Source organism: Schistosoma haematobium, chromosome 1, assembly GCF_000699445.3.
Source record: "Schistosoma haematobium chromosome 1, whole genome shotgun sequence".
In the NCBI taxonomy this organism is placed as follows: Eukaryota; Metazoa; Platyhelminthes; class Trematoda; order Strigeidida; family Schistosomatidae; genus Schistosoma; species Schistosoma haematobium.
In genome coordinates, this window is record NC_067196.1 from 66,928,778 (window position 1) to 67,000,866 (window position 72,089).

Consider the following 72,089-nt stretch of genomic DNA (forward strand, 5'->3'; position numbering starts at 1 on the left):
TCACAAATAGAAAATGAACAGATTCGTGTCGAATGGTGACTTGGACAAAGTTGTTTACAGATAAAACAAATTGCTCTGAAAGTACAAACAAATAAATCCCCTTCGAAAAAACAATCGATTCATTTCAAAATGCTTTTTCTATTGTTAACTACATAAAATATATACCTGATCAATAAATTGTAATTGGTGTAATTAATTTAAATATAAAAAACTGAAAAGTTATTATCCCCATAAATAATACTTAAATAAGTATAATGCACTATGGAACTTATTGCTTGAATCAGTTGTAATGATTCAGACATTATTATATGATGCATTTCCGAAGTGATATCGAAAGTCTGGAGGTTAAGTGTTCAGGAGAGACTGAGGGTCCTGGGTTTGAGTCATGCGTGTGGAGTTGTGGATGTACACTGCTGAGAAGTCATATACTCGAACGAAACGGCTGTTCAATGCTCCCAGGTTTCTATCGGTGGTCTAACATTGATCTGTTCAGGATTTCAATGGTATCGAATGTAATTAGAATAAAATAAAATAAAACAGTAGAATGCAAAGAATTCATATTGCTGAAGACTTCTGGATTCAAAACCAATGAATACTTGAGCAAACAGCTGTTTTCAGTAACTTCGCCATTGAGCTCTATTGTCATGAAAAAATTATTATTGTATTATAATAAAATGAAAGACCAAAATAAGGCATGTTAGTGGACTAAACAGTGTTATATATCAAAAACTGGTGAATTTTCGCATCTGGTAAGGTAAAAGTACTATAAAAATGTGTCACTCGCAAATTAATAAAGCAATTTACAGAAGGTCAGAATGATCTTTTGTAAGGTGTCAAATTATAATCAATGTAACTTTACTAAAATGAATTTTGTGAATAAAAAGAATAGAAAGAGAATTTTGTCTGGCTTATGGAAATAGTATTAATAGCGATAGTTTTAATAGTAATGATAACGTTGCGTGAATCTTATATGCAGTGAAGAAAATGTCGTTAAGGTGATTACGTTCAGTGTAGGTGTGTGGTGGTCTACATGTGAACCTAGGTAAATACAAAGGCTTTGTCTAAATTTCGTTTTTTAAGAGGGTATAGCCGGTGACATTTTATTCTCACAACGTTGTTACTATTATCTCCATTATCCAGACAAAACTCCCTTGCTATCCGTTTCATTTACATGATTTATTTTATTAATTTTATATTGAATAACGAAAGTGACACAGTGTGCCATTGAAGAAAAACGAAGACAATTCAATGAAGAAAATTGATTTCATCAAGTGGTACATTCGTGTTTATACTTAATTTATTTGCTAAAATAGAAGTCTACAGTTAAATAGAATGGTGATCAATAATACAAAAAACTTGAAGTACTAACTTGTAATGAATTGCTTACGAAAATCAAATATTGAAAGGAAGTTATGCAATTATCGACAAATGAAAACGTGTTAATGTAGACATAACTGTCCACTTGATAGCTATTAAGAACAAAATAATTAAAACTTGTAATAATCGCTAATTAATAATTGTGAAAATAATCAAAAAGTAGAAATAATAAAACAAAATAAAAAACGATGGGTAGTAGATGATAAAAAGAAGGTTAAGATAATGGAAGAATGAGGGACTGAAAATTGGGCTTGAACTAGTGGATAGCAATAGCATTTCCAGTACATAAGTTATTCATTTGCATTCATAATGATTCTAGTCTTCTGTCTGTATGTATGATTGTAAAGGAGGCTTCTGGTGAAGCGGAGTGGTCAGAATTAACTATGTCCCAAGATTGAACATTTGACTGACTTCTGTTATCCCTTAGAAAACCAGGGAAAGTAATTTCGGAGATGCGTTTCGAAAGAGCTCGCTCTGTGCGCCCTATCTAGTCTGTTGCATATGAGCAAATAAACTGATAGACGCAAATTGATCAAGTCCAAAGAGGGAGTTTATTGTCCGCGCGACTACGAATCATAGGCTTACTAGAAAAGATAATACGATGTTCAGCTCGATAGAATGTTTTCCTCCGAGATCTTGAAAGTCTGTGTTGCAGAATTCTTTTGTTCTGTGGATACTCTTTCGCGCTATCACTTCGGCTTCAGACTTTTCTCAGTCAATCTAGAGAGATATACACTGTTGATCAGTATCTGCCATAGTCTATCAAGTTTGATATCTGTCGTATCTGCGGTACATATTTGTTTAGCCCTCGTGCAGAGAGAATGGATTAGGTCTCATTTCTGCTTCAGTAGTACTCAACTTTGGAAGACTTCAACTATGTAGAACAGTTGTAATATAGCTCCTTTAGACATATTGTCTGAATTTTGAAGCAAGGCCAAGACAACATCTACTTCAATATGATGTAAACTATCTCTCAAGTGAGAAAAGACCTTTCTAATTTACAAATAACACTATCTTGAAGTATTTATTTTATAACAAGCGAAAAGTTTATTTAAAAAAAACTTTGTTAAATTCATTAATGGATGCTTTATTCGGGCCTTTTTACAGTATCACAATAATTATGAATTTATAACTATAAATGTTTTTTTATGCTTTTAACTCCTAGCTATCATACGAATAAACATACTTGTTGTAACACTGTTCATGAAATATCAAACCTCGTGGAAGATTTAAAAATTTATAAGTTTTATTACTACTTTGTGTTCAACTTTGTTATTGCTAATGATGTTCTATTGAATTTGATCTTACTAGGAATAGAAAAAACATCCCTATAGCCACCGAATTAACCATTTATATACTTCATAAAAGTTGTGTCACGTAAATATGTAGTGCATACCATTTGTGCTGATCGATATCAGTAGTATGTAGCTGTAATCGGAAGTGGAATGCCTGCCAACAGAAGACTGAAATGAAGGAAACAGGAAGGAATATAGAAAGTAATTGTAATAACAAAAGAATAGTGGGGATAATGAAGAATGTAAAGGACAAGTGAAGGAAGATGGGCAAATAATGTATTTAATGTATAAATCTTCATATTTTTTTGAAAACGTAATTTTTCATTGGTCAATCAACCAATCAACCTTGAGGTGTACAGAACAAGCTGTGAAACGCATATGGAGAAATTCAAATACTTCACTTCTATCTGAAGTTCGTGCTGATGATGTCGTTCAGAAGAACGATGAGAGCTCCACGACCAAACCACCCAGCTCAGAGAACAAAATTCCACCAAAATCATTCACCTGAGCTACAAATGTTCTCCACCATCTCAGACAACCAATCATTATCATTCTCGCCCACACATCAGATAGTTACCCGGACTTAAGCAAGTAGTCCAATAATCTATGCAGCCGAAAACTATAAATGCTCATTTTATAATAAGTGAAAAGAATAACGTTTATTTGTGATTACTGTTGATAGGACTGTTTGTATTGACGCATTTATTCCCAAGCATATAATATGAAACAACAAAATGTATGATTTCAAGTATACTTGATTTATCAAACAAATATTGTAAGCCGCTTATTGTTTCAAAGAGAGTCGGTTTATGACTCAACAACTGTCTTCACCCACAATTAAGCACGGAATCGATTCAGGCTCGTTCAAGTTCAATGGTCAGAACAATACACTTGAACTTTCGAAATGAAAGCCATTGATCTATGTTTTTTTTCTCCATCCCAGTTACGGTAACGTGCTTGAATATTACGGTCATACAAGTTAGGGTTAAAGACAGAATCTTATGTGTCTTGCTGAAGGTTATCTTAAATCAAAAAGTGAATAAAAGGGAAGTTGTGGATAAAATAGCTGTTTAATGATTCCTAATTTTGAATAGTACTCTGGTTAATATAAACAAAGTATTTACCATTCTCAATTCATCAAGAAAATATAAAAAAATCAATTTAATGCCACTTTATGGGATAAATCTAGTAAATACGGGTTTCTGAAATATAAACTGATCATAACTTCAACATAAATCGATGGTGATTTTATATCGGATCACCTAATTTGACTAATATACATACACTTTCCCGTGTTTATGACTTAAAACCTATTTTAGTCAAATATTATTGTCATCGATATTATTATTCACATTTTTTTTGTATTACTATTATTACTACTATCATGATTATTCTATTTCAATATCACTAATCACCTTCTAAATACTTGAATAGTTTAGTTAACACACACCCTAGTTTATTATTTCTTACTGAATTTATATCTCTTCTTACGTTATATTATCTTCCGCCAAAGGTTCAGTACAATTTGTAATTGCATTATTATTTCTATCCTTACATTATGTCTATCTAATATTTATCCTGATTGTTAATCTCTTAATTTTATATCACTTAGAAACTAATTCAAGTTATTGCTAATAGCTTTATTCTCTTTTACAAATAATGTTGTTATAATATTAAACAATGTATTTTACCTTAAAACTGGCCAATTTTTCTGGGGCAGGGAGGGGTAATTCATTTAGATATGATAATTGTAGGATCTGCAGAGACTAATAAAAATGATATTCTTCGTTGTATATATATATATATATATATATATATATATATATATATACGGTGTTTTATAATGATAGGGATTAATAAACAATTAAATACATATGATATATACATTTTTTTTCGATAAATCCTAATGACTAAACAAATGATCTAACTTTTAAGAGGATGGTATTTACCAAAACTAATTGAACCAGTTTTTTTTCTATACAAAAAACATTATACTTTAAGATTAAACATTAAGAAGATGGGAATTATATTGTTTATTTTATAATACCCTATCATATTACTGTGTATAATGATAATAGTAATGTAAAACTACGCTAGACAAATAAAAGAAAAAAAGGATCATTCTAACTAGTTTTTTCTAAAATTTTCAAATTGTAGACTGTTATATTAATCATAGTATAAGTAGGTTGTTCATCAATTTTCAAAAGTTATGAAGATATAAGTGAAAATGATTCTAGAAAATTAACTAATAAGAGAATTGAAGCTGTAAGGAATCTTAGAAAAAATCAATTTTCTTTAGCTCTATCTAAATTAATAATTGTAGGTGTTTTAAAATAATGAAAACGTATTCTGTGGATGTAAATCTAATTAAATACTCAAGAATGAGATGAATGCTATCTTTGAATCACTTATTGATATCAAAGTCAAACCAATCTTTGATATAGGTTAAAGAGGATATCAGCTTATAGCATTTGTTGTTATATCAGAGTACGATATATTGTAGAAACAAAAGTTATTCTTCTCAAGGTAAACTTCTTTGAAAAAACGTGTCGTTTACATATATTCATTTTAGAATGCGGTTTTGTGGAGATTTTAGTATGTTCAGTAGTTGAAATCATGAGTCAGTTGAAGCTAGACCACCATAAAAAGCCTGGAAGCACTGGACGGTCGTTTCGTCCTAGTATGTGACTCCTCAGCAGTGCGCATCCACGATCCCGCTCATGGGCTTCGAACTCAGCGCAAACTCTTAACCTACTGGACCACTGAGCCGGCATCCAAAAGTGTTGATGTCTAACTTCAATTCAAGAGACTGCGCCACCGCGGATGAGCACTGCTGAGGAGTCACATACTAGGACGAAACGGCCGTCCAGTGCTTCCAGGCTTTTAATGGTGGTCTAGCTTTAACTGACTCATGATTTAAACTATTGGTACATTTTCTTGTCAACGTCTTCATCAACTTTCATTTGTTATTTGAAAAGCTTCGTTCTCAATGTTACATAGAATTTCAAATACATTTCATTAGTCTACCATATATATATATCGTTCGTAGAAGAAATTCCTATTGAGACAATTCACAATATTGATTTCGGTAGTAAAAATATTAAACTTATGGTATTTGTTCATATTTATGCATACTTTAAATGATAATTATAAATAATCATTTTAAAATCCCTCATTCATTAACTTTAGTATATTTTATTGATTTCGATAAATAATCTTATTCTGGGTATCCAGAGGACTATATATAATCAATAATGGTATTATTCTAATGTCAAAAACAAAAAAACAGAGAAAAAAATGTATTTAATATGTATTTAATTTGTGTAATCTGCTAGATTGAAAGTACTTTTTGTTCAACAAAAAAAAAGAAAAATAAAAACTATATTTACATCAATTTTAATGAATACAATTTAATCTGATACATAAAGGTATAGAAGATTCATTTTTTTTATATATACAATATAGAACAAATTCATTGATACTTTTGAACTCTTGCCTTATATGTTGATCAATATAGATTCAAATGGTTATTTACAGAAAGTATACTCTATAATAGATGACCATTTCATTCATCATTGATATTATACGGATATAATATAAACAAATAAGTTAATTAATTAAAAAAAGAAGCTGACAAAGAAGAGATGTTCAGTGGTTAATACATATTAATGTATAGATAATAAGTGTTATAGTTAAATAATTATAACTTATTAAATAAGCATAATTTTTTACCGATTTAATTGGACCTGCTTTAATCTGATTCAAATTATTTATAACAGTTTGTTTTCTCATATTCATTTCATCTATATTTTCATCATTATTAATTAAATTTGTCATTTGTAATAATTCTAAATGTTTTGATAATCTTGTTTCATAATTAAATGTACAACCATCCGGTAATGTCTCTTTAAAATAATTCATTATTAATCGTACTGCATTGGATGGACATGCATTGTGTAATATATTATATAAACAATCTAATTTTGTTCGTAGAGATCTAAACGTTCAAAATAAAAAGAAAAAAAAAGAAAGAACGAATATTTAATTTAATAAGAAAAATGGAAACATGAATGAAACATTATGATATTGAATGTTTAATAAGTTTACATGTCTATAAAATGAATGTTCAATGTTATATGATTGTGTATGTTATTTCATCAAAGAATATCTAACTTTGTCCTGGATTAACATCAAACTTTATTTTGATAAGATGAAGAAATTAGATTTACCTAGTTAATAAATACAAATATGTCTTATTGTATTGCTACTATTGATGATTATATTTAAAACTGTACATTTATACCAGCATCGTTGTGTTATCGAAAAGCTAGCAGGCAAGCGAGCGAAAGAGCGAGCTAGTGAGTCAGCGAATATGAGTAAGAATAAGCAAGTATAATGAACATGAATAAAATGTACATATACATATATAGTGAAATGAATGAATCATTGAATCAATTAAGCAACTAATAGTAAGGCTAGCAAAGTGAATAAATGCCTAAGCAGTAAGCAAATGCTCAGGTACACATATTCATACAAGTGTAATAATAATAAAGGTACAATGGTATAGATAAGCTATTATTGTACGAATGACTCTGTTCGTTAAATAAGTTAACAAAAAAAGCTTGACCAAATTAAATGTGAACATACTCAATTACACGTGAGCTAACTCAAGGTTTTAAATTTAATTTTATGCTCATGAACAAAATAATAATCTACATTTTTATATTGACACATTAGTGGGATAACATTTTTATTTTTATTTTAATGGTTAAGATCATGAGTCAATTGAAGCTAGACCACCATGGAAAACCTGTAAGCACTGGACAGCCGTTTCGTCCTGTCGTGGGACTCCTCAGCAGTGCGCAACCATGACCTTGCCCCCTGCGAGATTCGGACCCAGGACCTACTGGTTTCGCGCGGGAGCACTTAACCACTAGACCACTGAGCCTGCATCCAACGGTGTTAATGTCTAACTTCAAATATACAATCATATTTACATGAGTAATATGAAATTAAAAAACTAGTCCAAATACTGGTCTTTTAATATGATGGGGATCTTTAAACGATTAATATGAATTTAATAAACCAATCAAAACAATTTATGAGTAAGGGATAATAGGGTAATAGATTGTACAAATAAACAATATTATCAGAAGGAATTTCGTGGAGATTTTAGAAATTTCATTGATTGAAATCACGAGTCAATTGAAGCTAGACCACCATGGAAAATCTGGAACCACTAGACAGCTGTTTCGTCCTAGTATGGGAATCCTCAACAGTGCGCGTATCCTTTCTCAAGCACGAAGGGAGGCGATCACTAATATGTTGACTCAGTAGTTTGGTTGTAAGCCCAATATAGTTTTCTGCCCAGTAGCAGCTGAATAAGCAGATACACATGGGTGTGGTAAAACAAGGTAACGTATCCTTTAGAATCACCACAAATCGGCTAGAAAATGATACACAGGGGCTAGTTGCATTAGACATTCCTCTTCATGACGTCGTGTGAGTCTATCTCCCTAGCTCTACATACAAGGTATCTAACTAGGTTTCTTCTATAATGAATGGGTACAAGGCTCAAAAATATATATGCTGATTTACCCAATAAAGTTTTCTATGCTCACTTCTATTGACTGAATCCTTTTCTTTTTAAAACGTCAAGAAAACGTAATTTGTCATCAACTTTCTCAAAACACAAAAGTTTGATTGTTTAATGTTTATTGCTAAGTGGTTGTAAAAGTTCTTATTCACTTTTTACATTACTCTAATGAAATTTAATTAACATTATTCACTGTCTATTTTTCCAAGTTGTTGACCTACTTCCTATTATAAGACATTGATTCATGTCCTGGTTCTTCTTATCAAATTGAGTACACCTGTCATTACACTATCAATTTAGACTTATTGTTTATTCATGTAATCTATTCTCATGTTAACACTTAGAAATTGCCTTGATTGGTTTAGTAATTGTATAAATGCATATTTATATTATTGTATATTAGAGTAATGCATGATGAGGATCTTATTCAAAACAATATTGTTCGCTTATATATGTTATTCTAATTCACAATATGGTAATTTTCAGTAATTTAATTTTGTCAAAAATATATTTTTGTTTTGAACCATAGAACGATCAATCAATTGATAGATTCAACATTGCTTTCACGTGTTATACAGCACATGGTTGGGACGAAATAAGTTATTCTACATTTTGTTTGTTATTATCAATTAGTTAATTATAACGGATGCGTAGAAATAGTCAATTCAATTTAAAACTATCCGACTAGTGTTTAATTTAAGTGTCACACTTTTTCGGTTCATTTATTAAGTAAAGAACAAACAAGTATTAGTATATTTAAAATAATCTAATCAATAGAAAATCGAATTCCTGATGTTTTATGACTTTATGTAAAAATTGTTCCTCCATGTGATGAATAGTCTTTCATAAATTACCGCAAGTATTATTAATTCCAGGGATAAAGTTCATTCAGATATTCAACATATACATACATTATTTCATTCAGGCCAACTATGATTCATCCAGCGGTATAGTTGTGTGAAAAATAGAACATGTAAATATATATTATCTACTCGTGTTCATCATATGAGATCGTAAAAAGCTAAATTTAAGAAATCCACAATGAACATCCAAAAAAATAAATTGAATTTGATAAAGCAATTGCTTAGCATAACTACAGATGTACTAAGTGTAAAGCTTGCAGAAAACTTTACTACGAACAAATATTCCCTCAAATATGCTTTGTTATTTAATGTGATAGTTAAGACAGAAAATCCTATTTGGACGGATAGTCAAGTGTTTACTGCACTTATATATATATACGTATCTGTCAAGATTGACAGCCTAATAAGCAACAGAAAACAAGAATATACAGCTTCAACTACTCAACTTTGGATTATAATTATACCTTGAGATGTATAATCCTGTAATAAGCATGATTATCCTTGGAGATCAATTTCATAACATATATTTAATAAGATATTCAACAAATAATTCGAATTGTAGGAATCTTTAAATATACGTATAGTAGCTTAAAGCTGAATTGATAATGACTTTAAAAATCAATTATTTTGACAGGGTTATCAATATTTTCTTATTTAATTTTTTTGTTTTGTTTTAATAAATCAGTCGCTAAAAGAAACATTTATTGATCAAATAATACTTCAACAATTGAAAGGAAATTAATCTTTTCATCTAAAATTTCATAATTGTATTATAAATGTACAATGCTCACTAGTGACCAGCCCTGTGAGGGAATTCTCGGAGTTCTGGTGAGAAGTCGTGATCAGTGGAACTAATCCGTGTCGGGTAGAGACAGGTATCTACCTCAGTACAATGGAAGATGGTCGCGCAATTTCGTGGATTGGTTGGGGTTAGACATTAAAACCACTGGATGCCGCTCATTGATCTAGTAGGTTGAGCGTTCGCGCGCGAGACTGAAGGCCCTTGATTCGAATCCCGCGAGCGGGATCGTGGATGCGCACTGCTGAGTAGTCCCACAATAGAACGAAACGGCCGTCCAGTGCTTCCAAGTTTTCAATGGTGGTCTAACATCAATCGGTTCATGATCTCAATCAATAACAATTAAAATTGTTTATTTATTCATATAAAACTTATTTTATCACTGAATTCAACATCTGACCAAGGTTCTTTTTTTTTGTATTTTCGCGTGACAATTACAAATGACAATTACGTTATATGGTAATAAATAAAAAAATTATCTTAACCAAATATTTTATATTTTGTCAGTAGTAGATAAAAAAGATATAAAAATGATTAATTTTAGAGATTTGGGAAGTGATTCTCAGTCTAAAAATTCAATAGATATGCAATTCATCACCTAGCTTTAACTAAATAAAATACCAGTTTATTGAAATAAAGACATATAACTTAAGTGAAATAAAGATAAAACGGCATAATGTAGTTGAGTGATATTAAAAATACGTGTTCATTGATAGCAAGAATATCTTAGAAGAAGTTATTAATAAAACATTATTATAAAAACAGATCATATTCACGGAACGAGCTGTTAACCACTTCTCTTTGAAGTGTGTGTTGTAGAAAAATACAATCAAACCTATACGAACTAATTTTCTAACTTCGAGGTGCGAACATATCTTACAATATCTTCGTGTATTTTATACTATTTCTTACATTTATTATGTGTTTTAATAATTATTATTCGTTGGAATAGTTTTCTCACAGTGTAAGCGTTTGTAAAATGTACTGTACCTTCATACGTTGAGTAATATTCAAGCATTTTAGAAGTTTGTAAATTAATTTGAAAGACTGTAGATTACTGTGATTATGGGCTCTCTTAAATTATTATAAATCATATTTTATGAAAATAATCTTCCCATCACACCTTGGTGTACTAATATTGTAATTTAATAATGGGTAACTGTTTATTACATATGAAAACAATAAGAGACCAGATCTAAATGTTCGATCCTAATTTGCATGATTATAATTTGTCATATTTTCATCACTAATAACTTAATATTTTTAATGATATTAACTAAGATCGTTGAGAACTCAGATGCTCAAAACACTGTCAGTAGGGGTTTGAACAATCTCTTAGTTGATATTCAGCTGATCGGTCCCTAATAGGATGAAGTGAGCGTACTGGGTTCCACTGTTAGCCGAAATCCACGTTTTTTAGAAATGCAGATGGCATTGGTCAAAAATTACATCAACAAAGTAACCAATGTAAACCGAGGCTGGATACTATATAATGAACATACAATTAATACTTATCGATGACAGAAGCCATTTGACACGGAAACAATTTCCCCGGATTGTCTGATAACAAAAGTAAGGGTGGAGAAATTAATTAGGTTTTACGCAGTTAAAGCGGAAAGTATTCTTTAAAGTGTGGCTCTGGAAGTGACGTCACAGAGAGTTTTCTTATAATTAACGGAATTTATCTCCTACTTCACAATATCTCAAACGAACGTTTGCACTGAAATCATCGGATGGCAATAATAATGGCAAAACCTTTTAAGAGTTCATAGTTAATCAGACAGTAAGATGACCACATTGATTTAATCATGACGTTTTAAAACGATTTTATAGATCAGAATGCGTGACAAACAGACGATTTTCCAACAGTGTTTCAACCTACCTCGTATTTATTCTACCCTTTTATTTCTTATCAATTTAGATGCTTTTCTGTAGAAGAACTTTCACTTCCTTCCGTACAAAGGAGCGTTGTTTATAAATTACTATTGGTAGCCGAATCGTCACATATATGAGCACTTATTGTATGTTTTTCTGTTTTTCTAACACAGATCCATCTGTCCTTATAATGCTTGTGAATTAACGCGATATAGAGGCGATACGCATAGTATGTACATATACCAATAAGAGACTGAATAATTGCAGTCCTAAACATCGATAGGAAGATTCAAGCAAACAATTCCGAGTGAATTTAAACTTCACCCATTGCACAAGCAAGTAGTTATCAAGACTCTGTAGCAAAGTGTATAACGCGAACGGTACTGAAACCGAGTCCCGGAGTGAACTTCAACTCTGAGATGTAGGTATATCCAGCTGACGAGTTCTAGGGAGGGTTAAACGCGCACCCTTGATTTTACTGTTACCCGCCATCCATATTTAGTTAGACTGGATTTCATAAAGCTTATTTTTTATTTAGAACATCAGAATTATTTCGACAATGCAATGAAAAGCCAAAGTTTGTCAGAATTATTAACTAAATACTTTTCTCATATATTCACCAATTCGAGATTTAATTAAAATCTGTGTTAAGCTCTTTTGTGATGTTAATTTAGCTACAGACGAAATTTATGGAAGTTTGATGTTTAAATTCTTGAGAACAAACTTTCAACTGATGGAATAAATTTCTGGCTTATGAATGTTTTAAAAGCTCACGTTGTCTGTCCATGATTCCAGCATGTTTTACACAGCAATTTATTGATTGCTTGGACAGCTCTAAGAAAAGATAACGTCTACTGAACCAGAATGACTTTTCTAAATACTGAGGATACGATTTTAGGGGTATGACCTAAAATGAAGTTTTGTTTTATCTTTTGGAGAATCAGGTTACTGCTGCATTCATTTTCCCTAGTATTATGTCTTTATGAGACCATTGTAATTTTCATAACTTTGTGGATCGATGTAAAATATGTTTCCTTACTGTTGAACCATGGATCAAATGTAACCCCAGTCACACCATCAAAAGAAAATTCATGAATGGAACTGATAAGTAAATCTCTATGTTATACTTGCAATTAATCTGATCATGAATTTCGTTAAAATAAACTGATTCTCTACATATGAGCTTCTTTGATTCTTATTTGTGGTCATTCGAATTATTTTTCCATACGCTTCATGAATACTTTTGACTACTCAGAAGAAATATTATTTGTAAACTCGACTCGTCCTACTGCAGTTAGTAGAAAGGCAATCAGAGATCAAGTACGTTGCATATTCTTTTATTATTAAATAAATCCGATTTTGTTGTTAATTTAATAAAGATAGTGTAGAGAACGAGAACACAAATATAGACAATCGAATGCGCCCATACAGAAAATCTTACTAAAATCTGAGATCCATACGGTAAATACCTTATTTGCAAAATGTCAGACTTCATTGTTCTTTTGTTTCCACAACAACCGTTCTTTGGTCGTGTTCTGGTTCCTTCCATCTTCTTAACCTTCTACTGCCAGGCATTTCACTATTAATGATACATACTACTTATATTTGTCGACATCAGTAGCACACATCACAATAGGAAAAACCGAAATATGGACTTTATAAAAAATAAGTCACTTTTTCCACTAGTAACTAATTTTTTTCATCCTGTCGATCATGTACAGATTTGTAATGATGCAATAATTGAAAACATCTTAAATCAATTTGAATTAGTTGAAAATGTTGCTAATGTTCTAGTAGTATGGAAGACTGATGCAATTAATAATTGAGTTTCATTATCTTATGTAAACACCACATTGTTTATCATATTAAATAATAAACATTTCACCATGTTTTCTAATAGGAATAAATAAAAATTGCTTCGATAAGTTGAAGCATTCGTCAAACATATTTTAATGATCTACTTACTTTGAGTATTGAAGTTTTAAGTAATAACTAGTTATACTACATCATATTGTGATGCGTGCTACTTATATTGATATAAGTGGTATATGACGCGAGTTAAAAACAATGTCTAGCAGCAGAAGATGTGGGGAAGATCAAAAACGGAAGAGCGGAAACACAGCGCAATTTGTAAGAAAACGCATGAACAATGAAATGTGAGACAATGGTTTGATGATTACAACAGGAACAGTCCGGTTTGATATGATGGATGGTTTTTCTATTTTACCAAGTAGCTCTGTAATTTTGTGCGAAATACAATTCGACTGTCTCCACCCGCGTTCTGTTCACTACAATATCTGTACAACATGTTACAAGGTCAAATGTTTACATTTAATGAAGTTTACTGAAATTACAGTATTCTTTTATTGCTATGGTCATATGACCATTTAAGAAATTCATAGTAACTAGTTAAATCTGGAAGTATATTAAGACAAAAATTATTTAATTGAATTATTTATGAATTCATTGTTGTATATAGGAGATTATTATTTATTGCAAGTGATTATGACAGTAATTTGTAAGAAAGTGACCATTAAATTTTTAATGAGCCATCTTATAGTAATTGTAAACTAATCATTCAAAGATCCAAATATAACGGTTTTCTATAAAAATAAAAATAAACATTCACATAGAGATAAGAGATAATGAAGGTGTAATAAAGTTACTTACTTGCATTCATATGATGTTAATGTGTGTTTAATGATAGAATAATATTCATTAGGACTAGATAATAATCGACTAGATTGATTATGTAATGCTAGTACAACTTCTTTAATTGTTTCATTTCTATGAACTGCACATTGTTCAGCTAATTTCTCTTGTTGTTTTAAACATCTATACTGATGTTCACGTAAAACTAAAATAGAAATATTGCAGTAAATGTAATTTACTAAATAAGCATTGAATAAAAAAAACAGTATATTCATACTACTTAAATAAGTTTGCTTTGAAAAGAAAAAAACTTTCATTAAAACTAAACAATTTATTATAAGCAATAATGAATTCCTTAATAACCCTTAAGTATTTTAAGCAAGCCAGTGGTTTTATTTCATTAACTTTCAAATACAGCGTCTTTCTTTGAACATCAATATTAAAATGTAGGTACTTGAAATTGATGGGTTATATATAGGAAGAAATATTTGTACTATACAACTCTACTAGGGATAATTTAGATGCGTCAAACTAGTATATATGACTGACTATAAATACAATGAGACAGATTTTATTTGAAGAAAAAATTAAACAAACACAAAAGGTCAGAGTACAGCTTTTAAAGAAGCTTTAGGTAATTATAAAAATTAAATGTTTTTAATTTCAAAAACTTTTTTAAACAAATGACACTATTCATTTGGAATTTCCTCATTGATGTTTAGGACTGCAAATTAACAGTCTCTTACTGGCATATGTGCATATTGTGCAGATCGCCTCCATATTACCATAATTCACAAGCATTATATGTGAAGATGGATAGTGGCTAGCAGTGGAATCCAGGACGCGCGTTTCGTTCTATTTGGAACTCGCCAGCTGGATGTACCTCTTCTGGTAATAACTTAGTTGTTCATACTAACTGTAAATATCCTAATAATTCAACTGCAACTTCAGTCGGTTCCACTGTATGAGGAAGACGACTTAAATTTATCATAAATACAAGTAGTTTTATTGTTAAGTACTATTATCTTTTTGTTTAAAGTGCTTCATGTGTTAAGTGACATTATTTTGTAGTTAAAATACTTAGTTAAGTTCTATATCTGAAGATTTCCTTAAGAGAATGAATTTATCTTCATATTAAACGTCAACATATAATTTATACTTATTTTTAAGTTTATTATTAACTTTATTGACGAATATAGAAAGTGAATACAAAAACTACATGTAGTGATCAAAGAATCATTATCTAAGATGCGATACCATCAATATAACATCGAGCCAATCAAAATTGAATGGGTACAATTACTGCGAAATTAAATTCCTTAAACATAGTTAAAAATGATAACTGTTTAGTATATCTTAGTCCGTCATATTTAATCTTCAGAACCTTGGATAATATTTAGAATAAATGTTATGTACTACACCAAGCAGTTTGTGTGATATTGAGAAACTCGGACGACATAGTGACATATTTGTTTGATTTGGATTAACAATAAAAACAACCTTGTGCCAAGTTCAATCTGCTTCATAATTTTAAACATCAAATTTTTATTTTTTTTTTCAACTAACGAAGAATTTAAAGATTAGGTTTACTTAAATCATTAAAACTGTCTTATTTGTTACGCAATCTCAAAATTATATCAGGAAACAATTTTGGCACTTTATTTATTATTTATTAAAGTTTAACGTTCAAACTGAATTAAATTCAGCACATCCAAGGATATTCTTTAGCATATTTCCGAGAATTATGTAAGTATTAGTTTAAATTTTGACTGATCATTGATGTACAATTATAGGTTGTTAATTATAGAAACAAACTATCTCAATTGTTGCATTGTGCAAAGCATTCAGCAACTAAATGAAAACATGGTTATTCAGATTTTTCAGTGGATAAAATTGTGCTTGGTTTACATCATTTGGCAATAGCATATTAGTGTTTCACTTCAGTAATTAATCACAAAATAAGCACAATTTTGATATTGACACTGTTTGCAGTGTTGTTTTCAATTTAAAGTCAGCATTTCAGTGGCTTGAAAATGAAATTTCCCATATTTAGTATAAGATAGAAACAGGTGTTTAAATAACATGACCAAACGCTAAATCCTAAATAAAATTCACAGAAACGTAATCATTCCATGTTATTAAATCATTTTGTGATTCATTTGAGTATATTGGACATTGTGAATAGTGTAGTAAGTTTCATAATACAACTTACTTCTCAAATTATGTTCATGACATATATATGCAGCAGCTTTCTCAAATTTTCTTGTATCTAGAGAAATGGACCATATAATTTGTCGAAATTTCTCTTCATCGGAATGATTACATGATTCCTCTGCTCTTTTCCTCATACAGTGAAATACCAATATGTGCCATCGAGTACTAAAAATATTGACAAATATATACATATATATAACAGAATACTTAATGTGTAAAAAAAGTTGTAAACTAAAAAGAACAGAAATATTATTGTAATCGAAATTCGGTCAAGGATATCCAGTCTTGAGCATACTAAATTATTGTTACATTAATGATGTCTCATCGTTTACTAAAGCTAAAGTGAGACAGGCACCTTGCGGTATTTATGAAAATCTATAATATTACATATTTGTATGTGTTTGAGTGTCTTCGTTGATATGAAGGACTAAATGTTGGTAAACCACTTTTGCAATATTTGAGCCTGCGGGATTCGCCTTGATATCGTCACTAGTTCGCGGTTACTTTCGGAAAGATGAGTAATGGGTAGCGTTAGAGTTCAGGATGCCAGTCTCGTTCCATTTAGAACTATCCAGTTGAATATGCCTGCATTTCACATTTGATGTTCACTCTGAGGTTCGAATCCATTACCTTTAGTTTTCAAAGCTAAGTCACTATCTTCGATAAATAATAAACGTTATCTCTGTTGCATAGGCTAGTAGCTACACGAACTCATTATCCGGTTGGAGCGTTTAAAGCCAAAAGTAATAGGTTCGAATACTGGTGTGGATATAAACTCCAGGATGCAGATACATCTCTCTGACGAGTACAAAATAGGACAACAAGAGCATTCTGGTTTTTATTGTTATTCACTATCTATTTTAACTTAAATCTTTAGTAAGGGAATGAAGTCATCAATAGTTGTAAAGCCACATTTTTCATATTTTATGCATATCCATTGCTCGTTTTTGTCAACTAAAATAGCATACATGCTTATAAAATTAAAGTGTAAAACTTTTATTTTTTAGCGTATCCATACATTTTAAAGAAAATAAAATAGTTTTCTGTTTATTTCCTTTTAGCTTAATCTATTAACGTAAGTTAATATTTTTCTGTACCTGCTTCATGAATGTATAAATGTATGAATTTCTTTTAAATTACTCTTAGAAATAGATCAAAGTAACATTCTGGTATAAAAAACTAGACGTTCTCATAAATCTGCTAACTGAATCAATTAAGATATCATCTCCATTTTATCAACATTGAAATTATTCACTTATCTAATTCACTGAGTCCCTTTGATAAATTTCGATAGTGTAGTAAGAAGATGAAGATGATCAGAACTAATATGATATAACAGAGCAATATATTTCGAACAATCTGATCACACATATTGTACTTGTTAAGAACAGTTAAGCATAGAAATAAAAGGTCAACTAGACTAGAAATGGAGGGTAAGAGGGGAAAACAATGTAAAACCTAATCATTCTGGATAATAAGCTTTTATTTTTATATATAAATGTTTTTTACAATTGCATTGTCTATGATTAGATTATTCAAAATGTACTGCGCTAATATATCACACAGTTCTTCTTATTCATTTATTATTTATATATGAAATATCTTCTGTTAAACCTCATGTGTGATCAGATTGTTCGAAATATATTGCTCTGTTATATCATATTAGTTCTGATCACCTTCACCTTCTTATTACACTATCGAAATTTATCAAAGGGACTCAGTGAATTAGATAAGTGAATAATTTCAATGTTGATAAAATAGAGATGATGTCTTAATTGATTGATGGTCGCGCGATTTAGTGGATTGGTTGATGGTGAACACCATCACCACTGGATGCCGACTCAGTGGTCCAGTAGGTTAAGCGTTCGTGAGCGAGACCGAAGGCCCTGGGTTCGAATCCCGAGAGCAGGAGTCCCACAATAGGACGAAACGGCCGTCCAGTGATTCCAGGTTTCCAAAGGTGGTCTAACATCAATCGGTTCATGAACTCAATCAAAAACTTAATTGATTCAGTTAGCAGATTTATGAAAACGTCTAGATTTTTTTTATATCAGGGTGTTACTTTGATGTATTCTTAAGAGTAATTTGAAAGAAATTCATATATTTTGTATGATATTTTATCAAGAATATTTGATCGAAATATATTTAATTGAAATCTTGCAAAACAATTTACAAATCTTATATATAAAAGAAAGGAAAAAAAAATTTAAAAAATTGATAATTACCGGCACATATATTCTGTATCATTTAATGAACCATAACCAAAACTGTAACCAGATAATTGACTTGTTGGTATATGAACTTTATGCTTTCTAGAACAATATTCTAATTCATGTTCTAAATTAAAACATTGTTTACGAGCAATTATTAGATATTGTATTAAAAAAATATTAATCACTCCTGGTTTAAAAGAAACGAAAAAAAAGAAAAGAAAAAAAGAAAAAGAAAATTAAGATAAAATCCGTGAAAAAATAAACAGAATAAATCTAAAATGTTTAATTATCTAAGTGTTAAATAATAACAAAACTTAAATTCACTTGATGTTGTTTAACTTGTATCTTCACATTGTTATTTAGGACTACAATTGATAAGTCTCATGTTGACATATGTGCATCCTGTGCGGATTGCCTCGATATAGCCTTAAGTCACAAGCTTTTTAAGCAAAGGTGGATAGTGGATAGCAGTGGAATCCAAGACGCGCATTTTGTCCTATTTGAGACTTGTTAGCTGGATGTACCTGCACTCACTCCTAGACTCAAATCCAGTACCATTCGCTTCAAACAACACTACGTTATCCACTTAGCTATTGAGTCCTGATAGCTTTTGTTTGTGACTGATCGATTGCAGTCTTAAATAACAACGGGAAGATACAAGTAAAACAACATCAAGTGAATTTAAACTTCACCCGATTGCACAAGTAGGTGGCTATGAGGACTCAGTATCTAAGTGGATAACGTGATGGTGTTTGAAGCAAACGGTACTGGGTTCGAGTCTCGGAGTGAACATGAACTCTAGGATACATGTACATCCAGATGACGAGTCTCAAATAGGATTCCATCGCTAGCCATTATCCATCTTAGCTTAAAAATACTAAAATGTTTAAAAATTTCTTGAAAAAAGCAACACTCACTACTACTAATTAATTCTAATAATAATTAAAATAGGTGTTATTGAAAAAAACCCTGGTACATATAGTGTATACAATGAATGTTGTGGGAGGAAAATAATTTAAAAAATGGGAAATACGTAATTGTTATTTTTACTTCTATTGTTTACTAGGTGATATTGTTCATCTAAAGAAATAATAATCATTTTAATTCATATATGAATAGACTTTCGATATAGGTACTTATTCGACGTAGACTAATGATAGTGGTTCAATTAAGAATGAACGTGCTAAAACGTTGGTTACTTTAGATGATCAGAATATAAGTATTTGACTAACGATAATTATTAGTTACTAATCACTTGGATATTTTGGTTATTTTCATGTGAATATCCGTTTTCTAGATGGTTTCAAAATCGTTATGAAGTACTTGTACAATGCTGTTTATTTAAAGGTAGAACTTAATAGCAATGGTCAACTGAATATTTGTATATAAATTCAAATGTGACAAGTATTTATCAACAAAATTCATTACACATGTGAGATAGGCGGTGTCGATGTCATTGATAAATGGAACATTAAGTATAAAATAATAGTATCAGACTCTTCAAGCAACCAACTGTGTTGATTTCTTCGTAGCCTTTTAATGGGATTTGTTTGCTTGCATAGGTAACTAATTATTAAATTTTAAAACTTCCAGAAAAAATTTTCAAATCTGTTGAAAACGTTTTGTGACCTGGGATCTGATCTCAGTTTGATATATATATATATGTTGCTAATCCTCGTATATAATTATCGACTTAATCCTTGTTGGTGAATAACGGAATCAAAAAAGTCAAATACGAGAATGGATTTCGAATACGTTTGATTTGTACAATCGCTGATCGAAACAGACAATCAGAGAATCGCAGAGAAGGAAGCGAAGAAGGAGATAGAGAAGCGAAATGGTGCACGGTGAAGAAAGTGTGTAAACCAACTCCATTTAACCAAGAGTTCAACAATATTTATAGTCACACAAAAATAAACTACGGACATGTGATGAGTAGGACAAGACATGCCCACACATACGCTCATATAAGAAAAAACAGTCAGGGCAGGTAAGTGAATAATTAACAAGTTCAAGACGTGACTCAAGAAAAATGGATGAATTGGCCTGTCCAGAAGCTAGAATAAGTTATATCGGCTTAACAGAGTATCCGATACTATAACCTCTTAGGGACTTGGAAAAACAGTCATGGTTATTAAATTTATGAATAGAAAAATACAATTTAGAACTGGTAATAGTGGTGTGCTTCGACTTCGAAATCTAGATATATATGCAGGTATATATTTATATTTGACGCCCTTAAAAGAAAAGTTTCAGTCAGTTGATGATACTATCATCATTTTGCAGAGATCAACAAAAACGTCTATGGATCTGTGCTTATAGTCTAGCCTTTAGCTTTGATTGGCTACAGCATTACCTAGAATGTAACGTTGAAGTACCATTTATTATATTGCGCCGATATTTGTTTCAGCATACGCATAGCCATCTTTAAATTACTTACTTGATTTATGTTTAATTTGTTTAATCTAGTTGTCATTTTTTTAGCAAGATTGTTTTCTACGGGATGGGGTCACCGACCCCACATCCTACCTTCCTTCTTTGTGTGGACTTGGGACCGTCAGTAACTCTACAAGAGCTACAGGCGGATTTCCATCTTTAAATGCTTAAATGCATTTAAGAAAACAGTGAACCTGTCAGTCCCATTAAAATTCGTTATTTATAATGATAGATAATGAAGTTGCATATATATATATATTGATGTTATGCAGGTTAATAACTATCTTTCTATCATCTTAATAATAGCAGTAAAAAACACCAATTTCTTGAAATTACTTCTTCTCTAGGTCAGTTGTCTTTTGAAAACTTCACAATAATAATAAACTTAAGGATTTACCTCGTTCTAGTCATTCTAAAACACTTAATTTTCGGTGTAACTGATGAATTACCAGCAGTTGTGACTAGATATGACTTCATATTATCACTGAATAACTTCATTTTAATCAAATTTAACAAATCAAAATTAAACTATACTATCATTACATTGATCTTTTAATAGAAGAGATGATGGAGATTTAGAGCTCAGGTAGATGATTTTGGTAGTTTGTTCTCTGAGCTATTATTATTATTATTATCATTATTATTCCATTCCATTCCATTTTTCTTATAAACTACTTTTCATTAACAAGTCTATAGTGTATTTTCCTAAACATATTTAAATTTGTACAGATTTTATACCTGTATACCTATTAACAATGAAATCAATCATTCGTTAAACAATCTAGAAGGCAATCAAATAAACAATAATTTATGATCAAATTAAAGATAGAAAACAAATTCCATTTCATTCACTGGATAAATTCAATTTTCATGATTATTAAGGATTCTAATTGAAACGTCATGGTTAAATATTTTCGGTCAATTGGTAGTTTCTTAAAGGAAAATTGTAATATGCATATGTATTCATAGAATGATGTAATATTACTTAAATAATAATAAAGAATAATTGAATAAATCATATCTTGAGGCAACTATATATATATATATATATATATATATATTATTTAATAATGATCTATCAGTTATTTATTCTAGTTCATGTTTAACAAAGGGGTAAATAATAGATTTAAACATTTCTGAATCATATACCTAATAGAACGTTTGGATGTTAAAGAAATAAATAACAAGAAGCCCATTCAATCAATAGATTACACTATAAGGAATATAAATTAGACAATTCGTTTTTCTTCAAAGAGTAGTAGAGGATTTTGATTTATTAACTGTAAATTCATTAACTAGAAAATTAACGTAAAATAAACCACTTTTTTCATAAATGTTTTCCGAATTAAAAAAAATTGATATACTACTTTATTGAGAAGTAATTAAAGTTGTAATATGTCAATCAAGTATTGTTGTTTGTTATATAAAATCAAAGGGAAAGAACAAACCAGATCTCAGCGGAGGAAGAAATTAGGAAGAAGCGCTGGAAAAGGATAGGACACACACACATTGAGGAAAGCACCCAACTGCATCACAAGACAAGCCCTCACATAGAATCCTCAAGGCCAAAGGAAAAGAGGAAGACCAAAGAAAACATTACGCCGGGAAATAGAGATAGACATGAGAAAAATGAACAAGAATTGGATGGAATTAGAAAAGAAGGCCCAGGACAGATTGGGTTGGAAAATGCTGTTCGGCGGTCTATGCTCCATTAGGAGTAACAGGCGTAAGTAAGTAAGTATATAAAATCGAATGGTTATCGTTGGGGCTGACTAATATGAAATGTTAAATTGAATCAGTTTATAAGCGCAATGAAATTGTGAAATAAATGATCAGAATAAATACGATCAACATGGGGTGAGAGAGAGAATAATGGAATAAACTATATAGCTCAAAGAACAAAACTCCATCAAAATCATCTGCCTGAGCTAAAATCTCCACCATCTCAAAAACCAGAAATTACATAATATGTAGAATAATATGAATTAGGTCAGATATAGTATAGATAGGGACGGGTGTTGGATAAATTCTTCAAAAATGTTATCAAGTGTAATAATAATAACAATGATAAAAATAATAATAAAAATAAGATAAGCCACCTCTTTCTGTATCTATCAATTCAACTGCTCCTGTGGAGCAAATTATATTGGCAGATATTCTAGGAATTCGTACATCCGGGCTCGTGAACACCTCCCAGTGTGATTAAGCAAAGGTGTAGTCAAAACGGTTAAGAGCCTCATTTTAACACATTTAATTCAGATGGGACATACGGCAAACATGGAGTGATCTTTCGCAATATTATATCATGGTAACAGCAGTCTACCTAGTTCCGCCAGACTAAGAATCCAGCGAATGGCTGAAGCAATTGCTATTTGGATCAAAACGCCAACTTCGAAGTCATCCTTTGAATAATGTCCACATATTTTTTTATATATTTGTGATATTATTATAATACAGTAGTTTACCTTCAATGTAATATTAATTGTCTGAAACTATCCATCAATTACAATACCTAATTCATTTTTAAATAAATGAGTTATCATACTTCTAGGTATTAGGAGATGACAACTATCTCTTTATGTTTTTAATTAACTATATCCTCGATTCACTTAAAAGTGTACTAATGCGAAATAATTTATGTCGAATACATAAATATGTATATTTCAGACATGACATTTGAAAATCCGCTACATGTTGAAATTACGTAATTCTAGTAGAATATTTAAACAAATTCATATAGATTTAAAATTCTGATAAATATATAATTTAGTTAAAATTAAATGTAATTTTGTTTAATAATAAATTCAACTATTAAATGATTGATACCACCTACTGTTTTTAGTCAGACTTTTAAGAAATCTATTCAGATTGTATAGAAAATAAATATTTTAAATAGTTTCAGATAAGTGCCCATAACAATCTAGGCATTCAATATTCAACTGTCAAGATGACAAGTTTAAATCCTTACCCAGTTCAATCATCAGGCTAGATAATTAATTCAGTATTTAAACACTATATATAGATATTGAGTGGACAAAATCAATCAATAGCGTACTAGCCCGTTTATCAATTTTTTTCTTCCAGCCATTCCAGAGTTAGTTACAATTAGTGAAAAGGTACTATGATGTCTTGTATTTAATGTTTTATAGATTGAAAAACGATTATAAACGTCATTAGGAAGTGATAAATTACTAGACTTATGTTGGGTTTTTTTTTTTGGTTTTACAAATACACATAAATATTGTATGAATATTTTTAGTTACTAATTTATTTCATGAAAAATATGAAATATTTAGATGAAAATATGCCAAAAAAACTGTGGTAGAAAAGTTAACCATGACACAAATAAAATCTAACTAATTATTTACTCAGTCATAAATGTTCTAGTGCGAAATTTGTATTTGCGCTTACTTGTCGAACTACCTTCCTAATAGATTTTCAGACATCAATTGGTTGTTTAATTTTTTTTAGAATCGTTGAATAGCTTATGTAAAACGGGAATCAGTTCTCCTCTCGATGTGTAGAAATCTGTATGAGGTATTTGTTATTATATATTTGTTTAAGTAAAGCAAAGGATGATTGAATAAATGTCTAACATTGTCCAAAAGGACTTCACAAATCACGTTGTCGAATCCTTTAGTAATAAATCTCAAAATATCAAATGGCTTTAAATTTATATTGTCAAGAGTTTATGCTTCTAAAACTGGTTGATCTAATTCACACACCATTAGTATCAGAAGGGGTTTTGTGGAGATTGTAGTAATTTCAACAGTTGAGATCATGAGTCAGTTGAAATTACTACAATCTCCACAAAACCCCTTCTGATACTAACCAACATATGCTCCCTAGTGACTGGCTTCAAGAGGTATATCCTGGAGTTCTAGTGAGAAGCAGTGACCAGTCGAGTTCAACCAGGTCAGTTGTGGAAATAGTAACTCACTGATGACAATGGTGGACGTGTCACTCAATTTCGTGGATTAGTTGAAGTTAGACATTAACACCATTGGATGCCGGCTCAGTGGTCTAGTTGGTCAAGCGCCTGGAGTGAGACCAATAGGTCCTGAGTTCGAATCCCGCGAGGTGGGGTCGTGGATGCACACTGCTGACGAGTCACACAATAGGGCGAAACGGCCATCCAGTGCTTCCAGGTGGTCTTGCTTCAACTGACTCATGATCTCAACTGTTGAAATTACACACCATCGTTTTCTGCACAATCAGACATTGTAATTTACCATTGATATCCTATATGCTTACCCAAATGAAATTAATTCCTTAGAACTTATAATGTTTTGTTATTGTTAATCAACTCATTGTGGATAAATTTTTCAATTTGTTATAAAGGTTCTAAACATCTATTGACATATCTTTTCGTTGGCTCTTGACGCTTTTATTATTTTTATTAATGTTACAGTTTTCTTAACGTTAGGTTGTCGAGTAATGAAGTCGTCAATGGTAGTAAGTTTTGTGAAATACAGTTATAGAATCATGATAAATCAACTTTTTCCTGATGACAATTTGTTGAATATATTTGGTCTTTTGTGAGAAATAGTTCGTTGGTCTACAATTCAACGAAAAATTCCAGTGAATAGAGTAAACTCTGGAAACATTATTTTGAAACTAAGATGCTGATTCTTATTCCTTCATTTAATAACCATGCAAGTATTCTGGTATTTATAACTGTATAACAACTGGTGTTACATGTGTAATGTCCTTCACTGGTTGTTAATTTTTTTCAAGTTCTGAGAGACCCGTGTACGAAGTTACTACAGAATATCGCAATTCTACTTCATTGATCTTTGTACTGCTCCAGTTATTCATTTAAAATGTATTACTCATGTAATACCATAGGTAATGATGAGCAAGAATCACTAATTTTCACTTCAACTACCTTCTAAAATCCAATTATTTTATCGTATAGCCAAATTCATGATTTGTATTAAATGAAAATCAACTTATTTTATATACGCCTTTCTATGCTAAACTGTCAAAGACTTCAGAACCAACTATGTTCAATAGAAACTATTTTAAGATGTTTGTAGTCTATTTATCGGAGTATCATTGATGAATTCTTTCAGACTAAACAAATTTGGTAAGTTCAAGTTAAGAGATAAATTATCTTGTACAAATTATTATATATCATATCTGGGTTACAGTTATCATCTCATAAAGTAACTTGCATCGATAGTCACAGTCAGCGAATATTTAGACGAGTGCATAGGTAATTCAATGCTTACGGACTGTACATTAGTTTATTTCATACAATCACCCAAAAATAATATTTCACTGATCCTTTCTTAAAGTATTACAATAACATGATTTGAGAGCTACAATTGGAATACATTTTTTAAAAAATAATTTTTTTTAGAAAGTTGACTGGCTATTTCTTACGGTAACTATTTAGCTAATAAACATCATGACATGTTTTTAACCGTAGAAGAATGCTTTACATCGGTATATGGAAATCTAGCATTGATGAGATCAACATTTAGTTATTCGATGAAGTTTTTAACACGTATTTTACAAATATTTAGACGTTACATCATCAAAGTATAAACATTCTGCTTCAGTTTATTTCCAATTTAGTCATTATTTTTTTGAAATTTCCGTCATCATAACCTTTCGTTAACTATTTACTGAAATAAATTAAAATCAACTGACACATAACTTTTTCATTATTGAAAATGTCATTAGAATAAGTTTCTGATCTACTTTAATTGGCAACGTGGTTACAAAACAATACTGAAAACAATCATAGCGACAAAAAAAGAAAAAAAAGTGAATAATGTACTTAAACTAATTAACCAAAAAGTTTTAAACTAGTCAATGGACAGAAAATTACTTAACTGTTTTACGTTATTCAATATTAAAATGATTTTTAAATGTACGTTTTTGTTTGTTCTTTTTAGGAAAATGCACTGTTGTGGTTAGATGTACAAAGATACTTGAATAAAGGTAATATAAGACTGACTTCCAATTGAATCAATGGATGTACAAAAAAATGTTATGTTATGTGAGAATTTCGGTCGTTTTCATTTTAGTTCCTGGAATTGCACTACTTTTTTCACAAATCATTTAAGATATATACATAAACTAGAAACAGCTATTACACAATCAATCACTTACAACAATAGACAAATAAGAAAGGGATGATATATGACATAACAAAAAATTGTTATCGCTCAAATTCATTCATCAAACTTGAGAAGACGTTTTGTTTTCTTTTTTTACAGAAGTTTCATATACTACATTGAGATTAGCCGAGTTTTAATATAACTCTATTGAAATTAGCTTCCAACTCAATAGAAAAATGTTTTGTCTTTAGTTACCACTCGATTTGTGCAAACTTATAATGCATTATGTATTTGAAAAATGGTCGAATTTCGGACAGAGATGTGTTGTTACGTACAAACATCCTAATTAGGGTCCCCTGGATGAACGTACTCTATTCGTGGCGATGATGAAGAACATAGCTTAAAAAATATTCTGTTACATTCATTTTTCGATTCCCACTAAATCTTGATCTTACTATATTCATTTGAACTTCATTCCATTTTAAAAAAATAAATTTATGCTAAGCTTTTACTGCCATGGATATAATCATCAAACTCATTTTGTCTCCTATATTATAGCTATGACGATGCAATTTGTAGCCTTAACCTCTAAATCACTGATCCGTCATCCAACGGTATCTTCATCATTAGGGACTACATTGATACATCTATAGTGTATGTATTTATCCGTTGAAGTTAAAATAGAAAAATACATTTTTTTGATAAAAAAGGAACATATTTACATCACACTGATGTAATTTAACTCATTGTGATTCTTGTTCAACATTACTTCCGTTCTTATTTCTATATGATGATTATCAGACTAATATTTGTTTTTGTTTTCTAGTGTAATATTTGATTCGGCATGACGATAATTTATTTCAGTGTGGTGTTTCATTCAAGATACAATATTCTTGTATAAAATGAACATGAACTATTCTCTACATGGTAGAAAACATGTGATTTTGTTATAACTCTGGATATTCTTTTGATAAATATGATTTTATCCTAATTTTTAATCAAAATGAGTATTGAGTGTATTATTGACCAAGGGTTGTCGTGTTTTGATGTTAATAAATCATCATTTGTAACAGTTTTGGTGTTCTGACTTCAGATCGTAGGAAATACAGTGGTTTCTCATTCTTTAATTAAGACAACCGTCTTTACTTTCATTTAAAAGAAACTGAAAACTTACAATAATCAGATGATTTTTCCAATAATATTTCATGGTTTGAACATGAAAAGAATGGTAAGACTTCTGATTAAACCAATTATAGTCAAAGAGTAACTCAACAAGTAGATTATACTTAGCTATTCAATGTTCGGACTAGATGTTTGATCGCTCAAAAACTTTCACAGAGTAGTATTTGTAATGATATGAATGGGAAAATATCTTCGAGTTATCCATATTTTTTTTGTTTCTCATCAAATAATTATTAGCGTTATAAATTTTTTTCCGATTTTCGAAACATTAATTAGCCAACAGAAATTCAATATATTACATGTTACTAATCGACATAAATATCACCTATAAATTTGATTTATTCACACACATAGACCGTCAATATATGATGAAATTAATTTTCACCATTAGTTATGCACACTCATATGAATGTTGACTTTAAATAATTTGACTTGAAGTATGAATTTCAATCTAGGAAATATCTAGGTTCAACTAGATCATGGTAGTAATGTAAAACAACTTTGTATTTTCTTTAGATTGTTAATCTTAAATTCTGCCCTAGGTCAGAATCTTCAATGCATATGTCAAAACAATTCTACTGTATGGGGCAGAAACCTTAAGAACTCAGAAAATCATCATCTAGAAGATACAAGTGTTTATTAACTGTTGTCTACGCAAAATACTTCGGATCCGTTGGCCAGACACTATCAGCAAAAACCTACTATGAGAAAGAGAAAAACAGATCCCAGTGGAGGGAGAAGTCAGGAAGAAGCACTGGAAATGGTTAGGACACACATTGAGGAAAGCACCCAACTGTGTCACACGACAAGCCCTGACGAGGAATCCTGAAGGCCAAAGGAGGAGAGGAAGAACAAAGAACATTATTGTGTCGATAAATGAAGATAGACATGAGAAAAATGGACAACAACTGGATAGAACTAGGAAGGAAGGCCCAGGACAGAGCGTAAGCAAGTAATCTTAAATTTTAAACTAAACTGTTCCAGATCCTTATATTCAAGTTCATATCTAATTATATTTGATATTTAGGAGTTAAATTACATTGAAGTATTCCAATTATTATATTACAACAATGAAACATTTTCAACTAAAGTTATTAATTTAGTTTTATTAAATAAAATAATGAACTTCTAAGTTTGTTTTATGTAACTTCAATCTTCAATTTGAACAGTTTTTATATCCCAAAATCTGATTTAATGAATGAATTGAAATTCCTGTTTCATTTATTTATTTATTTAGAAAACTGTCCTATATTTACAAAAATAGCTTGATTATATTGTTAGCCTATCAAGAAAAAAGAGAAAAGCACCATCATATAAAGAACATAATAACTTAATAGTTTAAATGAATATACAAGTCTGAATGTGCTACTTAAATAATTACTAAACTAGCAAACTAGAAATAATTTTATATCCCATGTTTGTTCTCTATATGTAATGTTACTATTTATAATCAAATTGATAATGCCTGGTAATTGGCATGACCTATGTAATTATTGTTTCCAGAATATATCATTATTTTTGATTGAGATCATGAACCGATTGATGTTAGACCACCATTGAAAGCCTGGAAGTATTGGACGGCCGTTTCGTCCTATCGTGGGACTCCTCAACAGTGAGCATCCACGATCCCACTCGCGGGATTCAAAATAAAGGCCTTCAGTCTTGCGCGCGAACGCTTAACCTAGTGGACCACTGAGCCAGCATTCAGTGGTGATAGTGTCTAACATCAACCAATCCACCAAATTGCGCGACCATCTTCCATTGTACTGAGGTAGACACCTGTTTCTACCCGACATGGATTAGCTTCCCTGGTCACCACTTCTCACCAGAACTCCGAGAATTCCCTCACGAAGCTAGTCACTAGTGAGCACAAGGTAATTATCAGTTCAGGGATTGTGGAGATTGTTAAGTCTTTGATTGAGATCATGAAACGATTGATGTTAGACCACAATTGAAAATTATTATTATTATTCTAAATAAAAATGTACCTATCAATGTTTAAATCTTAATTGTTTTTTATTTTAATTTAGAAAGATCAAGTACTTAGACGAGATAATTATGTTTTCAAATGATAACTTTAACTATTATGGTATTAATTACATAATAAATATATTCTTCATTATTGTAGGTAACATTATCAAGGTTTGATTTGATCATTTTGAATAAATTAAGCATTGGGTAGATTTATACAAATCTGTTTTATTTTTTGATTGATCTCATATAATATTCTTGTGTTATTCTTTAATACCATTTAAATCTGGATTAAATTTGATATGGTTATTTGTTCTCTGAAGAAGTGGCTTATATTGAGTCACGAAACGTCAAAAAATTGATTTTTCCACTCATTCGGATATTACAAATATATTAATTTATTCTTTATTATTATTTCTGTAACTATGCGGGTAATATATTCATTTTAGATTCATATACAAAATTAAATACATTAATGAAATTCAAATTAGATAAAGAAAAAGGATAAAAATGATCTATTCTTTTAAAATGGAGAATAATCAGATAAACGATAAAATACTACTATTGTTCTCTTATTCATTGTTTTAATAATCAATTAGCTAATAATGAAGAGTTGTAAAAAAAATGCGTTTGTTCATATTTATGGTATTAAGAGAAAAGATTAAATAAGATTATTGTATTTCTATTATAATTGTAAGTATATATTCTTCTTTCTAGTAAACGTTTCTTATGGTGGGATTTATAATAGTCTGAATAAAATGATCATTAAACATATAGAAGTTAAATTATTGTTTTTTTTCTGTAAATTATTCTTTATTTAGTGTACTATAGCTGAAATGAGTGGGAATGTTCTATTTGAAAACTTCCACTGCTTGTATGTATGTAAATGATTCTACTTAAGGCAGATCATAAGATTGTAGGGTTTTTTTTCAATTTTAATTGGTATGAAACACTAATAGACTGTATTGACTATTTGCCGTTTAAAAGTACTGAACCATTGACTGGTTCTATAAATTCATGTTTTCCTAAGGTAATAAAAAATAAATTGGAACCATTATAGAAAGCTGAACAAACTGAATACTATTACTGAATATTATTACATTAACACAAAACTGAATTCTGATTTACGTATATAGGTCTCTCTATTTTCGGACATAATGTAGTCAGGAGAAACCTTTATCAGTTATTAAGTAAACATAACTTTCATTTTATTAATAGCTAACGTTAATTATATACTGAACAAATGATATTGAGCCTTAAACAATCCCGAAGGATACGATTAATTTAGTTTCAACGATGCTATCTAAATAATTTCTGCAGTATCAAAAACCTTCGGTGACAAAATAGGCTCTTAACTTCTCATATTAACGTATACTAGATTTGTTATGAAATTTATGTTTCACTAGATAAACCGAATGCAGAACAAACGATTTTCTCCGACTGTTGGAAAGTCTTTAACTAAGTTTTCCTGGTTCCTGAAATGTTATAGTCAAGACCTATATTTAGCCTTAATAAAACTAGTATCACAGTAAATATATAAGTAAATGACACTTATCGGCGTATGATTCAACAAAACACAAAAATCCATACGCCCACTCCTACGTGTATTTAACTTCGAAAACTTTATTGCTTAAAGTTTTAATGAAATGTTTGCTAACGTCTGCAAAAATCAGTCATTATATCTGCTAAGATAAAAACGTTCATCTGAACAGACTTAATCAAAAAAGAAACATGATAAAACCTTCATGTATTGGAATGGTAGGTTGGATAAACTATGCTTATATAAGAACCTTCATTCGAATTTGAATTAATAGCTTCGTGAGGGAATTCTCGGAATTCTAGTGAAAAGCCATAACCATTGGACCTAATCCATGTCAGGTATGATAGGTAACTACCTCAGTACAATGGTAGGTAGTCGCGCAATTTCGTAGATTGGTTGAGATTAGACATCAACACCGTTGGATACCAGACCAGTGGTATAGATGTTAAACGTTTGCGCGCGGGATCGACTGTCCTGTGTTTGAATCCCACGGGTGGGGTCGTAGATACGTACTGCTGAGGAATCCCATAATAGAACGATAGGGGCCGTTTTCGATGATGGTCTAAGATCATTAGATTCATGATTTCAATGAGAACGTTTCACAGTTTTTGGGCGCCGATTTATTGCAAAACATTAGGAGGGAAAAATATATTTATTATATCTCAGTGATTGCATTTTAAGTAAATCTAACGTTTCTTTCGGCGATCTAGTCATACCGTTTGAATTAACTAAAATTCGGAAACAATAACTTTGACCTCTTACTTCTCCATAAAACTATGTCACCGGCAGATAAATCCTCTGACTATGATTTAACGAAATTAATGCATATATAAATTATCCAGACTAGCATTCAACAAATCAGAAAAATGATTACTGTCTTCATATTAGAATTTTATAGAATGTCATATAATTGAATGAATAGGTTGCGGAAATTTTACTTTCATATCTAAAAGCTTTCTTGTAGTTTTAGTAAATACTCTGATTTCATTTGCAAGTATAACTAAATGATATAAAACAATTATATAATTTCACTAGCATAAGACTCATCAACCACCTTATGATGAGTGGCTTTTATTCTAAGAAATAAAGCAGTTGTCTTGTGATATCAGTGATTTATACTCAGTCTTCAATCCTTAGAAGCATAAATTGACTTCCATATTTATAATAAAATAGCATGCTTTTATTCTTGTCGAAAGTTTTCAGTCTTAAAATTACTCATCCATCTTTTATTTTAAAAGACATAAAATATTATTCGTTTTAGTTATTCATATCTAACATTTCAAAGCTTATAAGACAAAGCTCAAAATGAAATGGTTTGTTAAACCGAAAGAAGTAACTTAAATAAATATAAGTATAGACTAGTTACAATGCAAAATAAATCATACCCCTAAATTCCACATATTCCATCTTTTGCCGCTAAATAAAACACCTAATCCGTAAATATAAAACATCTTTTTATATCCAAATCTTATTTTACTTGCTTTTCATCATAACATAATGAATAAAAACAAAACACGGTCATATTGCGGTCTGTGCTACTTAAATTGATATAAATAGTATATGACGCGAGTCAGGAATGTGATGTCTGGCAGCAGAAGATGGGGAAGATCAAGAAAGGAAGAGCGGGAATAGAAAGCAATTTGTATGAAAATGCAAGAACAATGAAGTCTAAGTCATTTTGAGACAATTGATGGACATTTTGCAAATTAAGCATTTACTTTATGATTGTTAGATTTTATTAATAAGTCCTGTAATTTTGTGTGAAATACATTCGATTGTCCCCACTGGTGTTCTTGTTCACTACAATATGTGAAGTATAAGTCTGATTTGATACTTGTCGTCTAAACAATAATAAAGTGATATCTAATACTTAGAAGTCATTTCATTTACAATCGTTATATTGAATTAACTTTAATCTCTACCAAAAAAATATTCCCAAATAATCTACATATTAATCAGTAAATTTGGTATCTTTTATTTTCGAATACTACCAATGTCCACACTTGATAAACATCTCCCAAATATATTTTTTTTCTAAAAAGAATGTACTAGTGTTGTTTTTTCATTTTTCTCGGTTTAATTCTGTTCATGGAAACAATTTTTTTAAAATAGTTAAACTAAAATAATGAATCGATCCTTAAAATAAAGTCCGAATACGTTTTACATAAGGTTTGCGTTTTCTTACTTATTTGGGAAAAAAAGAAAGAAAAAGAATTTTACTTTATGTCCAAAAGAAAAAAAACGGATAGAAACTAAATATTTTTTAAATTTATACTGCGTAAAATATTGTGTATTTATTAGCATTACAAAATCCCCATAATCACGCTTCGTTATTTTCTTTAGGGGGGTATAATGGTTAGTCTATTATTCTATTTAATGCATAGATATAAAATGTAATAATAAATTGTTTTATTGATTTAAACGAATGAATAATGTGTAAGTATGTACTTCATTTACACACATCATTATGACGAAAACTATTTTCATATCTAAAAAAAAGAAAAATTACTGCTCATTTAAAAAGTTATGTATTGGATCACTTTACAAACAAGGAAATGTATTTTTGTAATCAACGATGGATAGTGGCTAGCAGTGGAATCCAGGACGCGCGTTTCATTCTATCCATTATTGCTTACAAAAAGCTTGTAAATTAAGGCAATATCGAGGCATATGCACAGTATGCACATATGCCAATAACAGACTGATCAATTGCAGTCTTAAACCTCAAAAGGAAGATACAAGCCATACTATACCAAGTAAATGTATATTTGACTATATATATATTAAAGAATATATATGAATCAAGACTGTTCAACTGAGAAACATTTGTATATGTTTATAAACGTCAGACAACATATCATACAGTAGATACATGAATTACAGTTGTTGTTCCATCAACTTATATCGTATACAAAGTTTATTTATGTTTTATAAAATTATAACTATCAAGGAACTTACTAATCAATTTCTTATACAAATTGAATATATCAAAACTATTTAAAAATATACTGATCTATAAATGTATTTGAAGAGAAATGCAGTGTAATGTTAACAATCAGGGACGTAGGGATGTTTTGAGTTGCTGATATGTTGAAATTCAGACTATGGTACCATAAGTTGTTACTAATAAATAACATCAGGGTTGATTTTTTTAAGATTTTTAGAAGCTTAGTATTAGTAATATCTGTAAACAAAATCAATCCTAAGTTTGGTGTTTTGTGAGAATAACAGAAAATTATTCGAATACATGAAAATACACTCGTAAAGTCTATAAGTGTCTTTTTTTCATGATTTTGAATGATCATCTGAACTATAAGATAGCTTAGATATTGTTAGAGACAACATTTTCATAAAAGAGTCTGAAGTCAAAATGTAAGGTATTCATCATGTATAATTCAAAGTGTAGTTAACTGTAAATGTTGATTTAGAAAATATCATGACTATTATCTTATAATTAATACAAAGGATATGTTTTTGTAAATAACTTTCACTAACTTGAAGATTAAGACCAAATCATGTTGAATTTATATTAAATCATAGTTGCGTTATTTACTGTTCTTGTTTGTAAGTACAAAAGTATCTTGGTACGTGAAATCTTTTATTTAATTGAAATCATCTTACAACTGGTGACAGTTGACAAAAAGTATTTCACTACAAAATCCTCTGCTAGTATAATTTATATTCATAATTTTTATTATTTCCTTTTAATTAAGATTTTTTAAATGTAAATGTAGGTAAATGACAAAGTGAGGAAGTGTTTTTTTAGCATAGCTTGTATAAAACGAGATGAAGTATACATAAACCAGACGCCTATAAAATATTGACAATCAAATGTTGATTAAGACAGAGTTTTCTATCTTGTCCTGATCTATTTAAGCAATACCACTAATAACTTTTTTTCTATGAATATAATGAAAAGGATGAATGGCAACTGGAAAGAACTGGAAAAGTTTGCCCAGGACAGAGTTAGATGGAGAGTGCGAACTTAAGCTTGCCTGATTCATATATATATATATATATATATATATATATATATATATATATATATATATATATTGGTTATTTGGATCTTCTCATTGATGTTTAAGACCGTAATTGATCAGCAGCTACATCCATCTGACAAGTCCCAAATATGAGAGAACGTGAGTACTGGATACCACCACTAGCCACTACCCATAAGCTCACCAAGTTACATTTGAATGCTTTCTTCATTTAAATCTGAGATATGTGGCAAAAAACGCTTTGCATCTCCTTTTTATACCATGTAGGTACTCAAATGGTGAAATGTAATTGCAAAACTTAAGAAATGAAAGTGTTATTTCTCATACTTAAGCAAAAATAATAACTGAGATACTGTAGAACAACTAATCGGTGTTTGACAAAATCTTCACATATATATATATCGTATTCATTACCTATCACTTTACTCCCTGAATGTATCCTTTATTAAGTATTTGATTAGACGGCTTTTATTATATTCACTGAACAAACAGTATTCTAAAGTTTGTCCTATAATTTGTATAACTTTAGTAAAAAACAAACAACAAATTCTGCCGATTATCAAATTTGGTTTATTTTCACCTTATATAGCATCAGTTATGAGTTATTTTAACAATATTCAAGAATTTAAATTTGATATGTCAAAATTATTTATTAAGCAAACATGCTTAATTTAAATCTCTTTCGCAAAAGATACCGTGATTGTATTACTTGCGGTGATAGATAAATTGACGTTCGTACATATGAAACAGTTGAATTCTCAATCAATCACTTGAAAACTAAATATTTATTACAATATAACGTTCACTGGAACATTTTTAGTATATGTTACTATTTATACATAATCACACATATAAAAGTGCGTTAATAACCTACTATTTATAGTCTTCGTATTCGTATATGTGTATATAAGTCATTTATATCTATTTGCTTATGACAAGTGATAAATATTATATATGGAAATTCAACCTAATTTTATATTTAATCCTTTATTATGTAAGAGTTTTTCTTATATCATAACGTTATATTCACCATAAAAAGAATGAAAACATCAATTCCGCTATGAAAATTGAAAATAAGATAATAATTCGTCTACCTTTTTTTAGAACAACATATATAAGCGAACAATATTGTTTTCGATTAGATCCTCATCAGGCTTTACTCTAATATACAGTAATATTTATATGCATATATGAAATTACTAAACCAATCAAGGTAGTTTATGAGTCTATGATAACAATGAAAAGGATTACATAATAAGTGAAAAGTACAAATTGATAGTATGATGACCGGTGTACTAGTTTTGATAAGAATAATAAAGGCCCAAATCAATGTTACATAATCGGAAATAGGTCAATGATTAGAAAAATATAGACAGTGAGATAACATTTATAAAATTATAGGATTACGTAGTAAGAAGTGTTCAGATAATTGGACCGTGAAACGTATATTTGAGAGAAAATAAAAGAAAATGGTAGAAGGGGGTGAAGAAGAAATAATAATAAACGAAAAGAAAGTATTGAAAATAATAAATAAATTCATTTATTAAGGCCAAGTGAGAGATAAGGGTTTACAAATTCTTATGAACACACAGACTTGGATTGTTGGCTCGAATTCCTATGGTTTCTGCTATGTGTAAGAGACGAGATCGAACACCATAAGAAAAACTAGTAGAAATACGATAAATAGCTTTAAATTACTTGTTTCTGTCCACTACATGACCGCTATCGATCAAGTATGATAGAACCGAGCTGCGTATTGTCTTGACAACAGTGTCGGTTAATTATTATTTTTTAGATAAGATTAGTTTTCAATCGAATATCTTTCAAGTCAGTAACCCCAGATAAATTTAGTTATACAAACGAAAAGAAAATAGCCAAATGATTACATAACTGGCAATATGCCAGTATATATATATATATCTTTTCAATGTCCAAGAATTATTTACGCATAACAAAATTCAAATAAGACAACTTACTTAATAGTGTTGTTATTGTAAATGTATTGAATGGACAATTATTTATATATAAATAATTCATTTATTCTTTTTTTGTTTAATTTAAATGATTCTACAATACAATTTGATTTCCAAATAATATTTTTTTAAATAATAGCATCATTATTACTTAAATAAATTAATGATGTAACATAATTAGAAAGTAGTTTAATAGAATGAATATCTTTAATACAAACTTCAATTTGGTTAGTTTATATTCTATAGATGATAGATATGATAGAATTATTGACCAATCAAAGAATTTATTTTATTTTACATCTTATAGTGATAAAGCACCAATCAGTTTTGAGATATATTTCTTTCAAAAAAAAAAACAAACAGAACTAATGATAGCTACTTTAAAACAGACAAATTAGAATAGATACACAAGTTGTAATGTGAAAGTCATCTTGTGTTAAAACATAATGAATGTAATGTATGAAGTTATTTCGATAATAATATTATGACTAAGTACTCAGATACTAAATCCATTATGTTATGTTATGATTACATATGATTACAAAAGTTTTACTATAGACAAATAAATCGAATATTACACATAAATTAATTGCCTTTCCTTTGAACTTAGTGGATATCCTAGACTTTTAGGAAAGTACTGACTATCAATTCATGATAAAATTTAATGTTGACTAATAAGCTTAGCTAAATAGATGGCGGCTATACTGCAGATGTTTGTGACATACTTCAAACATAATTCATTCATGATTTGGATCATTTTTGAAATAATTATAATCTTTGAAATTTGCTGTCAACTAATGTTATACCATCTAGACAACAAAATAAACAAGATATATCAAGTAAATCAGTAGGCTTGTGGTATTCACTGTAAACAATTACAGATGCAAGAAAATGATCGGGTTAAGCAACAAAGTAATTATTCAAGGGGTAGATTTTAATTTCATTGTAAGCAGTACTTACTTACTTATACCCGTTACTTCTCGTAAAGAAGCAAAGGCCGCTCACCGGTATTCTCCATCCAAACCCGTTCTGAGCAATCCTTTCCAGTTATTTCCAGTCGCTGTTGTTCTTTTTCATGTAACCTTCCAATTCTCGATGAAACGTGTTTCTTGGTCCTCCTTTTTTTCTTCTCCCTTCACTATTCCATGTTAAGGCTTGCCTCATGACGCAGTTTGATGATTTCCGATATATGTATCCTATTTACTTCCAACATCTTTTACTAATTCCCTCTTCAGATGAAAGTTAGTTTGTTCTCTGCCACAGTAGATTGTTGCTGATGGTATACTCCTGTTGCTTTTCCAAGGTTACAGCCGGTCCCAAGCTTAAGTAAAAAAGGAGGGTTAGAGGTGGGGTCAGCAATTCTATCCCCTAGAAAATCACCTTGCTAAAAAACACCAAGCAGAATAAACAATTTAAACTACTGTAAACTTTAGGTACCTCTTTTTATATGCAAACATCAGAATATTAGTACGAATAAAATGAGTTTATCCTCTTTGCTTTTTGATGGAACTAAACTTCTATACACTTGTTTAACAACACGGACTACTTATTTAATATGCATTCCCAGAGTTGAAATTTCAATACTTAGTTGGGCAATGGCTTATTTATTCTGCTGGAATTCACTAACAGGCATTAGGATGTGATCATGAATGTTCAGTTATTGAATGGGATTTTGCATCGTCTCTTAAAAAAATTTGAAACGTCCTATAAACTACGTATCATTAAAATATGTGCATATTTTTGTCATTTTTCATGTGAAATTGGGTTGTTTTTGTTCTATGACAAAACTACAATTGACGAATCATAGGGAAAATAAGTTAGGGATTAATGTGTAAATTTTGTATTGCCTGACAAATAGGGTCTATTAAATGAGTGGGTTTGACTAGGAAATTTCCTAATCCATGCTTATATACTACTTACTTAATTACGCCTGTTACTCCTAACGGACCATGTGCCGCCGACCAGCATTCTCCAACCCACTCTGTCATGGGCCTTCTTTTCTAGTTCCACCTAATTCCTGTTCATTTTCCTCATGTCTATCTCCATTTCCGGGCGTAATGTGTTCTTTGGTCTTCCTCTCCTTTGGCCTTCAGGATTCCTTGTGAGGGCTTGTCTTGTGTCCCATCCATTTCCAGTGCTTTTTCTTAATTTCTTCCTCCAATGGGATCTGGTTTGTTCTCTCCCACAGTACGTTGTTGCTAATAGTGTCCGGCCAACGGATCCAAAGTATTTTGCTTAGACAACTGTTAATAAATGCCTGTATCTTCTGGATGATGGTTTTCGTAGTTTTCCAGATTTCCGCCCCATACAGTAGAACTGTCTTGACATTTGTATTGAAAATCCTGACCTTGGTGTTGGTTGACAGTTGTTTTCAGTTCCATATGTTCTTCAATTGTAAATATGCTGCTCTTGCTTTACCGATCCGCGCCTTCACATCTGCATCAGATCCATCGTGTTCATCAATGATGCTGCCCAAATATGTAAAGGTTTTTACATCTTCCAAATCTTCTCCGTCAAGTGTGATTGGGTTGGTGCATGCTGTCTTGTATCGAAGAATCTTGCTTTTCCCTTTGTGTATACTGAGACCCACTGCTGCTGACGCTGATGCTAAACTGGTCGTCTTCTCCTGCATTTGTTGTTGCGTGTGCGATAGAAAAACCAGATCATCTGCGAAGTCTAGATCGTCCAACTGGATCCTAGATGTCCACTGTATCCCGTACTTTCCAGTCGATCACCAGGAGAAAGAGAAAGGGTGACAGTAAGCAACCTTGCCTGACACCGGTCTTTACTTCGAGCGAGTTTGTCAACTGTCCTCCATGCACGATTTTTCAGTTTAATCCATCATAGGAATTCTGTATTATATTGACTATCTTCTGAGGCACGCCGTAGTGTCGAAGAAGCTTCCATAGTGTTGTTCTGTCCACGCTGTCAAATGCTTCCTCGTAGTCAATGAAGTTGATGTAGGGCGATGAATTCCATTCAATTGATTGTTCCACAATGATCCGTAGAGTTGTGATTTGGTCTGTACACGATCTATCCTTACGGAATCCTGCCTGTTGGTCACGAAGTTGGGCGTCTACGCAGTCTTTCATCCTGTTTAACAATACCCTGTTGAAGACTTTTCCCGGTATTGAGAGAAGAGTGATGCCCCTGTAGTTATCACACTTGCTGAGATCGCCTTTCTTCGGTATTTTGACCAGAAGTCCTTCTTTCCAGTCTGTTGGTACTTCTTCCTCATCCCAAATTTTGCTGAAGAGAATGTGGAGTATCCTTGCAGTTGCCGCTACTTCTGCTTTCAGTGCCTCTGCTGGAATGTTGCCTAGTCCTGCTGCTTTGCCACTCTCGGTTTTTCTGACAGCTATGATGATTTGTTCAATTGTTGGTGGGCCAACATTGGTTGGGAGGTCCGTGGGTGCTGCTTCGATGTTGGGTGAGTTCAGTGGAGCTGGTCGATTCAACAGTTCTTTGAAGCGTTCTACCCACCTGTTTCGTTGTTCTTCAATGTTGGTGATTACCTCGCCTTCCTTACTTTTCACTGGTCGTTCTGGTTTACGGTGATTTCCAGTCAGTTTCTTTGTTATGTCATACAGTTCTCTCATGTTTCCTTCTCTTGCAGCCTTTTCCGCCGTCATTGCTAAACCTTCCTCATATTTACTTTTGTCGGCTCTGATGCTCCTCCTCACTTGCTCGCTTACTTCTGTGTATTCAGCTTGTGCCTTGACTCTTTCTGCTCTTGTTCGGCTGGTATTGATTGCTGCCTTCTTGTTCCTCCTTTCTTGAGTCTTGTCCAGTGTATCAACAGTGATCCATTCCATGGGGTGGTGCTTCTTGTGGCTTAGAACCTCATGGCACGTTGAAGTGATTGCTTCTTTTATCCCCTTCCTGTTGCTCTCCATAGTAGTTCCATCTCTATTGAGTAGATCATGAAAGGCCTGGAACTTATTGCTGAGGGCTATCTTGAATTTGTTGAGTTTGTCAGCATCCCAAACAAAAGCTGTATTGAACTTTTGTGATATTGTCCGCCCCATTGTCCAGTGCTTCTTGAGTTTCAATTTCATCTTGGCGACCAGCAAGTGGTGATCTGATGCTATATCAGCTCCTTTCATGGTTCTCACGTCCTCCATGACCAGTTTATTGAAGACGCATAGGTTTGCAAATCTCTCACAATTTTCGTTCTTTTCTCCCAGTCCGTGTCGTCCCATGATGTCTTCATATCCGGTGTTGTCCATTCCAATCTTGGCATTTAAATCTCCCATCAGAATGGACAGGTCCTTTGTTGGGCACTTCTCGACGATTGACTGCAGCCAAATGTAGAATTGATCTTTAGCGTCTTCATTGTAGTCGTTGGTAGGCGCATATGCTTATATATAAAGTAATTAAATTCTATTGAAAGTGAAGTAATCCCATCGCTTTTTATTAGTCTAGGGTGAAACAAACGAAGACGTGGTTGTATCTTCAGTAAAAGTATACTCTACACTGTAGCGTTGAGACTTTGGTTAGTTTACGTCTAACCTGTAAGCAGCTTGTGTGACGAACAGTGTGTGAAAGAATCTGAGAAAGAAACGAACAAGAGAAAATGTTAGTCGACAACTCAGTAAGCATATGGAATAATGTAAGCGATCAACGACAATCAGAACTCACACGAGCATGAGATTATGACGTGATAATCGAAAATATAAGCTGATATCGTCAGGTTTCGAATAAATTACATGAGGTGAGCTTAAAACAACTGAAGTGGAATTACAGTTAGTTCTCAGTAAATCAGTAAACAGCTTGTACAAACGGATAGTATTTGGAAAAAAACAGTAATGTATCAAAATATATATAGATTTTACATAATAATTCTGTTTATTTCTCCTACAGGTTACTATACACATAAATCGAAAGATCATCAGCATATTCATCTTGATGGATATAATGTTCATACACTTGAACCCTCAAATGGAGTCCAAGAGATTCTTAAGAGTTCCTATATCGTTCCTAATTAGGATCAGACATTAAGCGTAAAGATTAGGGGTTGAGGGTTGAAGTTGTAATTAAGCACTGACACTAGCTATAATGTAAAACTGTTATGTACCCAAATGGGTCGATGAATTTTGCTTAAAAACACGACATGACGTTAGAGGAAATTTGTTTACTCCCACTCTTAGGTGATTTTCCAATTTTTATAAATGATCCACTTAACATTATTTTTGAGCTGTATTTTCAAAATATAACTTTGTCTTGGCCAACCATACATTTTATCTGTCTTATGTTGACCACTCCAATATAATCATTATGGACACATAACTTCGGAGACTAATGGTAAGGTCATTGAAAACAATTATTTATCCAAGTAATCCCTATTTTTGAATATTCGGCGATTATTTCTAGACTAATACTACTCTGTTTACAATATTCATGTACGTTAATTTACATTTTCATATCAAAATAGTGAACCGGTTAACTTTTACAAAATTATACTTATTCTTACCTCATAGTTAATAGGAGCTTCTAATTATTAGCTATCCAATGCTCTGTTTCATGAAAGCTGGGTTATTATTATTACTAGCTTTATTCAATATTATATTTTTGGTACAATCTAGAATTATCAGCGCAAATATTTCAACATGTTTCCGTTTCTTACTTATTGGACAATCCTAGCAATAAATACTGAGTGGTTGCCAGTTGGAAGTTAGAAGTACAAGAATCGATATCTGAATAATGTTCATTCTTTCTAACCCATTTTGCCAGTCACCACGATGTCTGATTGAGTTTTTTTGTAACTTGTACAGCAAAAGGTTGTAAACCCTTCATAAACGCACCTTAATAGGTTATGTGATTACTAGATATAATGATGTGTTACAACAAGCAACAAGAATAGTATCAGAAGGGTTTTTGTGGATATTATATTATTTTTCAATAGTTGAGATCATGAGTCAATTGAAGCTAGACCACCATGAAGAACCTGAAAGCACTGGATGGCCGTTTCGTCCTACTGTGGGACTCCTCAGCAGTGCGTATCAACGGACCCGCCTCGTGAGATTCGAACCCAGGGCCTATCAGTCTCGCGCACAAGCGCTTCAAAAAATAGTAATACATTAAAATATTACCGTCTATACAGCATTCAACAATAATCACGTCTATATTACATAAATCGCTTTCAGATTAAACCTTTAACGAACTCTATCTTCTAAGTCACTTAATAGTTTTTTTTATTTTGTAAAGTTGATGTTAACTTATACCAAAGAAACAATTTAATGAAAATGCCCATGAGATGTTAAAAAAATTGTACGTTTATGTAGTTGAATCAGAGAATTAAATAAATTAAAATTTATGTGACTGATTATTTTCTCATTTATCTTCATTTACTAATGCTAAAAAAATAATATGCTATCGAAATAGTGTATGTCAATTCATATCACCATGGAAGTTATATATGACTGATGTTTAGGAACGGATTTACCTTTCTTTGATATCAATTTTTGGAGTATAACATTGTAAAGAGTAAATTAACCTAAATTCTATTATGTTTAAAACATTATGTTGATATTTAACCCCTAAACTTTCTGTTTCGCAATAATTCCTAGAACTTCTTGATTAACTGAAGTTGATGATAATTTAAAATAACCGAATAGGGAATACTTAGCTCTACATTCTTCAAAAGTATTTTTTTAGTATTTCGACTCGTGCACGATTACAACTACGCACGAAGCTTATCTAGAACTCATAGCTACAGGAGATATATATTTACTAAAAGCTTCTCTAGATTATAATAATGATAAATTTAATCGCTTTGATGATTAGAAAGACTTTTGAATGTCTAAAATGTTATTGTTTAGTTTAATGTTCCCATTTATAAACCTTGCAGCGATTGACATTTAGACTAACTCACAATCCTTTATTCATTTGAATAGCATTTTAATAATTACTCAACCATAAAGTTTAAATACCATTTGGTTTATCTTGTTACTTGTACATTTTGAATCTTCAAATTCAGTCTTTTAATAAAATATCCTGAACACAATATAGAAAGGTACATCTCTATCATCTGATCATACTAATGTTGACCTCATTATAGTGGAGTAATTAAACAATGGTGAAACGTGATATTTTATTCCGCTTGATCTATCTTTATTCATCTTAAAACTTCAGATTTATTCACTGTACAACTTAATTTCCTATTTTGAATGAAGTTGATCAAACAGTCTTTATTCATCACCGTAGATATTGTTTGTTTTAAGATAGCACAAACGAAAACTGTTGTTCAAATTCTGAAAGACCTCAATCATATCTCAGTGACATTATAAGCAAAAATGGATAGTGGCTAGCAGTGGAATCCAGAACGCACCCTTCGTCCTATTTGGGACTCATCAGCTGGATGTACCCGCATTTCAGAGTTGATGTTCACTCTGAGACTCAAATCCAGTACCATTCGCTCCAAAAACCATCACGTTATCCCCTTAGCTACTGATTCCTGATTACCACTTGCTTGTGCAAATAGAACGAAACATGCGTCCTGCAGTTCTTTGCTAGCCACTATCCATCTTTGCTTATAATACTTGTGAATTAAGGCAATAGGTACAATATGCACATATAACAATAAGAGACTGATCAATTGTAGTCCTAAATATCGATGGGAAGATTCAAGTAACCAATACAAAGTGAATATCTCAGTGACGTTTTAATGAGATTATCAAATGTTTTTACGAACGCGGACAAAGTATTAACTGAAGTCTACCCTAATACCAGTCACTTTTTCTAATATATATTTAAAATCATAATGATTCTTCTTTGTAATATACATTTCTAAAAAAAATAAATGAATATTTAAATAAATTAAGAATAAGTTGATTTTTAGAACCATCATTCTGTTGAATAAGTAAATAAAAATAAACAGTGTTAACATCTACTAATAAGCTTCAAAACAAGGGCAATTTGAAGCCTAAAGTGAGTAACCATGTGATGTAATATAAAGTTACATTTTGTTTTTGAATAATCACAAATATAAAATAGTGTTCTTAAGTTTGTCTTCTTTATATTGTCATCTAATGGATATTGAATTATCTAAACTTCTCAAAAGACATTTATTCATTTAGGTGCAATTTGAAAAAACTAGCAATTCAAAAGAGAGAATTTACATGAAAAATTAGCCAGGTCAATTTTATCATTACACTTCGATATATAACTGTTCAAATTATATTTTATGAAACCACTGAAATTGAACTTGCTGCAAATAAGTGACTATGAATAATTACCAAAGCAGAAACATTAATATTTACATAAATAAATTATATACATCTATAGGTAAAACGAATCTGGTGATGATATTTCCGATTTTTTTTAAAGTTAATATAGTCCCTTTTTCTAAAAATAAATAGTTTCTAAGGTGACTTAGAACAGTTAAAACATTTCGTGGATTGGTTGATGTTAGAAACTATCACCATTGGATGTCGGCTCAGTGGTCCAGTTGGTTAAGCGTTCGCACGCGAGACCGAAGGCCCTGGGTTCGAACCCCGCGAGCGGGATCGTGGATGCGCACTGCTGAGGAGCCCCACAATAGGACGAAACGGTCGTCCAGCGCTTCCAGATTTTCAATTATGGTGGTCTAACATCAATTGGTTCATGATCTCAATCAAAAAATAATAAAGGCTATCTGGTCAAAATGTTCTTTGAAATTTCATTTGGAAAAGGAAAACTAAAGTTCATTTGCATCAACAAATAAACTGCAAACGTTTGAATAACAAAAAGTGATTCATATCAAATATTCAATAACCATGAAGTCCGATCATTGGTAATATCATCTTGTATGATACTGTTTACTATATGTTGTTTCTGCATTTATGTAAAAAAGAGATATTCTTATCATAAAAGTATCATTTAATTTATATATTTATTTGTAATGTGGTCTTAAACAGTTACCCTGAATGCTTTAATTGTTCAATGTACGTTGTATAAAGTGTTAAAGCATCTATTTAAAGCTTTGACAGCTATTTTAATCTAGATTCTATATACACTTGATCCCAGATTGTCTGATGTAAAATACCATTAGGATAAAAGCTAAGACTTGAAAGAAAATCTTCTTAGAAAATTACGTCAAATAAATGGAAAAAATGGTCCGAAAGACTGCATGTAACATATGTATTGACAACTGAAGGCATTGAGGATAAGATCAAACTCTAACAGAGACTACTTTGAAAACTTTTACAGGTTAATTGACTAGTTAAACCTTCTTATTTGTTGATAGCAGCCGGATTTATTATTAAAATAAGTGCTTCAGCTACTTATCACTGTTATGTTTTAAGAAAATATTTTAATAATGATCTTATATTTTATTAGTTGAGGTCATAAATCAATTGAAGCGAGACCACCATGGAAAACCCAAAGGCACTGGACGGCCGTTTCGTCCTGTTATGGGACTCCTAAGTAGAAACTATCCACGATCCCGCCTCGCGAGATTCGAACACAGGACAATATACTTCTCTCATACCTTAATTCTTGTTGAAAGTACAACAGTATACTAGATTTCCTAGGATTTGGGTCTATTTCACCACTTTACTTGTCAATGATTGATTTTTGTAAACATTATAAGAGAACTGAATGAATTTCAGTTTTTTTTTGTTCATCAATTGTACAAATTCCAAAATGCACATTAGCTTTCCTTTTTACGTTTTTGGTTTTTTCGAAAGGTTATAAACAGATAATAAATTCACGTAATACTGAGCGTACTAACAAGTATTTATAAAGTATATTTTATGTCTTTTCTTCATATCATATCGATATACAAATATAACACCATACATATGAAGTAAATGGGATTTAATGAGGTAAAAAATTTTAATACCAAGTTTATTTCCAATCTGACGTACTGTTCATATCATGTTTCAAAGCGATAATGTATTAAATGCATATTACTCTGAAAAGGATCAAATTTAATTACAAACTCTTACCATTCATGAACAAAGACATAAAAGTTGATATTACTTAGAAATCATCCCTACTTTAATAAGAATATGCCTTATCTTTTAATTACACAGTACACAAGTTGTATGTATTTTCGTCAAATTGACTATATGATCCAGTTTTTCATAGATGATCTTATGCTAATGTTTAATCTCTTGCCACAAGATGTATTCTAAAACTTTAAAACAGAAAATATATATGGTTATCATGGTCTCAGCATATGTATATTTCATTATATGTGGTGTCAGATTGTTTGATCATGTTTACTATCATCATCATTGTTTTATTTGATAGCTCAAATTATTCCTTCAAATATTTATAACTTATGTGTTATCACTGAATACATTTACCATAACCTGTTAGCTATTGAAACCTTTCAACAGATGATATGGTGATATAAATATCTATAAAATAACATTTTTAGTGATGTCACTAATTAGTAGATAATATTTACACTAGTTGACCACTCAATCCTTACCAAACTGATGTTTTTCATGTTTGAAGTCCTGATCGAATTCTGTAGATCACTTGTAATATCCCTGTAGTCTAAGTGACTGAACAGTGCGATCATTAATTTAGATTTTTAGAAATAAACGGAACTTGGTAAGAACTAACACTAGTCATGTGATTTAAACCAATATCAATTAGGAAGTTAATTTTAACCCAAAAAGATCAAAAGTAATGTTTTTGGCAATGTGTTTTAGATTAAAATTCTGTAGCGTGGCGTCGAGTCGCGGTTGACTATGATCACCACTACAAGATGGTTACATACCAGATATCAGAAAGCGATTAGAGGTTGTGGCGATGTATATTTCTTGGCGATCTCGTGATATCGAAAGAATACCAGGATCGTGCCAAAGGAGTACAAGCGGAATCACTAAGCAAACGTAAATGCGTGCAAGGTCACAATCAACGGAAGAATGTATGTCTTTGGTACAGTTAAACAAACAAGTACAGTAAAACAATCACTGGTACGATTGGTTATAATAATAATTGTTTCGATTAAACCAATCGCGTTCTCTTGATAAAAGCAGGTCACTACAATTCCTTGAGAAGTATCAGTATTCTCGACATTCCAAATACATCTCAGATGTATGTAATAATCTGTAAACGACATTGGTTCATGAATTTCTACAGATAATCGTCAACTACCTTTTTTATGGGAATAAAAGTTTAGTCTTCTGTGATTAGTAAAGATTTAATTACAAAATGATTTGTTTATCTCTATTACAGTTGTCCAATGTTAATTTCATTTACTACACTAAAACATCTTGTTTACCCAAGTTTTACAATCAACAAGTTTATTTTGTTTATCATATTTGACTTGTGAATATTTTACAATAGTCAACTAGTTTTACATCAACCAAATCATTTAAATACTGTCACAATACAAATAAATAAAAAGACCAAAATTCATGAGCAAGTAATTATTTATTTATTTTCACTTTAAACACTTGGAAACAAAAATCAATGGTAAACCTGTAATTTAATGAAAACATAGGTGAAAATTGATCAAATTCAATTTTACATAGTTTCTCTAATGTTGTTTCTTAGATAATCAAATGAATTTTATTATTATTATTATTATTATTATTCTCGTTCTAATAAACAATTGAAGTAATAAACTAATCCTCATCTTCTGATATAAAGATGATAATCGAACAAGTAAATAATTTAATCAAAAATTATTTTTATTGTCACGGGACAATTTACTGTATTTCATATTATAGTCAGTAACATTGAACAGTATTCATATCTTACCACCGCATTCATTTAATTTAATTTATCCATATAATGTGATAAAGCGGTTTTATTAACTTGCAATACATTTAACAATGTTTTTTCTATCTATCTATCCAAATCTTGACAACATAGTTCTCAAGAGATCGAAACTTTTAAAGATTAATAAGCTTATTACAGTTTATTATGAAAATAAATTATTTCATGGCTACAGGTTAACTCTTAAAAAAAAAAAAAAAACAACCGATCATCTATTGTTCACTTATCAAGGTATATTACGTAAATTATCGAACTTCATACAAAATGTTAAAATGCTTTTCTTCAATACATTACAAATCTAAGGAAGTTAAATACACGGTGAACATAAATATTCGTTTAGTTTCAAAGAAGCTTTGTTACTCTCTATCTAGACTATAAAACTTATAAATACAAAGTGATATGATAGAAAGAAAAGTCAATTTTCGATTGAATTACTCATTATGAGTTTTATTCCACATTACATCCGTTTTGATTCAACGTGAGGATCACTCAGTGTAGTATTTGATTTGTTTTCCCAGTATGATATTTTCTTCTGTATAATATACGATATTCTTGTATTCAATGGACATAAACTATGCTCAGTATGAGATTTGTTATATGGGATTTCATCCTAATTATTAATCAAAATGGGTGTACAATCAATATATAAATGAGTGTATTTTCTACTAGAGTTGTCGTCGTCGTGTTGTGGGAGTTAATAAATCTTCACTTACACCAGTCTTTGTGTTCTTACTTTCACGTCGTGGCAATTGCAAAGGTCCCTCGTTCCGAGTATAAGTGATCAGCGTTTTTCCGGCACAACACAATGTCATGCAGAACAGGAAGTAATTACATATTTTTATGATGAAATTTCGGACGTGAAATAGTTGATCAAGAAGTGTGTTATGATAGCAAAGGCTTTCAAAGATTATTCCTACTGCATTTTTCATTCCAATCCATTGACTTAGTCTAAACAAAATGAACATTAGGGTGAAAGTGAATAGTTGTTAATCACAGTATTTAACCAAACATTCATGTCAATAAGACTATATTCTATAATGTTTCAATTATTAGACAACCTATCAAAATTAAAATAACGGACTGACAGAGGTACATGAAAATTATCACACAGTAAAGTAAAAGTCATGCATGTTATGCATTATTTCTAAAGAATAAAATATACTTTTAATTCCTTTAATATCTTCAAACTTTTGAACAATAATAGGATGAAGTTCAAAATGACGTCACTTGCAGCATGATGATCACCATTTAGCTCATGGATACGTTATAAGATCATAACATTCCTTCTGTTACCATGTCATATACTGTCTAGGATTACTGACTCATGTAACGAACTTTCATATTAAGAATCCAATCATTTAAGTTTTTATCATGTCAGTAATACTAGAGAACCATTACTCTCACAGATAATCTATTTCCTAGTCATTTCCACAATACGTTTTATCATTTGGAAAAGTTTGACCAAAAAACGTATTTATCTATTGTATCACAGTGTATAAACTGTTTGTTTAAACACATTTCTGAGTTGAGAATAAATCTAAAAATAGTCAAAAATAATCCTAATGTATTGATATGCGTAATGATATTTGAATTAAGCCACCAAAGAAACACTCAAATAATTTCGAATTTTTGAAATTTAAAGAGGACTTGAAGAGACCATAATTTATGGACAAACCAATCAGATGTAAGATAAAAGGTCTTGGATTTTGATACAATATTCATTCATCCATTTTACTAAATAGAGTTTTAGCATTTTAGCTGATGCCAGTTTACTGTGGAAACGTTAAATCCAATTCTTAACCCTAACAATCAAATGTAAATCATAATTCTTATTCCTCACATTGGTTTATAACCCTCATTTAGTCCTAGTTAGTAGGCGAAAATTCTCAAGGTCGGTGTAGTATCGCTCACATGTCATCCATACATGATATTCGCAACGAGGACTGTTTTCTAAAGCGGCATCATACATAATGTGAAATTACAATATTGAATAATATTTATTCTTGTATATAAAATGTTAAACTCTTAATCTTCCACCTATAATATACATTTCACGATCGAATTTAAGCATTATCAGTCGAACATACAGGTCTTCCACACAGAATGGCAACTCGAAACATCGATGACGGAATTCGTTGATCCAACTTCTCTCATTATCTCGTAGAAAACTACGCCAACGTCTTCGAAAAGACACCACTATAATATAAAACTATATTTCGAGACCCGTTAGCCTTTAGTATGGAACGATTGCCAACTCGAATCCCGTTCTGAGATCTAGTTCTCAAGGTCATCGAGAAACGTCCTGGTACTAGGTTGCATGCCAATTGAAACCAGTCTGCCGTTAATCTTGATGGATTTGGCGCTTCTTATAGGATTCAAACCAGCTTCATTCAACTTCACAGTCCGAGCTACTGATCAACACTTAGGACTAAACTAACGTGACAATGACAACTTTTCAATGACTTTTCGATGCAAATTTTGTTATTTCCAAATCAATCAGACTGCCTTTTCTCCCATTCATCTGTCATCTCAAAATTACTTGGTTACATAAATTATCAGTGATATTTTTTTGCACAAAGTAGAATACGATAATTGTTGTGTCTTTATGGCCCGCTAGTAATCACGTAATCTACTCGCCGATCAAAATACGACTTATACAATCTTAGCATTGTGCCAAAACCAGTGACGTTGAACCGGTATGAACAGTCTAGCCTCCTTATTGGTCCTATGTCCGCCTAACCCGTCCACTTGACTCCAAAACACCAATACCAGCTTCCACTATGCGAATCGAATCATTTATGTCGGACATACTGGGTTTATATATCAACCAAACAGACCGCAACGCGCCATAAAGTAGAAAATAACATTTGTACACAATAAAGCCAAAAAAAGGCTGTGAACGTGGAAGACATTTATTAATAAACTGAGTATCACTTATGAACAGTAAATCGTACAATAATAATCTATAGGTCAAAACGAAGCTTATAATAAAGGAAATATAGATATACATAATCTAATTACTGAGTAGTTATACCATAAGAATATATGGATAATGTTAGTCCATCAATAGGTCCCAGAAGTTACTCATAATGTAATCTTCACTAGGATATAACTGAAGACATGGATACTACTCAAGTTAAAATGTACTTAAATATTTTAATCAATCACTTACCTCACATTTGTTTATATGTGAGTAGGTGACAAAATCATCTGATAAAATACGAACTAACTAAAACCTACATCCACAAAGTATTAACACAGTTACCTTTTTCTTCTCACGAATTAACTTTTAAGAAGAAAAAAGAAAAGAAAAAAGATATTTAGTTTAAAAGAAATAGTATTGATTGATTAGTAGCCTAGACCCATATTGACTTTAAATGTATTCTATTAGATCGTATTATGAAAAATACAGTCTAGATTTGTTTTTATTCTTTAAATAATAAGTCTAAGTGTTTTATTGAGTTATCTTTTGTCGTCAAAAATAAATCTAGAGATTATCAATTTATTTATTCATTAAATAGGACTATATTAATTCGACTAACTTTCACCGATATCAATCATTAAAAGAAAAAATCAGAAACAAGAAATAATAATTATTATTATTATCCAAATTAGCTTTAATATGTAATTGTTTTAAGATTGACGAAGTAAGACAATAAACTGAAGAAATACTTTGATCTTTTTTTTCTTATAGATGATATATGAATAGATCTGTTGCTTCACATTATGTTAATGTATTCACCAAGTTTACTTGAACAGTTATACATTATATGTATATATGACTTACTTTCATTGAGATTGTATTGAGATTCCCTACAGTAATCGTTAGATTACCAATAAATACCATAAATCATTTTTATCAAAGAATATTTAAATTTACCAAAAAGATTAACTGTAATTATTATTTATCCAGAAAGATTCAATGTATGAGGTCGTTTGTGTAAACAAAATGAAATATTTATCAAGTTTACCAATGGTAATGTATAATATAGAAAAACAAAACTTCTGTTTTTATCAAAAGAAAAGAAAGAATGATGATTTGTTAGAAAACAAAAATCAACAAAATGTCATATTTCACAGGTATTTTAAGGAACGAGAACATAAATGGGAACAATCGAATACAAAAATCTGAATACAAAATGAATATCAGTTTGTTTTTAAAAACTTTACCTTAATATTCCTAGTTTTCGAGAATAATCTTCACTTGTTCATATGTGAAGTCGACCCAACACAATTAATCACAACCATCGTTTCACAAAATTATTTATTTTCGATAGCTACTCAAATGTTAATTGAGATTACATAAATCATTCAAAATGATTCTAACTTCTGGTTGTTTGACTATAGAAATTATTTCAGTTTTAAATCACCATTAACCTAAGCTTAATTATTAAAAGATAGATGACAGTTGTAAGATATTTCATCTTAGATTCTGAAATTCTCAGTTTTTGGCCAGTTTATTTTTGGTATTCGCGATACTTTTAAATCAAAACTAGTGAATAGCAGAATGGGTTTCCAACTTCAGTTAGTAATTCGATGTTATCGGTGATGCATAACTTACATCCAAAAATGTTACATTACAAGGTCAATGAGACTTCATAATTTGTAGATGAATTGAGTGAAAGATACTTCACAAACATTCTCAACAAAACTTCATACGACATTACTTATTATAGCAACAACTTGAACATACTTTTTTGGTAGACTCTACATAAAACTGTGACTGAAAATACAATATTTAGTTTTGGATGAAGGTTCTGAGCAAAAGGCAATGACCTAATACTTGGTTGTATTTCAGCGTTTGACAAATAAGGAACTGAAAATCCAGAGTGAAAAATATTAATAAAATATCATTTAGTTTATGCGAAGTTGTTTAGAAAAGTTTGTTTTACATAAAAATATAGTGATAATTTAACTGCATACTTCATCTAGATACTACTTGAATTATCTAGTTACTTTTTCATAATTTATTGACTTGGGACCAGAAAAATAATTTCATACTCTGGTTTAGTTTACTTTGTATAATAACTGACTTAAAACAATTCTTAAATGATTTACTTGATGTTGTTTTACTTGTATCTTCACATTGTTATTTAGGACTACAATTGATAAGTCTCATGTTGACATATGTGCATCCTGTGCGGATTGCCTCGATATAGCCTTAAGTCACAAGCTTTTTAAGCAAAGATGGATAGTGGCTAGCTGTGGAATCTAGAATGTACGTTTCCTTCTATTTGGGACTCGTCAGCCTGATGTACCTGCATCCACTCCGGGACTAAAATCCAGTACCGTTCGCTTCAAAAGCCATCATGTTATTCACTTAGCTACTGAGTCCTGATAGCTACCTGTTTGTGATTGATCAACTGCAGTCTTAAATACCAAAGGGAAGATACAAGTCATTTAAACAACTGTCCTTGAAATAGTCAAAATGTATTAAAACCAAAAAGTTTCACTAAATTTTTCTTTCCTTGTTGAGTAAGAAAATGTCATAATAAAATTGGAAAAGTTTGTTTATTCTCTATTAAAATCATAAAATATACCCAACATTCCCTTGTGTATAGATGATTCCAATCAAAAAGAAAAAAATCTTAATCAATATAATCATATTCATGATTTTTGATATCATTTCTATTTCATATAATCCACAACATTCTACTTATATATGTACATATACACTCGGGAATGGGTCTTTGGTATGTAATAAACATTTACTGACACAAACAAACACAAATATATTCTCATAATATTTAATCCTAAAGTACGTAAATAGACACTTAATCCCATTATATCTCAAAGAGTGTTATGTACACTAAAGTTTTGTGAAATGATATAATTATTTTAGTTTGCTTACCGTTTACTTAACTCCTTAATGCACACGCCCTAAATAAAATTTAATTATTTTCGATCGACTAACCACTTGTCTCTTCCTATTTCCTAATTCATTAATCTATATTGAAGCCATCTTATTTTACAAGTGAGATAAATAAATTACTGAATTTAAAGATATTCTTATTCATTTAAAAAATTTGCCTATATGTATTTATCATAGTTACGGTTCATTATTATTATTATTATTATTATTATTATTATTATTATTATTAAAGTTAGTATGATTAAAGTGACGAAATACATATTGACTATATCGAAAAAAAAGGAAAAAAACTTGAATACGGTATTCTGATATTTTTGTGCTTATGAATACATACTTGTATTCAATATCGAACTTATGCAGCTTTACTTAGAAATTCTCATTTAGAAGTTAAACTCATTTATTTTCTACAATTATTAAGTGTACTGAAAATGAATAATAGATTTGATAGTAAAGACAAAAAATATATCACATACGTTTTTCCTCTTGCCCCTGGTAATTTTATAATACTCAGCATATGAGTTGTAAAGAATGTCGAGTTTTTTATTAAGATCATAAATGGATCAATATTAGACCAGCATTGAAAACCTGGAAGCATTGGACGGCCGTTTCGTCCTAGTATGAGACTCCTCAGCAATGCATGTCCATGATCTTGTACGCAGGATTTGAACCCAATACATCTGGATTCGCATGTAAACGCTTAAACTCTAAACCACTGAGCCGGCATCCAACGGTGTTGATGTTTAACCGTCCTCTATTGTATTTAGTGGGTAACTACTTCACACCAGACACGGTTGGACTCCACTGATTTCAATCAATAACTCAACAGTCTCCACAACCCTATACTGATAGTTATAATGTGCTCTCTAGTTACTAGGTTCAGGGTGGATTTCCTGGGGTTCTGGGGAGAAGCCATGACCAGTAAGGTCCAGCCATGTCAAACTAAAATAAGATCTTACAATTTCTTTTTTGGACATTCCAGAAAGTTGTCATAAAATTTATTTCGTCAGAAAAGTTTTATTAAATGGTCACTAGAATCTCCGTTCCCATAGTCACCAGTAAAATATTCAGTTTTGAACAACTCTTACATTTTACAGAATAAATGCCATAACACTATCCAATATTGTAAGGTGGAGTTTGTCAACCTAATATTTAAATCTCTAATTTCTTGAGAATCATTTACCCCTCATAAAATACTGGACTATTAATAGACATTTAGGAATACATTAGGTTTTAAAGTATTCGTCAATTATCCGCTGATTCTATGAATGAGGAACAGTAGGAAACTCAATAAATTAATGAAAATCGTTTATAATCATATTAGGATCGATGTTAGTCATGTAAATTTCCGGAAAATAATTCACTATCTACAAATTACATTTCATTCGGAAAAACCTTAAATACTGGCACATATTGGTATAATTTATGCTGTAGCAAAGTTTGTGTAAGAGTTTAACAGTAAACAATACCATAAGAGGATAAACCAGTCAAAATAAATCTTTCAAGTTAATACACATAAAAGAAAATAACCCATTGAGAAACGGCACTCATGTTGAATATTATATGCTAAAAGACTCATCATTGTAAAATTCTATTTTTTGTTTTGTTTGTTTTCAAATTATAGTCATATGATAATAAAACTAATTTCCAATGGATTAGGATAGAGATAATAAAGTAGTACGTAACAATAATAAATAATTTTAGACTAAATGAATTTTTATGGAGTGTTCATTATTGTAGTGTCTGTGCTTCGTTGACCAGTCACCCTCGTAACCGTTATCATATTAATCCTCAACGGTGTTTGAAATCAGAAGGCAAAGAGAAGCAGCGACTACAGTATTATTAGCAGATAACTCAGACCACAAAGCATAGAGGCAAATGAGTGAGTCAGCGTACCGATAGGGTAGAGAGTGTGGGCTTAAATGTATATATATATATATATACTATATATATATATATATATATATATATATATATATATATATATATATATATATATATATATATATATATATATAGGGAAATGAATGGATCATCAATTAGGCAGCTAATGATAAAGCTAGCAGAATGAATATAAGTGTAGGCGGTAAGCAATGTTCAAGCATACATATGTTATATAAGCACAACAATAATAAAGGCACACTAAGTTGTTATAGTACGGATGACTGTCCGCTAAATAAGTTAACAAAAGGACTTGACCAAATTAAATGAGAGCAAACTCAATTGCACGTGGTGTGCTATATCATTTCAAATTAAGTTTTTGTATATATATATTCATATGAACGCATATATATATATATCCTTGTTCCATGTGTTTAACTGGGTGGTTATATTAAAACCCGAATACAAATGTTTTACAACTTAATGATAACCATAACATAGAGTAAAACATTTTGTTTCAATTTAAAGAATAATTTGAAATATTCCCATATTGTAAATTTAGAACAACATATATAAGCGAACAATATTGTTTTCGATTAGATCCTCATCAGGCTTTACTCTAATATACAGTAATATTTATATGCATATACGAAATAATTAAACCAATCAAGGTAGTTTATAAGTCAATGATAACAATGGAAAAGATTACATAATAAGTAAAATGTGAAAAGTACAAATTGAGGGTGTGACAACAGGTGCATTAGTTTTTGATAAGCAATAAATAATAAAGGTTCAAATCAATGTTACATAATCTGAAATAGGTCAAGGATTAGAAAAATATAGAAACTGGGATAACAACTATAAAATTATAAGATGACGTAATAAGAAATGTTCAGATAATTGGACCATGAAACGTATAGTTGAGAGAAAATAAAGCGGTAGGAGGGTGTGAAGAAAAATAATAATAAACGAAGAGAAAGTTAGAAAAGGAATAAATAAATAAATAAATTCATTTATTACTTAAGGCCAAGGGAGAGATAAGGGAGTTACAAATTTCTTCTGAACACAAAGACTTGGCTTGTTAGCTCGGATTCCTATAGCTTCTGCTATGTGTAAGAGACGAGATCGAACACCATAAGGAAAACTAGTGGGAATCCGGTAAATAACTTTGAACGACTTGTTTCTGTCCACTACATGACCGCTATCGATCAAGTGTGATAGAACCGAGCTGCGTATTGTTTTGACGTAACCTTTTCCTAACCACGAAGGGAGGTGTTCACTAACTCGTTGGTTCAGTTGCCTGGTAGTGCGCCCAATATAGCTTTCTCCACAGGAGCAGCTGAATTCGTAGACACACATAGAAGTGGCATAACCAGGTAACTTATCCTTCAATTGCGGAATCACCATCGATCGGGTCGAATACGTTAGGCAGAGGTTGGCAGCATTAAACGTTCTCTTTACTGCTCTAGTCAATCTATCCCGTAATACATCGCTAGCCAAATCACCATTGAATTGCAGTTTCAAGAAAAGCGGTTTCTTATTAGCCGTCAGGGTTACTATTTTCCTGTTTTTTACGCGCAAGTGTTTCTTCAGGAAACCCAGTGGATATCCCAATTCAATCAAAATATTATGAATGTGTTGTAATTCTCTATCAATAGTGTCGACTGAGCTTATCTTAAGAGCTCTATTTGCAAGACATTTGACTAAGTTTCTCTTATAATGAAGAGGCACAAAGCTTAAAAAATGTGTGTATTGGCTTGGCGAAGAACTTTTTCTATACACACCCCTGCTGATAGAACCATTTTCTTTTCTACTTAACAAAACGTCCAGAAAATTTAGTTTGTTATCTATTTCCTCCTCACATGTAAATTTAATAGCAGGATGTTTGTTATTAAATAGTTCCAGTAGTTGTTCTTTTCTAATGTTCTGATCGGCAATGATGAAGGTATCATCAACGTAACGACAGTAGAAATCCAGTTTATTGATAACCTCCTTGAGAGGTCCGTTTTCTAGTTTCGCAAGAAAAAAATCCGCAAGGATGGGACCTAGTGGCGAACCCATCGCTATACCATCAATTTGTCTATAATATGTGTTATTAAAGACAAAATGGACATTCATTGTGCATTTTAAAAGTAATTCTTTAAGACTAACCCCAGGAATTCCAATATTGATTTGTTTTTCCTGCAGTTGTTGGCACACAAAATCGATAGTCTCTGTTAACGGTACATTGGTGAACAGGAAGCAACATCTAAAGATATCATTCGTTTCCCATTTAAATTTATATGTTCCACTTTAGATATGAAATCGAAGACGTCTTTCACGCTTCTATTGACGACTAGTTTGTGTAAGGGGTTTAGGATACGAACTAGCCACTTTGCAGTTTTATGATAAGGTGAATTATACATATCTAAAACTGGGCGAAGAGGAAGACCTGTCTTGTGAACTTTAGGTAAACCATATAGTCGCGGTGTGTTCGATCCAGTAGGCTTGAGTGAGTCATGTAAGTCAGGAGTAAGAATACCTTTATTTTTCAATTCCTTCAGTGAGATAGTCAGCAATTTTTCTGCCTTCATATTTAAGTCCTTAACGTCGTTGAGTTTCTGAAATTTTGTCGGATCATTCAAAATCACGTTCATTTTATGAATGTAATCAGCTTTGTTCATAAGAACTAGCCCCCTCCTTTGTCCGGCTTGCTTATGATTAGAGTATTGTCGTTTCTAAGTACATGTAAAGCATCTCGGTGCTGTTTGGTAAGTGGAGTTTTCACCGTACATTTACTATTTTTGTATTGTTGGCAGATGTCTACCCTTATCTCTCCCTTGGCCTTAAGTAATAAATGAATTTATTTATTTATTTATTCCTTTTCTAACTTTCATGGTCCAATTATCTGAACATTTCTTATTACGTCATCTTATAATTTTATAGTTGTTATCCCAGTTTCTATATTTTTCTAATCCTTGACCTATTTCAGATTATGTAACATTGATTTGAACCTTTATTATTTATTGCTTATCAAAAACTAATGCACCTGTTGTCACACCCTCAATTTGTACTTTTCACATTTTACTTATTATGTAATCTTTTCCATTGTTATCATTGACTTATAAACTACCTTGATTGGTTTAATTATTTCGTATATGCATATAAATATTACTGTATATTAGAGTAAAGCCTGATGAGGATCTAATCGAAAACAATATTGTTCGCTTATATATGTTGTTCTAAATTTACAATATGGGAATATTTCAAATTATTCTTTAAATTGAAACAAAATGTTTTACTCTATGTTATGGTTATCATTAAGTTGTAAAACATTTGTATTCGGGTTTTAATATAACCACCCAGTTAAACACATGGAACAAGGATATATATATATATATATATATATATATATATATATATATATATATATATATATGCGTTCATACGAACATGTATATACAAAAACTTAATTTGAAATGATATAGCACACCACGTGCAATTGAGTTTGCTCTCATTTAATTTGGTCAAGTCCTTTTGTTAACTTATTTAGCGGACAGTCATCCGTACTATAACAACTTAGTGTGCCTTAATTATTGTTGTGCTTATATAACATATGTATGCTTGAACATTGCTTACCGCCTACACTTATATTCTACTTCAAGATAGTGAACGGAATTATGTGTATAAATTATTAAATGCATATTAAACTGTAGTTATCGACATTACTGTCCGTCACAACTCTACAGATTTTAGCCCCATGTTTAAAAAACTGGTGAATCGAATGACTAAATATGAATGAAATTCTATTCTTTTGAAAGTAACGACCAGGGAGTAACTCAATTTATCACTTCAATGAGTGGTGATCTGATAACAGAATTTAGTTGTAACTCATTTATAATGCAGTCTGTACATTTAAGTTCATCAAGGTATTAAACACAAAGGAACTGTGGTATTCAGTAGCTAGGATATTTTAAAAATGTTAAACGATATTTTTCAGAGTGGTTGTGAATTAACAAAAACTATCTATTTCCATAGACATTGTCCAGAGAGTACACCAAGGCTATCTAATATAATGTACTAACATACGATAGTCCAGTACTATGAAAATTCAGTCAGGATATAGAAATTTATTCACTTGGTGAATTTAAACTTCACCTCATTGCACAAGCAGGTTGCTATCATGACTCAGTAGCTAAGTGGATAACGTGGTGTCATTTGAGGCGAACTGTGTTCAAGTCCCGGAGTAAACATCAACTCTGAGATGCAGATACATTTATCTAATGAGTCCCAAGTAGAACAAAACGTGAGTCTTGGATTCCACTGCTATCGACTATCTATCTTTGCCTATAAAAACAGATTGTTGAAAAATACAAATAGCTCCTGTGGAGCTAGTTACATAGGCCGTACTCAGAGGGCTCTATCCTTGCGTGTTCGTGAACATGTACCAGCATGGTTGGGAAAAGGAGTCACCAAATCGATTAACAGCACCATTCTTTCTCACTTGGTAGATAGTGAACATCATATCAAAATAGAGGAAGCTTTCTCTGTTTTATATCAAGTTCCAAAATATCTACCTCAAGGAGCTAGATTATGACTGCTTTACACAGCCGAAGCCATCTGGATCAACCCCAGAAGACCTAATTTATGCATCCAGAAAAATATATCCAGCCTCTATGTTCACCCTGGCCTACGACTGGATCACGGAATACCTAGACTGAATATTATAAACCTCTTACCCCTTCCTTTATTTTTATTTATTTTCCTTATTATCATTATTTGTCATTATCTATATCCTAATCTTCATATCCATCATTCCCAATTTGTTGACCGTAATTACCTTGATAACACCCCCTTTATTACATATTATGTTCACACAACAATATTATTATTATCTCAGTTGACAAAATTATTTTCAATTTTGCAATAGTACTATTATCTTATTGTGACTGAACAATTTACTGACCTTTATTGAATGACCTTTCTAATTTGCAAACAATAAAGTTTTGAAGTATATGTATATCGTAACAGATGCAAACGTTCACCATTTTTAACACATAACATTGTCAAATTCATTAATACATGCCTTAATTTTGGCCTTTGTAAAATATCGTAATAATTATGGACTTATAACTGTAGAGCCTGATAATGAAGTTATTGAAAACAATTGTTCGCTCAAATATTCTTCGTTTTTGAATATTCTATGGGGATTTTTAAACTGCCAATAATTATAACTTATTCTAATATTCACTTTTAACTTCTTATATATGAATTCCTTTTTATGAATGTTATAATAATGAAATTTTCTTACTTTGTGATTTCTTATCATAACTCGAAGTTTCGTGAAATGACAGTAATAAAATGTATTCATAACGTGTTAAAACTTAATTTTTGTTTTCAATAATTTAATTAACTATGATTTTTATTAATTAAAACATGTAGCTCTGGTTAAATGTATAATAAATAATCTTAATCATGAAGGTAGTAATAGTCATCTTGATTGTAACACTGATAATGTTAAGATTGTTAGTAGTAATAAAATAGATGAGGAAATACATTGAACCGTGACTAAGCCCTATGATAATATCAAACTTGCTTATAGATTATAATAATAAAACAGGTGAATTAATTCAATTTATATGATATATTACTGAATCACAATGTAAACTGTATATTTTCAAATAATGAATTATTCTTTAGAACAACATATATAAGCGAACAATATTGTTTTCGATTAGATCCTCATCAGGCTTTACTCTAATATACAGTAATATTTATATGCATATACGAAATAATTAAACCAATCAAGGTAGTTTATAAGTCAATGATAACAATGGAAAAGATTACATAATAAGTAAAATGTGAAAAGTACAAATTGAGGGTGTGACAACAGGTGCATTAGTTTTTGATAAGCAATAAATAATAAAGGTTCAAATCAATGTTACATAATCTGAAATAGGTCAAGGATTAGAAAAATATAGAAACTGGGATAACAATTATAAAATTATAAGATGACGTAATAAGAAATGTTCAGATAATTGGACCATGAAAGTTAGAAAAGGAATAAATAAATAAATAAATTCATTTATTACTTAAGGCCAAGGGAGAGATAAGGGTAGACATCTGCCAACAATACAAAAATAGTAAATGTACGGTGAAAACTCCACTTACCAAACAGCACCGAGATGCTTTACATGTACTTAGAAACGACAATACTCTAATCATAAGCAAGCCGGACAAAGGAGGGGGCTAGTTCTTATGAACAAAGCTGATTACATTCATAAAATGAACGTGATTTTGAATGATCCGACAAAATTTCAGAAACTCAACGACGTTAAGGACTTAAATATGAAGGCAGAAAAATTGCTGACTATCTCACTGAAGGAATTGAAAAATAAAGGTATTCTTACTCCTGACTTACATGACTCACTCAAGCCTACTGGATCGAACACACCGCGACTATATGGTTTACCTAAAGTTCACAAGACAGGTCTTCCTCTTCGCCCAGTTTTAGATATGTATAATTCACCTTATCATAAAACTGCAAAGTGGCTAGTTCGTATCCTAAACCCCTTACACAAACTAGTCGTCAATAGAAGCGTGAAAGACGTCTTCGATTTCATATCTAAAGTGGAACATATAAATTTAAATGGGAAACGAATGATATCTTTAGATGTTGCTTCCCTGTTCACCAATGTACCGTTAACAGAGACTATCGATTTTGTGTGCCAACAACTGCAGGAAAAACAAATCAATATTGGAATTCCTGGGGTTAGTCTTAAAGAATTACTTTTAAAATGCACAATGAATGTCCATTTTGTCTTTAATAACACATATTATAGACAAATTGATGGTATAGCGATGGGTTCGCCACTAGGTCCCATCCTTGCGGATTTTTTCTTGCGAAACTAGAAAACGGACCTCTCAAGGAGGTTATCAATAAACTGGATTTCTACTGTCGTTACGTTGATGATACCTTCATCATTGCCGATCAGAACATTAGAAAAGAACAACTACTGGAACTATTTAATAACAAACATCCTGCTATTAAATTTACATGTGAGGAGGAAATAGATAACAAACTAAATTTTCTGGACGTTTTGTTAAGTAGAAAAGAAAATGGTTCTATCAGCAGGGGTGTGTATAGAAAAAGTTCTTCGCCAAGCCAATACACACATTTTTAAGCTTTGTGCCTCTTCATTATAAGAGAAACTTAGTCAAATGTCTTGCAAATAGAGCTCTTAAGATAAGCTCAGTCGACACTATTGATAGAGAATTACAACACATTCATAATATTTTGATTGAATTGGGATATCCACTGGGTTTCCTGAAGAAACACTTGCGCGTAAAAAACAGGAAAATAGTGACCCTGACGGCTAATAAGAAACCGCTTTTCTTGAAACTGCAATTCAATGGTGATTTGGCTAGCGATGTATTACGGGATAGATTGACTAGAGCAGTAAAGAGAACGTTTAATGCTGCCAACCTCTGCCTAACGTATTCGACCCGATCGATGGTGATTCCGCAATTGAAGGATAAGTTACCTGGTTATGCCACTTCTATGTGTATCTACGAATTCAGCTGCTCCTGTGGAGAAAGCTATATTGGGCGCACTACCAGGCAACTGAACCAACGAGTTAGTGAACACCTCCCTTCGTGGTTAGGAAAAGGTTACGTCAAAACAATACGCAGCTCGGTTCTATCACACTTGATCGATAGCGGTCATGTAGTGGACAGAAACAAGTCGTTCAAAGTTATTTACCGGATTCCCACTAGTTTTCCTTATGGTGTTCGATCTCGTCTCTTACACATAGCAGAAGCTATAGGAATCCGAGCTAACAAGCCAAGTCTTTGTGTTCAGAAGAAATTTGTAACTCCCTTATCTCTCCCTTGGCCTTAAGTAATAAATGAATTTATTTATTTATTTATTCCTTTTCTAACTTTCATGGTCCAATTATCTGAACATTTCTTATTACGTCATCTTATAATTTTATAGTTGTTATCCCAGTTTCTATATTTTTCTAATCCTTGACCTATTTCAGATTATGTAACATTGATTTGAACCTTTATTATTTATTGCTTATCAAAAACTAATGCACCTGTTGTCACACCATCAATTTGTACTTTTCACATTTTACTTATTATGTAATCTTTTCCATTGTTATCATTGACTTATAAACTACCTTGATTGGTTTAATAATTTCGTATATGCATATAAATATTACTGTATATTAGAGTAAAGCCTGATGAGGATCTAATCGAAAACAATATTGTTCGCTTATATATGTTGTTCTAAAGAATAATTCATTATTTGAAAATATACAGTTTACATTGTGATTCAGTAATATATCATATAAATTGAATTAATTCACCTGTTTTATTATTATAATCTATAAGCAAGTTTGATATTATCATAGGGCTTAGTCACGGTTCAATGTATTTCCTCATCTATTTTATTACTACTAACAATCTTAACATTATCAGTGTTACAATCAAGATGACTATTACTACCTTCATGATTAAGATTATTTATTATACATTTAACCAGAGCTACATGTTTTAATTAATAAAAATCATAGTTAATTAAATTATTGAAAACAAAAATTAAGTTTTAACACGTTATGAATACATTTTATTACTGTCATTTCACGAAACTTCGAGTTATGATAAGAAATCACAAAGTAAGAAAATTTCATTATTATAACATTCATAAAAAGGAATTCATATATAAGAAGTTAAAAGTGAATATTAGAATAAGTTATAATTATTGGCAGTTTAAAAATCCCCATAGAATATTCAAAAACGAAGAATATTTGAGCGAACAATTGTTTTCAATAACTTCATTATCAGGCTCTACAGTTATAAGTCCATAATTATTACGATATTTTACAAAGGCCAAAATTAAGGCATGTATTAATGAATTTGACAATGTTATGTGTTAAAAATGGTGAACGTTTGCATCTGTTACGATATACATATACTTCAAAACTTTATTGTTTGCAAATTAGAAAGGTCATTCAATAAAGGTCAGTAAATTGTTCAGTCACAATAAGATAATAGTACTATTGCAAAATTGAAAATAATTTTGTCAACTGAGATAATAATAATATTGTTGTGTGAACATAATATGTAATAAAGGGGGTGTTATCAAGGTAATTACGGTCAACAAATTGGGAATGATGGATATGAAGATTAGGATATAGATAATGACAAATAATGATAATAAGGAAAATAAATAAAAATAAAGGAAGGGGTAAGAGGTTTATAATATTCAGTCTAGGTATTCCGTGATCCAGTCGTAGGCCAGGGTGAACATAGAGGCTGGATATATTTTTCTGGATGCATAAATTAGGTCTTCTGGGGTTGATCCAGATGGCTTCGGCTGTGTAAAGCAGTCATAATCTAGCTCCTTGAGGTAGATATTTTGGAACTTGATATAAAACAGAGAAAGCTTCCTCTATTTTGATATGATGTTCACTATCTACCAAGTGAGAAAGAATGGTGCTGTTAATCGATTTGGTGACTCCTTTTCCCAACCATGCTGGTACATGTTCACGAACACGCAAGGATAGAGCCCTCTGAGTACGGCCTATGTAACTAGCTCCACAGGAGCTATTTGTATTTTTCAACAATCTGTTTTTATAGGCAAAGATAGATAGTCGATAGCAGTGGAATCCAAGACTCACGTTTTGTTCTACTTGGGACTCATTAGATAAATGTATCTGCATCTCAGAGTTGATGTTTACTCCGGGACTTGAACACAGTTCGCCTCAAATGACACCACGTTATCCACTTAGCTACTGAGTCATGATAGCAACCTGCTTGTGCAATGAGGTGAAGTTTAAATTCACCAAGTGAATAAATTTCTATATCCTGACTGAATTTTCATAGTACTGGACTATCGTATGTTAGTACATTATATTAGATAGCCTTGGTGTACTCTCTGGACAATGTCTATGGAAATAGATAGTTTTTGTTAATTCACAACCACTCTGAAAAATATCGTTTAACATTTTTAAAATATCCTAGCTACTGAATACCACAGTTCCTTTGTGTTTAATACCTTGATGAACTTAAATGTACAGACTGCATTATAAATGAGTTACAACTAAATTCTGTTATCAGATCACCACTCATTGAAGTGATAAATTGAGTTACTCCCCTGGTCGTTACTTTCAAAAGAATAGAATTTCATTCATATTTAGTCATTCGATTCACCAGTTTTTTTAAACATGGGGCTAAAATCTGTAGAGTTGTGACGGACAGTAATGTCGATAACTACAGTTTAATATGCATTTAATAATTTATACACATAATTCCGTTCATTATCTTGAAGTTGGCAAAACACTGATGAGAGCAAAATAATACAGACTGACTTTATTTCTTTAGTTTTTAACCAACAACTTACAAACTATGGTTATAAGCATCAATACGCTTAATTTAGTAAAGTTCATAGAATGCACCCTAAGAGAGACCGATCAATTGCATTCATTAATACTGACAACTTGAAGATGCAGACCCTCAGGAATAATGCAAAACTAATCACTATTTCATAAGCCAGTAGTTATTTGAACACAATAGCTCAGTGGATAACACAATGTGCGTTTAAAACTAAAGATATCGTCTTTACTTTTTAGTGTTTACATTCAGCTTTTGCTTAAATACTCAAAAAGATAGTTTAAGGTAATTGTAATCTAGACTGCAAGCACAGTCAATATTAAAAATATAATATGGTAATATTTTAATAAACCTAGTGAAGATATCTCATTCTGATGAAAAATTATTATAAATATGCATTTCAATGAGTGAGTAGATAAATACGAGTGACTCGCCATAATTTCATGCTAATTATCGTTTTCATACTTTTTTCTAATTTCCTTTCAATACTGAAACGTGTACATCTTCAATGAAAACTGCTGAATAAAAAATGTATATATATATATATATATATATATATATATATATATTTGTGACAAATATAAGTTGAAAACTCTCTGAATTTTCTTACTATTTCCTATGTACTACAATGCATAATGTCAGTAGTTTTCAGGTTATTTAGAGACGTCATATTTTAACATCACTGATACACTATAACTTTGAAGTTATTTACCATTCATGTATATGTATCTTATTGTCGACACATCGTAAAATTTAATAATGATATATGTGCCAATTCGCTGTGTAGACAAGGGAATTCATACATACACACAAAAATTGAATTTAACTAAACACCCCTCTTTTCGACAATTTATCACTGATGATCATGACAAAAATAGATTATAGTTATAGAACATCACGCGCCAATTAAATCATTTTAATCTAAAACTAGAATTCATATTTAACTTTCGATGAAATTACGTTCATGAGATGTACAATAGAAATTAACTTATTACTGTTGTTATTATTTTAAGTGTTACTGAACTTTTTATTTACTATAACTAAATATTCTACTTTATTAGCATTAGTTAAAGAAAAACAATTTGATTGAAACTGATTTTTCACACTTCATTCATTTTTATGACTGAAATAATGAGTGTATAGTTTGTTTCCTTCAATAGTTACTTTTTATTATCAATTTCTTATTTCCAGACGAAATATAATATACAAAGCAATAAACTTGATACTAAAACATTTGACTGAATTATTTTAATAACTAAGGATGAATGCTTAAAAATTCATTAAAATCTAATTATTTAATGGATGAAAAAAAACCCAATTAACTTTGAATACTGATATATCTTGTTGTTTCGAACGCTACTTTTTGTATCTGGTCTTCGTTGATTGTTATGTCGGAAACGCTTATCACTTATACTCGGAACGAGGGACCTCTGCAATTCCCACGACGCGAAAGTAAGAACACAAAGACTGGTATAAGTGATGAGTTATTAACCCCAAAACACGACAACGACGACTCTAGTCGAAAATACTCTCATTTATCTATTGATTGTACATCCATTTCGATTAATAATTAGGATGAAATCCCATATATGAAAAATACTTAGAATTATAACAAATCACATACTGAGCATAGTTCGTGTCAATGGAATACAAGAATATCGCATATTATACAGAACAAAATATCATACGAGAAAAGAAAACAAATACTACATTGAGTAATCATTACATTGAATCAAAACGGAAGTAATGTTGGACAAAACTCATTATGAGTGAATCAATCGAATTTTAACTTTTCTTTCCGTCATATAATCTTCCCTTCTTTTTTTGAAAACTCAAAGTTTAGATCCTGACTTTAAATTTTCTGACTTTATCTCCCCCCCCACGAAATAATGTTGGGTGCTCATATACCCAAGTTACAGTTAGTGTGACTTTATTTAAATGATCTTTCCCTCATTGAATAGAGAGTTGACTAGAACCGGCTAGATGGTGAGGATCAACGGCACTTGATATGAGGTCATTAAGGTTTAATTCTTCTGAAACATTTTCATCAAATTTCTTGAAAATCCCATTGGTAGATAGCGGATCCCTAGGATAGCCAGTATCTATCAAAATTTCGTTAGGTTCTTGATCATCATTTGATGCATCCGACATATATTGTTCATTTTTGTAAGAAATTTGACCAAAAACATGTGAGCCATTAAGATAACTGATATCCGGTAAAACAACTACAGAACCCCGATAAGTAGATTCATCAGAAATTTTTACCGGAGAATGATGAGTTCCATTTGATGCAACTGTCTTCATTATGCTGCTTGATTAATTTTCTGTTTCTTCGTGGGCGGATATTGCGTCATTTTCATGTGCAATTAGGAAGACATAGCCCTTCTGTGAGCTAGACTGGTCAGTGTTTTTACATTGTGTTTCGAGGACAATGGGATTTGAACACGCTCCATGGAATATCTCTGAAATGGATATTTCTGGACCACTGGACGGATCATGAATGACTGCTACTGCTTCGTTTACGTTACTGCTTGTCAAGGATTCATAGGGGCTTTTATCGACATATTCATACATTCTGCAATCATTTTCCAGCCCTATATATAGCTCAAATATTATTTCATTAACTCCCGTCACATCTCCAAAACATAGATGATTCAACAGCCGTGTCTGTCTATAAAGTCTAATTGATTCTCTTTTAAAACGCTGCTGTTGTCGCTAAAAATAGCAACTGTAATTGATCAGAAGTGAGAACCATTTTCTGTTTCTGTATGAATCAGCACGGTAATAGAAAAATACAGTATGAAAAATTAACAACCAATGTCGTTCAAGGACCCCGACGACAATTCTGTATGCTGATTATCTTGGCTCTTTTTTCCACTTCGTCGCCACTTATATGTCTTGTCGTCTTCCCGTCATATCAAATACCATGTTGACATTTATGGTATTTTGAAATATTTTATAAAATAGTATTCATCTCTGACTGATATCGACTAGAATAATTCCAATAAAGCAGACTGCTGATAATAAAATGATCAGTTGATTATCTGTATTTCCAGTGGAAAATAAAGATATTTAAATCCAATAGAGCTGAAAGAAAATTGAACAGCTTATCATTACATTGAATAGTAATTCAAATCAAGAAAAATACGATCATTTATTCTACTCTCGTTATCAGTAGCTCAACAAATTCTGTCAGTCGGTGAAATAAGCGCATTGATGTCGTTAAAAGTAATAAAGCATGCATATATATATATATATATATATATATATATATATGCGTTTTGTTTTAAAGCGGTACTCAAATGAATGTTTTTATGGTTTCTACACTTCCTAATCAAGTTAAAGATTCACAAAACTATACATAATCAGGTTTAAACTCTTAGATGTACCCATTTAAAATGATAATATAAAATTTATATTATGTAGACTAGACATTTTTTAAACTTGAAGTGATAATTTTTATGAAAAAAATTTACAGCCTGGTCAAGAGAAGATGTTTCGTGAATAAAGTTAATACCGACAAAAAAACCATAGGGATATCTTTAAGAAATTGTGATTAAATCAGAAAATAGACATTACTGAGAGAGAAGGAGAGAGAGAGTGAGAGAAATGTGACATATCAAGCTGCTTAACACAATTTCAGAAGCAATTCTTGTCTTAAAATTTATCAAAGAATCTCAGTTAAAAAGTAAACTACAGATTAAGTTGTTGGTTTTACACGTTTTTTTTGTTATTATATGCTTACTTTCTGTGATGTTTTAAGCATGTAAAATTCGTTATCTTTTTTGTATTATAAAAATGACTTTAATAGCTATAACTAGAAGAAATTTAATTCATGCTGGAATACTGTTTTGATAGAAGGTGAAAGAGATAAAGATGGTTGACTTCAGCAAACTCATATTAACTTGTAAAGCATTTAAAATAAAGTACTGGGCTGTTTTATTCACAGGGCAAGTATCCAAAGTTAGTTCAAGATTATTATGTAATATTAGAAACATTTATAGCATGTATTTACAATGGTCCAGGTGCATCCACTCTTTGTATACCCTTGGATCCTGAGTTTCTAAATTTCTTCATTCTACCAATCCATAATTTTTTCGAATCGTATCTTTGATCCCTAAATTATACTTTTTCACTAATGCTACTTTTACTACTTTAGGATTTGCCCTGATAATTTCTTTTT

At 31.1% G+C, this 72,089-nt stretch overlaps 1 protein-coding gene across 1 annotated transcript; it reads right to left on the minus strand.

The window, feature by feature from the left end:
* Nucleotides 1-5,984: 5,984 nt before the first annotated feature.
* Nucleotides 5,985-38,271, minus strand: MS3_00001916 (uncharacterized protein). The gene is made up of 5 exons (XM_035733676.2): nt 38,062-38,271; nt 18,897-19,071; nt 16,670-16,836; nt 14,476-14,662; nt 5,985-6,669 (listed from the first exon to the last, which is right to left on the minus strand). Exons 1-5 carry the CDS (start codon nt 38,120-38,122, stop codon nt 6,321-6,323), a joined length of 939 nt encoding a protein of 312 aa, XP_035587798.2. The 5' UTR covers nt 38,123-38,271; the 3' UTR covers nt 5,985-6,320.
* Between the last annotated feature and the right edge of the window lie 33,818 nt (nt 38,272-72,089).

Coding starts and splice junctions, on each gene's coding strand:
- MS3_00001916 (XM_035733676.2), bottom strand. CDS start 38,122: ATGAATTATTTATATATAAATAATTGTCCATTCAATACATTTACAATA. Junction 14,663..16,669: donor TCATGAACATAATTTGAGAA/GTAAGTTGTATT, acceptor TTTCTATTTTAG/TTTTACGTGAACATCAGTAT. Junction 6,670..14,475: donor TTAACATCATATGAATGCAA/GTAAGTAACTTT, acceptor TTGAACGTTTAG/ATCTCTACGAACAAAATTAG.